General features: G+C 35.1%; 2 protein-coding genes across 3 annotated transcripts; both read right to left on the minus strand.

The window, feature by feature from the left end:
• Positions 1–1,418: 1,418 nt before the first annotated feature.
• LOC138306113 (mucin-2-like) lies at positions 1,419–24,829 on the minus strand. Its single transcript, XM_069246475.1, has 4 exons — positions 24,578–24,829; positions 21,048–21,201; positions 11,709–12,081; positions 1,419–7,504 (listed from the first exon to the last, which is right to left on the minus strand). Coding segments are annotated over exons 1-4 (5,931 nt in total). The 5' UTR covers positions 24,580–24,829; the 3' UTR covers positions 1,419–2,102.
• A 3,595-nt stretch (positions 24,830–28,424) lies between these two features.
• LOC138306255 (uncharacterized) lies at positions 28,425–37,469 on the minus strand. 2 transcript variants are annotated; one of them, XM_069246650.1, is made up of 7 exons: positions 37,390–37,469; positions 36,747–36,818; positions 32,936–33,004; positions 31,205–31,270; positions 30,457–30,697; positions 29,205–29,359; positions 28,425–28,560 (listed from the first exon to the last, which is right to left on the minus strand). In XM_069246650.1, exons 1-7 carry the CDS (start codon positions 37,448–37,450, stop codon positions 28,556–28,558), a joined length of 669 nt encoding a protein of 222 aa, XP_069102751.1. In that variant the 5' UTR covers positions 37,451–37,469; the 3' UTR covers positions 28,425–28,555. The 2 variants fall into 2 exon arrangements, with proteins under 2 accessions (XP_069102751.1, XP_069102752.1); XM_069246651.1 differs by lacking the exon at positions 31,205–31,270.
• Positions 37,470–54,353: the final 16,884 nt, after the last annotated feature.

Below are 54,353 nucleotides of genomic sequence, written 5' to 3' on the forward strand. Positions count from 1 at the left end.
GTTTCTGATAGGGAACCTATTTCGATCGGATACGTAACATGGTCTACGAATTGTCCTCAAACTGTTTCTGATAGGGAACCTATTTCGATCGGATACGTAACATGGTCTACGAATTGTCCTCAAACTGTTTCTGATAGGGAACCTATTTCGATCGGATACGTAACATGTCTACGAATTGTCCTCAAACTGTTTTGTAGGAACCTATTTCGATCGATACGTAACATGGTCTACGAATTGTCCTCAAACTGTTTCTGATAGGAACCTATTATCGAATACGTAACATGGTCTACGAATTGTCCTCAAACTGTTTCTGATAGGGAACCTATTTCGATCGGATACGTAACATGGTCTACGAATTGTCCTCAAACTGTTTCTGATAGGGAACCTATTTCGATCGGATACGTAACATGGTCTACGAATTGTCCTCAAACTGTTTCTGATAGGGAACCTATTTCGATCGGATACGTAACATGGTCTACGAATTGTCCTCAAACTGTTTCTGATAGGGAACCTATTTCGATCGGATACGTAACATGGTCTACGAATTGTCCTCAAACTGTTTCTGATAGGGAACCTATTTCGATCGGATACGTAACATGGTCTACGAATTGTCCTCAAACTGTTTCTGATAGGGAACCTATTTCGATCGGATACGTAACATGGTCTACGAATTGTCCTCAAACTGTTTCTGATAGGGAACCTATTTCGATCGGATACGTAACATGGTCTACGAATTGTCCTCAAACTGTTTCTGATAGGGAACCTATTTCGATCGGATACGTAACATGGTCTACGAATTGTCCTCAAACTGTTTCTGATAGGGAACCTATTTCGATCGGATACGTAACATGGTCTACGAATTGTCCTCAAACTGTTTCTGATAGGGAACCTATTTCGATCGGATACGTAACATGGTCTACGAATTGTCCTCAAACTGTTTCTGATAGGGAACCTATTTCGATCGGATACGTAACATGGTCTACGAATTGTCCTCAAACTGTTTCTGATAGGGAACATTTCGATCGGATACGTAACATGGTCTACGAATTGTCCTCAAACTGTTTCTGATAGGGAACCTATTTCGATCGGATACGTAACATGGTCTACGAATTGTCCTCAAACTGTTTCTGATAGGGAACCTATTTCGATCGGATACGTAACATGGTCTACGAATTGTCCTCAAACTGTTTCTGATAGGGAACCTATTTCGATCGGATACGTAACATGGTCTACGAATTGTCCTCAAACTGTTTCTGATAGGGAACCTATTTCGATCGATTTCGATCGATACGTAACATGGTCTACGAATTGTCCTCAAACTGTTTCTGATAGGGAACCTATTTCGATCGGATACGTAACATGGTCTACGAATTGTCTCAAACTGTTTCTGATAGGAACCTATTTCGATCGGATACGTAACATGGTCTACGAATTGTCCTCAAACTGTTTCTGATAGGGAACCTATTTCGATCGGATACGTAACATGGTCTACGAATTGTCCTCAAACTGTTTCTGATAGGGAACCTATTTCGATCGGATACGTAACATGGTCTACGAATTGTCCTCAAACTGTAGTGGCGAAATATGAGAACAATTATAATGTCATTTCTACAAGTGCTTACTCTTGTTTTAACAATAGTGCACGTTCTATTGTCTATAGAAGCACAATATGTTACATTACAGACGTAAATAATGCTTTACAGCGTCCCAATGTAGCCACATTTTGTCTATACTGAGCCCATTTAGATACTAAACAATAAGCAGACAGTTTACACTTTCAATCATAAATGTTACAGCTAAAGACAATGCTGTGTGGTTTGTGACTATTCATGATAACAGACCAATGGAGTCTGCTGCGACTAACATAACGCGATGAAGACCTAATTTACTATCGGAATATGATACATAGGAAACGTTCTAAGCAAACATTTAAATTAAATGTGACTATTTGCAAATTGTGTATTATGAATTTGCTTACTTTTTTACTTATTTATTTGCTTGCTTTATCTTCTTTCTTTTGTATTATGCAAGCACATTCTACAGATCATACAAAAAATAAATGCCTTAACTTATATCTTGTATTCGTTTACAACCGCCCAGTACTAAAGCCCTAATAGTTCCATAACCTGCTGTGTCTGTTGAGCATTCATATGTCCAATTCCGCCAGGGGGTGGACCACGGGGTCGACCACGTGCCAATGGAGATCCAATGGGAACAGCTCCTGGCGGAATGATATCTGGTGGATCTAGCGGATCATAGACTGGCCTATGTCCGCCCATACCGGCTCCGCCCATACCGGGAGACGCCCATGGATCCATACCGGGGGAGTGAGGCCCCATACCGGGCTGGTTGTATGGATACGCTCCTCCAGCACCAAATCCAGGTGCGGCACCGCCAGGCGGTACGTCTGCAGGTTCAACAGTCGGTACTGGCATCCCTCCGGGACCAAAACGTCTGGAGTACATGCCCGGGCGTCTGCCACGCCTTCTACCTCCAGCAGGGACATCTGGGGGTTCAGGCATCAAACCTAACATCTGAAGGATTTGATTTGTCATAGCGTTCTGTACTGCACGAGTTATCGGATCTATCTCTGGTTGTCTCGGTGGTTGACCAACTGCTGAACCTGGAGGAGATGTGGCTCCAGCCACAGAGGGAGCACCTGGTCCGCTGGTGTGACGTGACGCAGCGGCAGAAGCGGGAGTTGGTCTTGGTCTTCTTGGAGGTGGAAGTCCTAGAACAACGCGAAGTTCTGGTAAGATGTTCAATAAAGCTACATTTACAGAACCTTTGAGTTGCTGAGGGTTTATTCCCAGAGAGCTAAGGAAATCAGGTCCAGTTGCATACAGGATTGTATACATTTCCTGACTCGTCGTTGCCATGGAACGAATTAACCTCAACATCACATTCCTAGTTATGGGGTCAACTGACCGAGGAGTTAATTCGTTCACGTCTATCAAAACAAGGGGTGTTGTCGGTACTGGTTTCGGAGTAGTCATCGGTGCTGTTGGGGGAACCGTAGGTGCCTGGGTGGTTCCGAACAAATCTCCAAAGGGGCCAGAAGACAATTGATTATTCCCCGCTCCAGAAGAGAGGCCATTAATCAGACCTCCGGAATTCCACGTAGAAGAAGGCGATTGAGTTGCTGAGTTCGAATTTGGATTTCCTGTTGGAAGAGCAGCGTCCCAAGTAGTTGCAATGGTTGTGTCATGTGCTACAGGTCTGTTTGTTGGCGTCAATGATGTTGTAATAGGATCTGTCTGCACGTTCCATGTAGTAGCACGTGTTGTTGGAGCGGGAGGTGGAGCTGCTGTAGTAACAGCTGGGACTGTATTTGCCTCGTTAAACCACGTGGTCTGCATCGTTGGTGTTGGTGTTGATTGTGTGGTTTCCGTAGCCCATGTCGTTCCTTGTGATTGAGTGCTTCCGATATCGCTCCATTGACTTCCTTGACTAGTTGCTGCAGTTGTTCCCGTCACAGGATTTCCCCATTGGTTTCTAGTCATTTGAGTGACTGCCGTGTTACCCCACTGATTTGCAGCTTGTGTTGTCGGATTCCAGATATTGTTATTTGTGGGTCTGTTAGCAGGAACCCTATCCATGATTGCTCCATTTGATAGACTGCCGGCGCTAAGTCCGATAAAGTAAGCATCGGTAACAGGGGTTGGTGTGGTAGTTGTTGTCGTTGGAGCAGGTGTTGTCGTTGTAGCAGTCGTAGTTGGTGTTGTTGTAGTTGGTGTCGTTGTAGTTGTCGGTGTTGTAGTTGTTGTCGGTGTTGTTGTAGTTGTTGTCGGTGTTGTTGTAGTTGTTGTTGGTGTTGTAGTAGTTGTCGTTGGTGTTGTAGTAGTTGTCGTTGGCTTTGTTGTTGTAGTTGGTTTTGGAGTTGTGGTGGGTTTTGCAGTTGATGTAGATGTTGTTGGGGCTTTGGTCGTAGTTGTTTGCGCTGTAGTTGTTGAAGTTAGGGTTGGTGTGGTTGTAGAAGTAGTTGCTGTAGTCGCTGTAGTTGTTGTAGTTTCTCCCATTGTTGTGGTTGATGCTGATGCAGGCTTGCTTGTCTGTGTAAAACCGCGAGTAGACGAGGTGAATAGGTCACTGGGACTTGTATTTTGTGACATATCTACGTTGACCGTATTTGGAAGTACCATCAGTGGCTGTGAATCTGTTGGGGTCTGTTCGACTGGGGCAGCTGCAGTGTTTTCCATATTAACTGCTTGCGCGTTCGTTTGAGTCATTAAATCAGACAAAATTCTAAACATATTTGCCAGAAGTACATTTGTATTTCCACCTCCAGACTGCATAGATGTAAGTGTATTCATCATCGCTGCTTGGTTGTTCATGTCACTTAAGCCTGAAGTCTGTCCCGATACAGATGATACTTGGTTTATTGAATCTGCACCAGGGTTAACATACCCAGCATCGAAACTTGAAGGACTTCCAGTTGGGTTGTTCATTTCCACGACCTGTGGGTTGGAACCAACATCACCAGCGTTTTGACCGTCGACAGAATATTGTTGATTTTGGGTATTTTGGCTGAACACATTCCAAGGACTAACGGTTGTCTGTTGGTTAAAAAATGGATTAAGTCCAGTTGTAAATCCATTCATTTGCATATAAGGTGTCGTCATACGGACAGGTGCGCTAGTCGATACCGGCGTAGCTACCACTGGGGCCCCAGTTTCTATGATATCCGGTTTAGTTTCCACTATCGAAGCTTCTGTTACTACCGCCGTTGGTTCAGTGACTATGGCAGCTGGTTCAGTAGCAGGTGGTACAGTAACAGTTGGTTGAGTTACCGCTGGTTCAGTGACCTTTGGCTCTGTTACAGCAGAAGTAGCTGTCGACGTTGATTTTCGTACTTTAGGTAGCATATCACTTACTCTGTTGGTAATCAAACCATCTACCTTTGTTTGTGTTTCTAATGCTGGCTCGACAACAACCTTTTCTGTTACTGTTGCTTGGTCGCTAAACATGTCTTGTCCCTGATGTCCTGGTTCGATTGCGCTAACAGACTGCGTAGAGGCTTCAACCGACAATTGTGTGGTGCCCTGTAATTCTGCACCTGCCTGATTCATTTGCATATTTGTTTGCGCTGCCGACTGGGCCATGGACTTGATGTTCTGGGCAAGAGTATCGGCTCCTGACTGTTGTGTGCTCTTTGCCAGTGCTGATACACGGTTCGCCATAGCCATAATTTCTTTAAGTATTCCACTAAGATCAACATTGGTATTAGCTGGAACAGTTATATCGGCTGCCGCTGTGGAGGTGTGGAGAGCAGCCTGGGTTGAAGACGTTGTCGCAGGAGCCTCTGACGTTGATGGACTATATACTACGAACCCATCTGGAAGCCCCATTCCTTCACGTAAACTTAGGTTTGGCTCTACTGTAGTCGTGGGTCTTGTTGTGGTCGGTTCAGTAGTTGTTGTAGTCGTCGGTTCAGTTGTAGTAGTAGTAGTGGGTAAAGTAGTTGTAGTTGTCGGAGCTGGAGTTGTTGTAGTAGTAGTGGAAGTAGTTGTTGTTGTTGGTGTTGTGGTAGTTGTTGGTGGTTCGGTAGTTGTAGTTGTTGGCGGAGGAGTTGTAGTTTCCGGTTCCGGTTCCACTATTACAGCCGAGGATAACAAAGAACCTAACTGGTTATTGTTATTTAGACCTGGGTGACGAGTCAACAGTCGGGTGGCCAGTTTTCCTGGACGAGGAGTAGTGGGAGTAGGTTGGATGAATGGACCTGCTTGGCGTGCCTGCTCTAAATACCTAGCTGATGCCAATGTTCCTTGTGCAGATAACGTGTTTCCAGCAACAGCATCAATGACAGTGTTTGATGGAACAGTTTCTAATGTGAATTCGCCGCCTGGTCCCATGTTTGGTGCCGACAGTCCTGACAGACCCCCACCCTGGGTATTTTGAAATCCCATATCGCCTCTATATTGAATATCTGAATGAAAATTGTTTCTTCCAGCAGCATTGTTTTCACTTCTTACGGGCGTCATAAAGCCGGTCCTTCCCATAGTATTACCGTTACCCCCAACTGTCAAACCGCCTGGGTTAACAGTCATACCTCCGGGGTTTTTCACATCGCTGAATGAATTCCGTGAAGACGGTAGTTGTTTTGTGTCAAACTGATTATTGAATTGGACATTTCGACCAGCAATTGGATTTACTCTAGCATTTTTCACCATTGAGAGACGTGTAGATGACGAAAGTGAAACCCCACCAACTTCGCCTTCGTTTTTAGACATATCTCCTTGCCACAACGAAGTGCTTCCAGTGTTTCTTGACGGCATACCAACTAAAAACGCTTGTTCACCTGGCATCCTCGTACCACCTGGTGGATTTGTTTGCATGTTAGGGCCAGAAGGTATTTTTGGTTTTAACATCTCACTATCAATGAGTGTAGTCCAGCTATCGGCCGATCCAGACTTGGTACTTGCCGTGGTGTCCTGTATGATACTTCTTACTGTGCGACCTTGTGCTGTATTTGTATTGCCAGCGGTGTCCTGATTATTCTTTGAATTCCCAACAAATGGGAGCTGAATTATGTCGGATTTAGCTTTGCCAGAAGGATCTATTTCTATATTGACGGGAGCGTTATCCATATTAAATGCCGGGTCTGTCTGGACCTGAACCTGGGAGTTCGCCATCCTATTTGCCATTTGATCAGCTACTAATTTATCATTAAATTCGAAAATTGGACTAACGCTTCCCGGAGATGTTGACACCATTACTGTCGGTTCAGTCACGGTTACATATTTACCAGACCCTGTTGATTCTGCTGCACTGTTTCCTGGCGTTGTTAATTCTCCTTGTGTGCTCTCTGGTAACGTCACAACACGACCTTTAGTTGGTGGTCGACTTTCCCCGTTAAGACTGACCGGTTTCGGATCAGCAACATTATTAACATTTACCGTTATCTTTTCTTGCTGATTTACAGTTTCAAATGTTGGTGCAACTGATGTCGTAGGCTGTTCTTCCATGGTTGTTTGTGTGTGTGTGGTAGGGCTAAAGCTTGCGTCAGTGTTTATGTTGACAGTATTACTTGTCATTGCGTCTACAGGTTTAGTGTTACCATGAGTTTCTACATTTATCTCCGTATCTTTATTAGTATTTGTTGTTTTGCTGCTAATTGGAAGTGTGTACGCCGAGGGATCAAAGGAACCACTCGTTTCAAAAACCTGTGACCCGGATATGGTATTTGTGTCGACACCGAAAGTTGTAGTCTTATCAACACTGGTAGAGATGATCTTGTTGGTAACGAAAGTGTTTTTGTCGGCGCCGGAAGGGATGCTCTTGTCAATGCCGGAGGTTACACTCTGCTCAGCTGCAGAGGTCAGGCTTATGCCAGCATTGGATGTCTTACTCTGATTAGGCGAAGGAGGGATGTTCATTTTAGTGCCAGATGTCATGCTCATATCCACACCGGAAGTAATACTTATATCTGCGCAGTTGTAGAACTCCTCTTGATCTCCACAACCAAGACCGCTGCTCTGGTCTGGACAGACTCCCCAGTTCATGGCTGAAAATACAAAATAAATAACATTAAGTCACCGTTTTAAATTGTTTAATATAATTAGAATTACTTATTATAAAAGAAAATCGTAGAAATTTATAATGTCCTAATTTAATTCTTAACATGGATATGCAAAAATATGTTTTAACGACTAATATAGTCGCTGCCATATGCGTGTGTATTGCTTGATAAATGTTTTGAAATTGGAATTTTTGTTTAGTTTTGTGAGTGGCAATATCGTCAGCATAAATCGTGTTTCATTCAGAGGAGTAAGAAAATATCGGTATGGTAGGCACTTTGTTGTTTTGTCGGTATGTACCATGCTTCTCTTGTGGAACTCAATTTAAGGAAAGATAAATAACAAAGAGTGTAAAACACATCAGCAAAACCATAAATGTTAGTATGTATCCTTTTCAGTGGTATTGCATATCGACTTAATGTATTTTGTGTATATTCAGTTCATGTATCAAAATTATGTATTTTTCACAATATTATTAATGTGTTTTACTAAATCATCAATACTGAAAATACATGTACCTCCTTTCACAATCGTCTCTAATGTCGTAAATTTATTATTTGTTTTGCTGCTATATTTTTTATATATATAATTCAGCTATTTTGTTATTATTTTATTATCTTTTTGAGGGTAAATCGTAAATTTAAATGACTTAGTTTAAGAGTGAAAAACTTCGTTATCTCAATATCGCTTTCGAAACATCCGAGTTTTCGGGGTAAGTGTAATTTGATATAAAGTGTTGATTACGAAACTACGCCGAGAGTGTAATGGGCATTGCAGATTTGGTTTATTTGTATATAGTTAAATAACGTTTAGAATATTTTATAAAAAAACAATAAATAGATTAATAAAGCAAACGTATTACACATTATTATTTAGCATTGAATCAGGCAGTTTCTTTTGTCAGGAATACTGCACAACATACACGTATAACTGACTACAAAATATATGGACACATAAACACACATAAACAAATCACTTCAATAGACATATGTATTATATATAATGTTATGCTGATACAACATGTCTGAGAAACGGATTTTATACTATAGAACGTGATATGATATTGATCACTCGACAACAATTCTATCTGATCCCGTCAATATGTTGACATTCCATTTACGTAGGCGAGTGCAGGTATACTTAAACACCAGTAACTGTATGTAATTATACATAACAAATGCAGGTACACCAGACATAACTGCCGCCATAATGCAGAGTACCAATTACATTATCTAGGTTTATCTTCAGTACAGACTGGCCAGGTAGTCTATTTTAAGCTAAACAACCTTCTATGCGACACAAATAATTGTCGAATCATCCATTGTCCTGTGCAATGCGTTATTTGCGTGATTTGACGGTTGAACAGATGGCGTCGCCCGTTATTAGTATTGCAAGCTGTCAGCTCGTCCAAATAGCACAACGATGCTAAATGTACTGGGACGAAATATCTTTACGGATTGATGCAGCAAGGTGTAGAAAATGCATGTGTGCTCAAGTCCAGTTTGTATAATGTATAATGGTCACCAGATAGAACTCTCGGTGGGATGTAGCTGCAATATTGTAGCTCAAAAGACTTGTAGACAGAAAATGGTGTCGTCTTTAGAGCTACAATTGGTGCCTATTACTGCTAATGGAGCAAAGTAATGATTATACAAACGATTATAAAACGTTTATTTGCATTTCATCGTCCTTTTTTATATAGCTTTCCTACTAGGGAATAAAACTAAACTATATAAAATATCAAATTCTCATCGACCATTTTTTTATATAATACATATGAAAGTCTTTCTGAAGGGAATTTACACGGCAAGTCCACAAGTTGTGAAATTGACGTCTTGTGAGCGGTACGGTATATATTAAGAATGGTAGTTTTGTTTGTTTTAGACAAAACAATAATGTATTGTTAGATTGTCAACTGAATTACATAGTCATCACAACCCCTTCCAGTTTCTTCTTGACTGATGTATGTTACATTATAGACGATAATTTTTGCGGCGACATTTCCGCGATGTTGCGGTATGCTGCTACGTTCACGAAAATTTTACCCACACAATATCCCAAAGTCTTGAATAAATATATATCCTTATAGTTAGACTGCGAAGGTTATATCTGTCAAAATGTATTTTGCTTTTTTATTTTATATCAATTCCGTTAGAATGTTGTTTTTTTAATCGCAAATATGTGGATTTATGTATATCATTGGCTAGACAGTATTATGATCTTTATATCGGCAATACGTGGTATTAAGTGTGACCTACATTTATCATAGTGATACTTAATAAATCCACAAAACAGCAATTGTGTCGCGGTCACAGCGTTACCGAGTTGGTGTCTTAATTAGAACAATAAAATGACGATAATGCATGTCATCTTAACGGGACAATGGTGACCAATATTTGAAATATGACTTTAGTTCCAGAATAACCAGGTATAGTGTTATATTGTAACACATTTTCCCGTCAGCCGTGTGACAATGTAGAACAGGATGAAATGACAGTTTCTGTAGTTAAAACGCTATAAATACAAAGTCCAGCATGACCAGGTGATGTATATGGGAAAATAACACAGATAGAAATATTTGATAACATTAAGTCTTCCCGTTGATCTAAATAAACGACAATACTTTGTCGTTCACACTTTTGGAATACGTGCTTTGTCCGATATTTTTCACTTCAATTATTTAAAATCCTATAGAATTACGCTCTGATATTGATTTTCAATGACCAGTGTTATCTGTAATACAGCCGTTCATATCATCCTTTGACCCATGTCGATCTATTAATAGATAGCAAGATTTGAAAATAATCTTTAATAGAAGAGGCATTTCATTCCTCGATTGTTCTAGTTCTTTGGGTCTCTCGCTATGAGAATCATGAAATATTGGCAATGTGTAAGTTTTGTGGGTTTAGGTATTTTAATATATTTCTTTGAAATGTTTGCAATGTTGTAGGATTGAAAGTTTCCGTTTCTTTTTTAGACTGAAAACTCAGCAATTTCAAAAGTCCAATACGGTTTTACTTTTACTAAAGGGTGTATTGTGTTTTTTATTGAACAATTTGCGGATGATACTAAATATGATTTCAAGGCAGTAGACTCTTACTGGTAATCGGGCATTTATATACACGTTTTATGCTATTATTCTAGAAACATTTGAATTCGTGCTCGAAATCTCTCGAAGAAACTACGAAACACTTTATCTTGTGAAAATGAAGTGATTTACAGTATACCAAGTGATATCTCCAACAGACATAATCTCATGTTGTTTTTGTCTCGTAAAAACACCCGTTAACCTTCCTATCGACACGTAACTGACCTTATTTAATGACCTTGCCCATATATCAATGACCGACGATGACCATCGGTCAGTATAGGTGGAATGATCAATATTGACACCTTTATAGTCACGTGATTGAAGATTGTCACGCTCTCTAGTCGTTATAATTCACCTCATTAGTATAACAGACACTCTTATCGTGTGTTATATGTACTTTTGTTTTGGTTCCGTTAGGTTGATAAGAAGATTATGTTCCTTACAGCAAATCAAAGTTTAACTAACTCTATTATCATTGTATGAAACTCCGCATATTACTTTTGTAAGTAATATGACATATGCAAATATCTTTAGAAAAGAACGCTTTACATCCATGCTTACATGTTTAAATGTATAAAAAGACTCAACAATTGCAAAAAAAGTATGTAGGTTTTATACCATCTTGTTTTGATTTTGTCGTAGTTTTGTTTTTATTTTGTCATAGTTCGGCTATCGTGTAAATAAAACAAAACTATTTAACATGTATTCCTGTCATTGTATCGTATCAAGCTAAAGCTAGCGTGGCGTTCCGAAGCAGTTAGTCCGAGTTAAGGTAGTACCTGTCGACTTAAGTATCACAGTATAATGTGTTACAACTCGCCTTTATGACATAATGTAAACGGGGATGTATTCTCGGGTGTTTAATATCGCGATCAGCATGAATAAACATTTCGCTATGTTCTTAATTTCTCCCTCGCGTAAATGTCGACGTTTACGGTAATTACTCCAGTAAGTCGAGTATTTGTTATGTCAGAAATCTTAGCCCTCGTTTCTATTTTGTCCGACAATAGAACAAACAGTACAAACAATCTTATTTTAACCAATAACAATACATCTTATAATTCAAATCATATCAATAGATATTAAAATATAAAACTTACCTGTATGCCATTTCCACTGGAGAACACAATGCTCGCATGTCACTTCCTTCGGCATGTTCAGTTTTAGAAATATATTTCCTTCCCTGTCCGGTCGGTATCTTTTTCCGTGACCATGAATGTCCAGTACGTGTTGGTCAAGACATTTCTGAGTTACCGGCCTTGTTTCGCTCACATCCGGACACAGACGAAATTCAAAATATCCCAACATGTTTTTCATAACCTCGATTGTGACATCGATATAGTCTTCACTGGTGGAATATCTTTGCACTATAATTCCTTTCGCGAACTGATTTTTGTCCTCGTTAGGTTTTGGATTTACATCAGCGGGATCTCCGCAAACTCCGCACCGCCCGCTGTTAAACTGCCACTGGTACTAAAAATACAGAGAACGTAAATTATTAAACAATTAACATTATCATTGAGACATTGAATGTATTAAATATTCAGTGAACTATCAGTTGAATATCAAATATTATTTGGTTTATTCTGTCATACTTCTTTTTGTTCATACTCCCATTTGCACGAAACTAACGAGAAAAAGAAAAAATGTTACATTAACATGGTAATTCGACTCTGACTCTAACTATCACTTTAAATTTGTCTTTATGCAAAACAGTAGCAACATCAGATACCTCTTAATGGCTTTAATAAGCATTAATACAATACTACACAAGAAGACAATTATTTCCACCACAGAAAAAAGGATATGAAATTTCTCATGTGGTAGGTTATTTTTGCTAAATTGTTTTTCATCCTAAATGAATAGTTTTATTCATTATCATAATTATGATAGTAGCTAATATTGTTTCCTCGTTTTGCATGAAATCTTCTAAGACCAACGCATATGATACATGGCAAGGTGATAAAATATCGTAGAGCTAACGTAGTTATGTGTGCTTTAATTAAAGCATGCATTTATCAACTTCAGTAGACATGGATGTCATAAAATAGACAACTTGTCTACGTTTTCTTGCATTTAACTTATTACTACACCACTGTAATTGGCAATGCTGTCTTTTATATACATTTGTATGCGAATTAAAATTCATGCAATACCCATTTGTCACATATTACATCTAATGATTATGTTATAATTAACCTAAACACCTCTTCTTAATTAAATAGTGGTCTTTAATTATTTGTAATTAACACATAATATCCCCTTTAATATTTCATATTCAACGTGTATTTGCTTGAAGGTGATTCATCACATGTCACTCTCTGTAAGATTTTAACAACAGTAAATGTAAAACGTAAGATGCCCTCACTAACGGGACATATATGTTCTTATTTTGTGATATAAATATTGACAATATTTTTCTCGATATTTTGTATTTGAACGTCCTTTTTAAAAGGTTATGTAAGGATGACCTCGTGTTCACGTGCATTGTATGTTTGGTGTAAATACGATACTTATGTATGGAGTTTGTCCGATTCAAATTGTGAAACCTCCTGCCTATTTGATAGTGTAAGTTTATATACAACACAGACGCTAAAAACCATAATTAATCCCTTTACATTGTATAGAGATGAATAAGATTGCAAGAATCATGTAACAATAATGTTATATCTAGATGATTTTATGATTCATCAACAAAGGCAAACACAATGACATCAGAAACGCAATAATTGATCAGAAATGTATTCATAATCTTTTAACAACGGTACATTCAAAACAAGTGATTTAGATCAGTCTTTTCGGACCCCAGGATATCTTTAACAAAATTTATTACTACAGATTCATAATTATTTCTTCGTGGGCAAAATAAATGACAAATATCTCGTTGGAGGACCACTATGTATACACAGAAATTTGTATCCCTAGCGGTGTATTTTCTTTCGCTGTCAAGGAACTGAGATGCACATCATCGCATGTATTAATAACGTGTATTTATTCCTGGTATATAATTGTATGCACCTCTCTGTATTAACACCATTTACACTGTATTTTTGCGTGATTAATGTGACACTTCTCTTCTATCAAGTGTATAATTGCACATATTCTGTTGAAAATAGCATTCCTGGTCGCTCCAAGACGTCGAATTACAAAGTACTGACATGAACATTACAAGAACGAGACTGCATGTCTCTATTCCATATTTGCATATTAAAGAGTTAACTCCCTTGCGGATAGGTACGGATTGTTACGTCATGTTTGTATGTGCTTAACGTCACTATTTGGGGGAAAGTGACGTGATTTGCGTTCATAAAATGATGATGTCACAATAGATACTTACCCGCAGCGGCAGATCACTCTATAGTTTAAAAGACGTACTAATGCATGACGTGGAATGTTGTTGGATATTTCAATATCTTGCTTGTTATTTTTAGCAATAAAACCTTATTGGACAGGGAGCATCATATCACTTGTCATTTGGGTCTGAAATATATAATACTACGCAGGACGCAGATGACAATAGATATGGTGTAAAATATCTTAATGATATGCAAATTATTTGAATAAGTTTTGACTGTTTGTCAGTACTGCCATGTTTTAAGTGTTGTGTTTATTGCATGTCGCTAACAGGGCCATATTGTAAACAAGACGAGCTTTTAGATATCTTATCTTGTATAATTGAAAGAAATATTAATACTTATATTTTCATATTCTTGATCCAATAGCACGTAATTAGTGTAATGGAGGGGATGATAAAACACAGTATCGTATGAAAAAAGAAACCTAAAAATCCGTCCACATACTTCGTGCTACAACCAACAATATATTACAAATATGTTAGGGATTGAATCATACTATAGTCGATTCCATGTGGCTAATGTTTTCGTTACCCTTATACAAGTTGAAATGTCATTAAGATACGCATTCTGTAATATCATTTTCAGATCCCCTTAGACATAGTCAAGTGGAGGCGAGTCTTTCATGAATGATTCCTTAATAGAAATGTCAGTCAAAATTAAGACTTTGCCATTTATTTGTTTTTGTAATATATTGAGTTTGCATTACCTCTACATAATACGTCGTATCGTTTTTTATCCACATAGAAATAGGCTACTATACGAGAAACAATACTAAGTAAGTGTGCATTATACATAATTCTTCAATTTTTAAGTTTTATCACTTTTGTAACATATTGAAATTCGTAATAAGCTAAACATTATTTCTTGCTATTTTTTATTCCTCAAAGACTTAGGCAACTACAGGTTAGACTATTCTGATGAATTCTTTCGTGGAGATGCTGTCTTGTTTTTCGTGATACTAAAATACACATGTCCGACATACACTACACATAGTCACGATGTCCGTCTCAAAATAGATTTTTTTATAAATTGGACAATTAATGCTGTCTTGTAGTATGAGAAAGTGAGATATTTTGTGATATAGGTCAGCGTCTAGCACCATTAAAAACCAATCTAACCAGTCGGAACTATTTGACGCCGCGGAGGAAACGGCGAGAGTACCTTAAAGATATATTGCCTCAGGCGGAGTAAGACAGAATATACACATTTGGAAACCTTTTCACAACATTTATTTGTGCTTATGTAGAGATAATTATGATAAATATCATATCTAAACTGCCTCATTTATTTCAAACAACCATGGCTAAGCTTTATCAAAACAATGCTATGCTATTATTATCCATTTGTAAGAAGTTGGCTGTATCAGTGATCGTTGCAGCAATGAATGTCGACCGTTGCTTCCAAAAACATTTTGATTTCATATCATATATTTAGATATTTTAACAGCAAATATTTTGTTTTTAATAAGGTAACGTGGAACTGCATTATGTTTTAATCATACATAATTGTTTATATTTTTTTTAAAAAACATTCGTCAGCTATTATAGTATATGTGCCAAGAATTAGGTGACAAAATATTCCAAAATTACCACAAATAGCAATCAATAATACCACGGGATCGCCAATGCACAATGGATGCATGAGTAGACATTATCATTCGTAAAACAGTATCATCTATATTTTAATTACGACTGTGTGATCTGATCAGCAGGAAGTAACGTAAATTACAATCCATCAACAATGTTGATGATTCTAGGTCGTGCGGTAAGTAAACAGAATTACGACCGTTCATCAATGATATCGTGCGCTCTATATGATATATACATTTTATTGGAATTATGTGGTAAACATACATCAATAAACACGGTACATATACTTATATTTCTAATCGGTGCAATCAGTTACTACCACAACAAACGCTTGACCTAGTAGTAACGATGGTTTATAAATGCCAAGGATCGATAAGTCAAAGGGAGTATAGCCCATCCTACAGTGTTTGACACGTTGGAATAAGTTATATACACGGATCTGCATATGATACTAATGCAATTTCTTACCGTGTAACCAGTAGTGATCGGTCATAATGTAGATAACATACCATGTCGCAGGTGACAGAAGTATTCCGTATTCGTAAATATTTATGAAATGGCCATTAAACCATACAGGGAGTAAACCGGAAAATAGACTAAAAATATCTACTGCATATAAATACTGTATTAAGAATATTTTTGGGATTCGTTGTTTCCTTTAATTTGGTCAACAAGGTATATAATAACGATTAAGCCTTTCTTTATAACAGAGAAAGGGATGGGACAGTGTATATCTCCAATCGATGTACGATTGGGCGTAGTATGTTTATCGATAATATACGTAATGTTCGATCGCATATTCTCTGGTATTTGTCATGATTAATGTATATACATATTGTGGAATGCGACGTAAATGTGTTTTATTACCACCTGCGAGCAGCGTCCGTCAACAATCCTAAAAATAAACACATGAATCAGGTGCAGACGACGTCACTGATCACAGAGAAAACGTGTCATTTTATCAAACATTGTATATGATTACACTATGACGAGTACAAATATCAAGATATACTAGTAAAACATCTCATAGTACGTAGAAGCTTAGAGACGAAAAACAATCACTATATTCGTTTTAGTGTAATGTAAAACACTTACTTTACCACATTTCGCTCGCGGGAGATAATTATTTATTAAAAGCGTCGCAGAGATGCAGATTCAATAACATGTACAATAAAACAGGAAACCCTTTCCAATGTTTTTTGGCGGTTTTTACTTTGTAAACCCCACATTAGCTTTATTTTATTAATTCCTGAAGCAAATATTGTTTTATATGTATTTCACATAAGTATTGTTAATATAATGTATTGTATTGGCTTATCATTTGCTGTTGATTTAATAAATACCATGTCAAACTCTGTGAGGGTGGCCTTATTCATTGTAAGTGTCTAGAAGCATAAAACGTTTTACCTGTAAATTGCGAAGTTGAAGAGTCGTCGTGAAAATGTTGGCATGATAAACGCTAAATGAAGTCATCGCCATGATGCTTGTTTACGATAATTCATTATAAACTACATGTATCATTTTAAATGTTTAGAAATGTCACCCTGTCACTGTACAGGTCATTTTCAAACTAAAGCAATTGCAAAGTCATATAGTATGATATAACCGTTATCCTATGTCTCCAAAGAGAAATTACACCTTACCTGTGAAGTCAGGCAGGCAGAGATTTATTAAACATTGTCTGTGCACAAAGAAATTAAATTATAATCCTGGTGCACATAAAAGATTTATTGTTATTAACTAGATAGAAATTCCTGACTTAGCGGTTTATATGATAAATCTATCAAATAAGTATGAAAAATGGCCATTGATTTGACAAGTATCCACATAACACTTATATCTCAACAAATATTACTGCGAGAATAAAACCGTAAATACGGGAATCTTCGGACACCAGGGGTCAGCTGTCAGGGCAGGTGAGAGACGTTACGTAACCCAAGTGAGCATTATGGCTGAGTTGTCATGGCAACTGAATGGAGACGGTAGCTAGATAGAAAACAACACAATACAATGGCCGCCGTTCTCTGACAGACGTGACACTTCCAGCACGTGACAACAGAAGGTCATTTGTGGAGAAGTACGTTACCAATAATAGTAATACAAACCACTGACAAGAGTGTCTGTTTATGTCTATCCAATTAGCAGTGTAATTAATCTACTATATACATAACAAACTATCAATTACAGGTGATTTCGTACTCGGTATATGAGGTTATTACAAATTAATGTATATAACGAAATGTCATAGAATCATAAACATATAATGCTGTACCAGAAATCCTACGTTTGAAGTTTGCTACATTGAAAACAGCAGTGATAAATTTTACATTGACAACAGCAGTGATAAATTTTACATTGACAACACTAGTGATAAATTTTACATTGACAACAGCAGTGATAAATTTTACATTGACAACAGCAGTGATAAATTTTACATTGACAACAGCAGTGATAAATTTTACATTGACAACAGCAGTGATAAATGTTACATTGACAACAGCAGTGATAAATGTTACATTGACAACATCAGTGATAAATTTTACATTGACAACAACAGTGATAAATTTTAAATTGACAACAGCAGTGATAAATTTTACATTGACAACAGCAGTGATAAATTTAAATTAAAAATTGACAACAGCAGTGATAAATGTTACATTGACAACAGCAGTGATAAATTTTACATTGACAACAGCAGTGATAAATTTTACATTGACAACAGCAGTGATAAATTTTACATTGACAACAGCAGTGATAAATGTTACATTGACAACAGCAGTGATACATTTTATAAATATTTGCCTGGTTTTACATGTCACTTTATTTGTTTACGGTATTTCACCATATAAAGAGTGAATCGTTACATTGGTATTTTCAATGCTGTAGACTGCACGTTTCTATTAACTTCTACACTAACTATCCAGCTGTACTATTATGTGAAGAAATATAATACGTTTTGTAAGTTAACTAGGACATTCAACACAATGATAGGCTAAAACTATGACATATTAGACGTAAAGTACACCCTGAAATAGTAAACCCATTAAAATAATAATAAGACAATCCAAAACAATGAAGTCCAGGACAACCTAGATTTATACTACACGAAATGAGAGTGATGCATGGGTCTCCAGTTTGTCCGTGCCTATTAATGCCATTAACCCTGTGGTTTGTGAAGAAGTTGTCGTGGCAAGTTGAGAAATATATGGCTCGTACGCTATAAAATAATTACGACATTTGTCTTGCCTTTGATATGAGGAGTTTTAAACTTACATGTACCATAACAATACGAAAACTTCGACATGCTATATTTCCTTTGGTAATCACTTAAAAACTATACAAATCACAGATAAACATGTATGATGGCCTATAAATATAGATAACAACATGGATTTCATGCTTTAGGTATGTGTCAATGTGAAATGAGATTGTAGTCCACAAGTTTACTTCTTTATCTGACCATATTTACTTATTTCACGGCACTGTATATGTATGTGGCATGTTCTTCTTGATTTGTCAGTATAAATATTACAGCACATATACTAACTTTGACATAACGTATTATTGGTATAATACAGTATTAAGCAAATGTATGAAAACTTAAGCTGTGAGCAATACTATGATTCAGATATATCGCGGACACGTTATTTTCAACGTGAACAATATCGTGAGTCGGCCATGTATATGTCTTAGTCACATGATCGGTTTATTGGTCATTAACCAAAGTAGTAAATGTCAGTCGAAAGTCAGGTATATGTCTATGGTAACAGTATGCAGGCTGTACATTTATATATACCTTGTGGTCACTCTGCAGAGTAGCTTCAAGAACAAAGTGTAATCATTAAAATAAAAGTATGTTCATGGATGCTTTTGTTTTAATTCATTGCAACTCAATGTATTTTTATGATACAATCAATTGTTCAACAGACATATCTAGGTTTATACAAATAACAAATCTGACACAATTAATAACTCATTTTAACCACTTACTTTGAACAGAATATACTGTTTTGTTATCGGTTCCCTATCTATTATGTTAAAAAGTTAATAAAATAATTCACATATAATAAAATAGAAATCTTACTTTTGGTCATTCCATTATATCATTACAAGAATCGTTATGAATTGATAATATGCGCAAGCTTGGACCAATGATTTAAACAAATTTGCAATCAGTTAATAATCATAATAAAGTGTCTTCGTTTAGAAAACCTTTAAGTAACAAGATCGTAACAAGAAAGCACGTCGAAAACCCGAATTATTATCTGTCAAAAATAACAATTGTGCATAATTACCATATATTCTTGCACAGTGTTATATCGTTACATATATATAATGGCCCGACAAGAACTGCCTTAGGCAAATCTGATGCTATATACACTCGCGTGCACATACATTAAAATATGCATACTGCCCCTTTTATTCCAATGTACATGGTTATGTTACATTATCATTATATAACCCCTATCATCACAGCGTGTCGCTAGCTGTCAATCAAACAAAAAACCACCATACTAGTAGTTGAATGTCCATCGTGTATGTACAACTGAATGTAATAATGATTATGTGTACGACAGTGTAGATATACCAGTTATAAATGAAGGTTATGCATGCTATTGATGAATTGCTTAACGTCTCGTAGACAATATAATACATGCATAGCTGAACAAATTGGCAGGAACGCTATCTAGGTATTATGAAATAGATAATACTTCCACGGGTCTGAGTTCGCTATAGGTTAAAGTATTATTGGAACTGTTTCACAAACTGTTGATCTCAAGCATAACATAATGGAATATTCGTTTGTATTCACAATATTATCAAGAAATGATAGTAATTACCTAAATTACTTGGTGACTTTTATTTTCTATTTTGCATAATTTAATTTAACAATAACATACACACGATTCGCATAACACCTAAGCCGGCCGTTGTGGTTATGCTATCGCCTAAACAACAAACTATTTCTACTAATTTTAATGAATCAATTTCACGTCTTTGGTTGTAGTTAGCGTTTATATCATTATCATTATCTGAGTGTGTAACTATATGATGATATTTGGGGCCGTAGTGGTCGACTGGATAATGCGTTTCACACATTACAATTTTCACTCCACTTTGACATCAGGTACGAGTTCAAAGCCCATGCTAACAGTTGCTGTGTTTTATTTATTGTTTTTGGCTACTTTAACTTTCTTCATCAACTTAAGGTTACATGCCCTATGTTTAGCAGAGCGTTGAATAAACTACACTTAAAACTCTATTTAATACAATTTAGTAAGCTAGTGTTTTAGTGAAGTTTGTAGTAAATATCAAAGAAAAACAATTTAACAAAGCATGACAATTTATTGACTCGTACCCTATCCGGGCCTCGAACCCACGATCTACGGCACCCAATCGCCTAGCCAAACATAGCTGCGCCTTCAACCTCTAATTTGTCATGCTTTGTTAAATTTTGTTTCTTTGGTATTGAAAGTTGTAGTCAAACACCTACCCAGTACCCTCCGCAGTTAAGCCCACTGTCCTCCATATTCTGTGGGGTATTATATCCTTTTCGCCATAAACTTGATCGTTGTACCGGCTCCATCATTTTCCCCCGACTTTCTACCGACGCCAAGCCGGCCAGAATCATTAATATCAATGGTAACCTGTAACATCAGCATACATTGTGTTATTTCGATATGAATAGATACCGCGTCCTTTTTGGAACCTCTAATTCCAATATCAAGGTACGGGTTAGGAAGTTTCGTTATTTTAAGCAAAGCATCAGTGTATCTATTAATAAATTACCTCTTAAATAGAATATCGGTTTTTTGTCATTTGTGAAAGTAACTAACTTCAGAAAGAAATATCACTTTAGTATGCGAATAATATGAGGGTCTGTTAACTAACCTTATATTTCATACTTTAAATCCCCACAATGATAGTTTGATTGACAAGGATATATAAGGATCATTTTTTTTTTATTTCTCGTTTTTTTTTGTTTGTTTTAGTTTTTTGTTTTTTTTTAGATTTTATCTCAATATAAAATAAAATGCTTTCCATATCAACCATAGATTAAAGATTTTGTATAATACCATTTCAATATTTGTTCAGAACTGTTTGATATAGAAACATAATTTTGTGTAGGAATATTAGATTAGACTGCCATGCGGTTACGACTCACGTGAACAGAGGGATACCATATGATTGACGTGTTAAGTATTAGTACCTACGACTGGGCTATATTTAGAGATATCAGCCCAATACTATCGCATCAAAACCGCTACATTGACATGGCGAATATTTGACATATCTGGGACAACACTAAAACAATCATAAACAAAGAATGTAAAGCAAAACGGATATATAATGTATTTACAACTGCAAACAAACTTCTTCTTTTTTCGCTTAAAATTTTCGGGTTGTTGGCGAGAAATAAAAAAAATCACTAAATCAATTGCTGCGGTCTTTTCGATTGAAAAAAAAACAAGAGTTACAGAACAATATATTTCGACGAGTCATTTCCCATCACAGCGTGAAATTCCGTTTTTTGCATATTACAGAGTTATCTGCCCTTGCGGGTAAGTACTGATTCAGTCTGATTGTTACGACAATGTGTTTGCAAGTAAAACGTCACGCTTTACAGAGAAAACAACGTGAAATTTCGTTCACCAAATCATGACATAACAATCGATACCTACCCACAATCGAGGTAACTTTGTAATATGCAAAGATGGAATAGAGTTATATAACTTTGTTTACTGGAGATGTCCGTGCTATAACGAACACAACCTACCTCCAAAATCTAAAAGCAAATGTACGAATTAACGAAATTAAAGAAGAAGAGTCGTCTATATTATTTTACAAGTTGCATAATATGCAGTATGTTTTGACAATATATGTTTTGTTATTATTTTTTAAAGTGCAGTAGAATCATTTCCAGGTTATATTGAACCTAATGCATATAGCTTGGTCTGAATAAGTATGCGTGTCTTTATTATAAGATATATGTGTTATTGCAAACATGTATCCTTATATTTAGCGATAGGCCTAACATTGCATGATGAGTCAATCAACCGATCGGTCTGAATTTTGGCAATTTCAATAAGTCAAAAACAATAAACATGTATGACAGTGATGTGAGAAGACCAATATAATTCAAAGATGTATGACAGAGGTGTTCGATTCCTTCACGCATCAGCAGCTTCCGCCGCATAAACAACAACCTACGCCGTTTACATTATCTTTGATTTCCTGCTTTACGAGCAAAATGTCGTCTTTCTAAGTCAAGTCGGTAAATAAGCAAATCACTCTGGTGTTGCATTGACACGTGTTATTGTCGTGGACCAATATATAAGACTCCTTCTGTGTATGTGTACGGCATTTATGGTATAAAAATGGTAGAAATACCTTTCTCCTAAAGACAGTGCCCGAGGCCTCAGGTGGTCTATGCACGATATTGTATTCCACTAGAAGTTCGGTGAATTGTGCAACAAGAAATAGCTTCTTTGTTTTCAAACAATTCATGGTGACATTTGAAAAGATTATTGTGTGATAATCAAACATATTACGCTTCACTGCTGCGATCTGAATGTTTTTTTTTATCTTATTTGTTGTATATAATGACGATTTGGTCACGTTATTTCCGCAAGCATAGAATATATTATATTACTTCATAAGCAAAGAAACCTGGGATCGAATGAACTGTAATAAAATCAGTTTACTGAAAACTTTTAACTATTTGGTTGAAAAGATTTTGTTTTTCACTTCCTGTGTTTTGGCCGTATTCATTATTTAGTTCTGTGCACATGACAAGTTCACATTTTTAGCGAGTTAGCGAATTCCTATATGTAAGCTATTCTGTGTTTATATATTACACAATTTCGTGTAGATTTTAATTGAGACGTCATGTCTTAGATACAAAATAATGCCGTAAAATGGAGATTTATTTGTCGGGAAATATACAAAAACAAAATACGTTGCGCAAGATATTTTAGATACTGTTTCTTTTACTTTAAACTGAAAATGTATCTTGTGTGTTCAAAAACATTTGGATGCTGTCTAGGTTGGAGCATTCCAAAATGTAAGCAATGTCCCCGAAACATTATTATGTGCAAAATCTATGTCGTTTACATTTGTCATATTAAATATGTTAAGAAACCTTCAATGTAGGTGATTGCTTTATCTAGTTTCTGACTCAAAAAGGTATACTTAATGAAATTAAACTTGTTAAATCTGAGTGTCAAACATTGTATCAATAAGAACATAGATACTATATTGTCATTTACAGTCTCTGTGCATTGTTACATTCTGAAGTTATCTCGATGAATATGCGCATGTGCAGAAACTCAAACCGTTTAAAGTCCAAACAGAATTAAGCGAAACCACATTTGTTCGCTTTTTACCGATACCACAACATTTTTTAAATTTCAAAGTCACGTGATAGCTGGCAAATGGAGACATTAAAAACTCTTTATGTTATTTTTAGTAACCTATACAATAAATGTTAACGCTATTTTTGTTTCAACAAGGGAAAGGTATTTAACATGGGACGCAGAAACTGATATCCAAAGAGAAAAGTAATAGGAATTTACATAATGTATACTCTTTTAAATATTTCAAGCTTTGTTTCGAAATTTGAAGAGAATTTTTTGGAATTCTAGGAAAAAGTAACTAGTTATAAAACTTTGGAATTAATTTTTGTTGTTGTTAAATATGCACTTATGTTGTAATGTTATAATCTGATCAACTCAGAATATCGAAAAGTGCTTAAAGTAAATAAAATGTACGAATTACAATATTTTCGTGTTTTAGATCTTTTCATTAGAGATCAGTCAAATAAAAAAGAAAAATTATGGTACTCTATTGGAACACTAAAGTAAAATACTCAATCTATTATGATAAATGCCTAAATATTTTGAGTTTTGCACTGCATCATTGTTTCAATTTCATTGAAACTAAAACAGCAAAACCAAATTGTTTTTATTTGAAAAGTTTATTTGGAATATCAGATAAATATTTAGAATACCAGTAAATACTTACATGTCTTATTTGTAGTTTAACTCCTAAGTTTGTAGTACATTCCTGGTTTCTGTCCGTTTCTCTGTTTCTGCCTTAGCGACCCGCACTTCGGCTCTAATACTACACTGAACTTCCTAGCCTCACTGTCGACTTTCTCTTAGTGAAAGAACCTCTCCACCTACTGGAGGTAGGTTTAGATGAGACGTCCAAAGAAAGGTGAAAATGGCCATCGTGACAGGCGATGTCGATTGTCATCGTTTCTTAGAGAGGCACAAATGGGGTAATTCTCGTTTTCATAATTGTTTTCGCATTATGTACGTGTGCCATAGTATTAATATCTGTTATCATCATTAGTGAGACAGCAAGTGACGTAATAGTCATATTAAAGAAAAAAAATCCCATTTTTTTATTTTTTTTTTTTATTTATGTTTTTTTTCCTCTTTGTTTATCTTGCTACATTTACTTAAGGTGGGCCGTTAGGTTATTAGACTGGTATTTTACTAAGGCGACACTTTACATTTATTTAACTGATCTTTTTGTCATCAAAATTACGGTAATACATTTATTATATCTATATTGTTTATAGTTACATAAAAAGCACATGCTTGATAATATGTTAAAGTCTGATATGTGCAAGACAAAAAACCCGGATTACAGGTTAAAGTATCACGATTATCTAGTATTCCAACTAAATTAGTTCACCCCAAATGCAGACGCTGCAGTTGTCATAAGAAATGTAACCTGTCCGTGTACAGAGCACTCCCCAAGTAAAATTAATGTTTGTGTTTATTAATTGAGGTTGTATACATTTGACAATTTTAACATAGTGTTAAATGTTATTTTTTATTTTTAACTCCCGAGTTGTGGTTACAATGGTGAACAAGAGCCACAATTTTACTAATTCTCATCAGCTACATTTTTTTCATTGATTAAAGTTTATCGTCTTATAACAGCCATGGGTCATTTCAGGACGTGTCGGGATTATATGGTGGATGAAATCCAGAGTACTAGGATCCAAACCACTGACCAGCGGACACGGGAGTCGAACGTGCGACCAAGAGGCAAGGACTTGTGGTATTATTTCGGGACATCTTAATCAATCTGCCTCATTTTCACGTATTTAAGTTACAGTTTATTATTTATCAACCCGTGCAACGCACAGAGCAAACATGTTCGTTCTAATGATGTGTTTTAGTAATTTTTAACCCAAGGGAAGTGGTCATATAAATCAGGTGATATATATACAGATGCGGCCGCTAACCTAAATATTACTGTACTACGCGTATGTTATTCTATAAATATGTTATATTTTAAACTATCATCGGTATGATTTAGTGATATTATGTATGAAATAGGCAAATATTGAACATATACATCAAAAGGTATTATCATCGTCAAACAAATATTACTTATATTCTTTGGTAAATATGTTAAAATCTTGAATATGTTGGGTAAATATTTCTTTTGTGCTGCGGAAGAAAAAAATCTATTTGTTTTTTTTTAATTAGTTCTTATTTTACATCAGTATCATTGATGTCGTTGTAGTGATGACACAATGCATATGTAGCTCATCAGTATATTGACTGAATCATTGTCCATTTATGCTTGTTATGTATTTGTATAAAATAAAAATCTTAAAACTTGATCCTGTCGGCTAGAGAAAGGCATGATTGCTCAGAGCGTATGCGTGCTGGAAATTGTTTCGTTGTTTTTTTTTTTTTGTTTTTTTTCTTTTTTTGTCTTTAACACTCCTGAAATTAATATACAGTTTTACCGACAATTTATGAGGCAAGAAATATAAAGAATGTCTTGGGAAGGAAACCGTGGTATTCATCCCCGCTTCAAAGCAGGCGTCAGTCAGAATATCAATGACAAAGTCGGGGCGAATGCGTAAACGTTATTCACAAAACGTATTGAAGCATGCAATGACATTTGAGTTACCAGATCGTCCCTACTTTGGCCTGATTAATACAGGATATTAAATGTTTAACAAATATTTCTTCTCATTTGGCTGGAAATATTTATCAGTATAACTATTGTGATTAACCCTTAAATGAATAGCAATGGAAATAAATAAATCTGAGTATTAATTATATATGTAAAAACACCTTACTGAACGTGGATTCGATTAAGATTTGTCTCTCACCAATTGCCTTTTGATTTCAATATGAAAACGGCAATAGCATGGTCTACGCTACCGTTGTCAATACTATTGTACATAACAACACCCGATACCTGAGCCTGTACACTTCATATTTACAACTCTTTCCGTGTTACACCTTTGTCCCTGTCAAAAAACAACATGTTTCTGTCAGTGACTCTCTCATATTAATATGTCAATCATACTCACAATTCTATTGGTCAAGCATGGATCAGAAGTGGCCAAGCTAAAACAATTGATTGATGACCAATGGGCATTTCTGTAATAGTTACACATGACCGGAAACAACTGGGATTGCCAGAGGCAATATCCACCAAACTATGGTATCACATAGAAAAGTCATGATTTCCAAAGTATAATTCTATTTTCAAAAAAGGTATTTGATGTTTTTCTATTGGAAAAATTCGATCAAATCCTGAACTTCGCTGGCCTTTGTGTGATATTGATTTCACTACTCAATCTTTGCATAGATATGACCCTTACGATTGACGTCGTCATTTTTTGAGCGAAACTCATCTCGATTTTTCGCCCGTAAATGCATGACGTCACCATTAATAGATACATGCAAGGGCAAATAACTCTTTGATATGGAAAGACACGGTATTGTTTTGTTTGATTAATTTTAGTCAAGTTGTTTGATTTTCTCACAAGTGTAAATATTGTCTTTAGTTTATTCACCCTACGCGAAAAATGGACAAACCTCAAAGCATCAGAAACATTTCAAGTGTTTTAGTTACTATTCATTACTTTAATGACATAAGAAATCATCTGTTATATCATAAGAGGAAATGTGGATATTTCAAGGTCAAATCTTGTAGTGAAACCTGGATGTAAATGAAAATCTTTCTTTTTTTCAATACATTGTCAGCACATACCATTTAATGTATTTTGCCGTTAAGTACTTATCAAAACCGAAAGTAAGATAGCTTTAAAAGATTTTACTCTACTTTTGGGAGGAATTATTTTATATGACACATTAATTCACAAAACGATACATGCAACGTTAATTACGTCGGTCCAGTACTATAATTGACTTATGTAGCAAGTACATATCTTATAGACAGAGATATCATTCTTTGTTTCAGTTTTTGTCATTTGTCATTTAATTTCGATTTTAAAATGTGCTTAATGGTGTAATAATTAATTTCCATTAGTTTGAATATTTTTGTTGTAGTTACTTTGAGTTAACTTAACCTTCTTTAAAGAAGAATAATAAACAGAAACAGTGCGTATTATATAACTGAATTTACACTATTCCTAGCAATACATCAGCCTTTCTCAGACCTGGAGTTCATTTCTGACGTCTAACACCATTTCAGAGAAATACTATGTACATAGGTTCCGTGCTGTCTGACGCAAAGGCATCACTCCACGGTTTATTGTGCATGCCTCTTTTTGCCCTAGTACAACGTATTCTAGTTAACCACAAACCACGTCCACGTGCCGTGAGTGACGTAATAACCACGCTTACTACCATCAGATTGAATCATCACATAAATACTTACACTTATGCAACGCGTAATACCGTATCTGCGTCGGACAGTGTGGTGATTTAGAACTTATTACCCCCGCTATGGTTTACCCTTGATAAGGTTATCGCTTGCTGAATTAGGGTTTTTGTGTTATGTATCCATTACATCAAGATTATATCTAAGTTAATACTTAAAAATAAGAATAAATAGCAACCAAAATGGCGAACTTTCTTGACTGCGCTTCTTTTCTTCTACTCACTTTTCAGGCAATATGTTATATATATATGTATATATAATTTGTTTTGAAAATATTTATTTCAGAAAACCATAGATATAAGTCGGAAATGAGTTGACCCCCGGTCACCTTCATCCTGAAATAAAAATATGGTATAAAAAATAAACGAATGAATTAAGGACAGAGATTTTATCTTTTAAAGAAAAAATGAATAATAATGAGAAGACTTTTTAGCATGATACTTAGACGTAAAAGTTTGTGCAAATGTATGATTGATTTTTTTTTCATTTCAATAATAAGAAAAATATATATATATATAATAGGCAGAATAGGCAGAATATCGATACTGCGCTTATTATACTGTGTTTAATATATCTCACTTATAATAAACCTATTTTATTCCAATTACAATATGTTATGAACAGGTAAACAATTAACAAAAAAAAAAAAAAAAAAAAAAAAAACAAACAAACAAAAAAACACCGAATCTCAAACGCGGTTCCCTACATTGTCAAAACATTTTTATTTTTGTTTCGAAATTCCAATGTATATTCTGAAATGCAGTATTTTGCACATTATAGAGTTATCTGTCATTTCATGTAGAAAGTAATTGTGACGTCATGTGTTTATAAGCCTAACTTCATACTTTTCAGAGAACACAACGTGATTTTCATACGCAAACCAATGACGTCACAATAAATACCTATCAGCAAGGGAGGTTACCCTGCAATATGCGAAATCACGGGAACAAATGGGGACGTTAAGAGCAGACGAACTTACCAACAGTTAATGGACCCATGTTAATTAGACATGCATGACTGCACATCCAGTATTGTGAAGTGGAACTGTCCTCGGCCTGTTGGTCATTTGGGTAACTGTGGTGTCCATCCTCGGGACTAGGATGATCAATTGGAGAATTGTGAAGATTCGAGGTTCTGTCAACAAATACAAAACATTGTCACATCTTTTTATAATATTACTTATTTACAGAAGATAATCTGCCATATGTTAAAAGATTTAATCAACTTGATTATGATCAAATTGTAATCAACTTAATCAACTTTTATTTATGTGCGTTGCCTCAATAAATTACGACTAAACACCAATATTTTTTTTTTTTAATTTCAATCAGATTTCGAAAAACAAATATTACAGAAGTATCCATTTTCGGAAAGTAAAAGAATGATAATCGAATGTATATAGAGGTTACACAATGAGTGGTTGTTGACTATTGAACTTATTCCACACGAGTGAGTTATTTTTAAATGTTACAAAAGAGTGTGTAATAAATTCAATATTCAATATCTATGAATCGTGTGGCCTGTTTCTGCCACAGTGATATTCACTTTTAGCTGATAGAAATACGGTGAAGATAAGATAACCTGTATTTACTGAAATATGCAAATAGGGTGTAGTAATATTTTAATCAGCAGAAAGGTCCTATTTAATATTCAAAAGTCTAATTCTAATAAAGAATCCACTGATATCATTTTTTTCCGATTGGAAATATCTTTAAGATGAATTTTCATTAATGTAACGTCTTATTGGGTTCAATTTTTCATAGTTGTTTCAATAGTATAAAAATCAATGTTGAACTATATAGAAACATCCGCACCTTTTCCCGCCAAATAATCATCAGGCCACAAGTTTAAGTCCGTTTAAGACTCGTTTAAGCTACTAAACTCATCAGTGAAATCCTTTTAGTTACACATACACCCCGCATGACCAGTTTGAACTTCAAGCGGCGATCATAACATATCATGACGTCATTCGATTAATAATGACGTTGACAAATGATGACGTGATACCAAAGAAAACGTAGTTCGGTCAAAGTTCACAGTATCAGCAAATCAGAAGTCGAACAGAGTTTATACCACGTGTGACATAAACAAATTGTTAATCTACAGCTGCACTTTTTATTTGAATAACATCGCCTATTGTGGTAGAAATTACTCTAATGTATAGGATATCTCCTTTGAGACATTGATTATCATATCTTTTTTACTTTTTTGTTATTTTCAAACCTTCTTACCTCACTAAATGTTCAACTTGAAGTAAAATGTTTTCAGAATCGTCACCATCCATAATATCGTCAAGTTGATTGTGACCGTCTGGTATGTGTCCGTAACTCTCTGAGCCGCCACCATGGTGACCATAAAACCTGGCATTGGGTGGCTGTGGGTGCCCGTGTTTTGGGTGTAGGCAGCCGTACACACAGTCAGTAAAACTCTGAACCACCGGACTAATGTGGTTGTTTTCATCTTTTTCCAATACTGTAACAAAACACCAATGCGATCAAGGTAATCCAGTGATCTACTACAATACTTAGTTGATTTGTTGATGAAGAGCAAGAAGACATGAATAATGCAAGCAGTCGCCAAGCATGAAATCGTCTAGAGTAGCCACTAAACTAGAAAGTGTTGATAAGAAGTTCTCAGCTAAATATTATAGTTAAATTATTTGTCCCTAGTTTGGATCTTATGATCAGACTTACATAAAGATAAATGTCACCGAGCGAAGTTGTAAAGTCATTTTTAATATTATAGAGAGTGGTGTTAAAAATGATCTTAAATACGATGAACTGTCTTTGTATAATACATTGAGGTATTGCTGATTGTTTAGTGTTTTCTATCATACTACACAAAGGCAATATTCTTATGCCATACCGGACAGGCAAATATGACAAGGGACATAATTCAAACTGATTTAAAACAGGAAATGTGGCCAATCACATCGAAATCGTTCATTTATTACTTTTCTTTTTATTATCATATACTTACAATGGTGGATCAAACGTCCAAGTGACGCCAGTGTTTTGTTCACGTGACCGATGTGGGCATGGTCATCTAAATTTAGATATAGCAGACAATTATGCAAGACCGGTTTCTTATAGATAGCAAATGCATAGTTCATAGTATATAATATTTAAGTAAAAGGCAATTAAAAGAATATGCGAGTATCTAACTGGACAATATAAATAAAAACAAGAATGAATAGAAATTATAAGATGGAAAATACTTATTTTGCATCATAACTGCCATTATACATCATCAGGGGATCAGGACGGAGAAAAAGGGTTTTTCAGGGTTCATCGGTAGGGGAAATTAAGGTATCTCATTGGGTATTATTTATTGCATATATATTTAAAACTGCGTGGGTGAATTTGAAGTTATAGTTCCATTTTATACCATGTGCATCATAATCCTTAGGTGGTTGACCTATGTGTTTAAGAAGCCTGATCTTTTCTGTCATGCTTTATTTTTGTCGCTATGATAACTCAATATGTGAAGGGAGATAACCTTTAGAACAGTTTCATTAGACATGTCAGAAACAGATTGAGTCGCTGGTGAATAGTAACACTGTTGTAACAGGCAAACTCCAGCTCATATTGGATTGTCTCCCCTACCACGGTGTTTTTGAAATCTGAACATGTTCTATAGTGGATTATGTACATTTTGAAGCTGTTTTGATTTAACCACTACCTAAGTATGGCCAAATCGATACAAATAATTATCTTTTCCCGAAAATGTTAATAAAGCAGCCGCACCTTCACCTAATCATTTTCTACCTTACAATATGTTTACAATATCACGTATATTAAAAGCATGTCACGCGACAAAATACCATATCACGTGACAAAATACCCATATAACCATCGATAAAATGATGTAATACTGCCTGCATTCCCGTGTTATGCCATTTCAAGAAAACTGACAGTCGGTGATATATTGGGAAAGAAAATATGTTGATCTTCCACAAAGGACAGTTAACTAGTTAAAGGGACAATTCACTCAGGCTAATTCTTTTTACATGACCAATAAGCAAAATATAGCATAAATGTATTGTTCTACATTTCTTATGAAACATATAACGTAAAACATTGACAAATTCCAAGACATTGTTAAATATTTGAATTAATATCGTTGAAATATCAAATCGTTGATCAATACGATTAAGCAGGTACAATATGGAAGCTATTTTATATTGAAAATATAATGTAAAATGGAACAAAACATTGCGCGGTAGAAATATTTCTATTTTTGTGCAATAAGCAAAAAAGCGAATGAACACCAAAACTACAAATTAAAAGGGCCATGGTGTGTCAACGTCTTGTGTCGTGATTTGGTAGTGCCAACCGAGTCATAATAGACAACTAGTTTTATAATCTAATAGCTAGACAGTATTGAAGGCCGAATTAATAAAATATTTCACCCCCTTCGGACCGAGACAGAAGAAACTCAACCAATGGCAAGGGGTAATATTCCGAAATCATCATACACGAGGCTTTGCCAAGTGTTTGACAGCTTAAGAGTCTGATTCGATCGTTGCGATCTCTTGTTTCACGCCAATGAGAGTGAATGATCCTTTTGTACTTGCCTTAAATATGAGGACGTGCAAAAGTCTCGTGTGGCTTGTCTCGATCTAACGTAAGAGAGGACACTTTCACACCGATAACTAACATTCCATAAATCCCTGTCCAGGGTAAGAGAATAGCTATTCTAGATACTTACGGTTGGTGTTGTCACCATGGTGACCGTGCTGGCCCTGTCCTGGCGATGATCCTTGGTGCTTTGATGGATCTATAAGATAAATATTTGTACTGTTAGGCTTCAATTGATGTCTTTAATTTTACCAAATTAACTTTTTTTTTCAAGTTTGTAGAGTATAAACTATTGAAGTCAGTAAGACGAGTATTACCATCAGTGATACATGTTTATAATTCATCATTGATGGAAATCCGTTTTGTTTGTTTTTGGTTTATCAAGTTTAACATCTAATGATCAGCAATGGTCAGTGAAAAAGCATAGAACGATATTGTATAATATAACTAAATAGGTACAATAATTAATGTGTGTATATATGTCTTATAAACACAAAAACACATATGAAATAATTTGTTTTGCTTTTGTTGTCAGTGCAATCAGTAACTCGTTCGAATTAGGGCATAATGGAGGCAGTAATTTTTTTTCTATACTACTATTTTGAAGTAAAATAAATGCTCCAACATTTCCAATAATGGCACCAGTGTGAAGTATTTAACTTTAATTACTGAAGAAAATTTCGAATTTGTTTTCTCCTCTTTTTAATAGATAAAACGTATCATTCATCGGAGATGTATCATATCCATTTTATCACTAAATATATCTTATCTATAAAACAAGCGACTATACAGTTTCCTCGAAAGGAACTATACAGTGTCAGTTTCAAAATAATGCAAGTGACTATACAGTTTCAACTCATAATCCGACAATTTCAAATTACGATTGTGAAAAAATTATTGTCCTCATTAATATATATTTATATTTTTAATATTGTCAAATAAATTAATAAACCTATGATCGTGCTTGAAGCAATGCAAAGTAGACAGACTATCTTTAATTACGAAAAATATCAGGCGGGTGACTCAATTCTGCGGTGATGAACAGCAGTTCAACTCAACTTGTATGTACAAGATACTAAGTTGTACGTACAAGATACTATCTTGTACGTACAAGATACTATAAGTTATACGTACACGATAGTAACTTGTACGTACAAGATAATAACTTGTTCGTACAAGATAGTAACTTGTACGTACAAGATACTAAGTTGTACGTACAAGATACTAACTTGTACGTACAAGATACTAAGTTGTACGTACAAGATACTAAGTTGTACGTACAAGATACTAACTTGTACGTACAAGATACTAACTTGTACGTACAAGATACTAACTTGTACGTACAAGATACTAACTTGTACGTACAAGATACTAACTTGTACGTACAAGATACTAAGTTGTACGTACAAGATACTAACTTGTACGTACAATATACTTAGTTGTACGTACAGGATACTAAGTTGTACGTACAAGATACTAACTTGTACGTACAAGATAGTATCTTGTACGTACAAGATACTAACTTGTACGTACAAGATACTAAGCTGTACGTACAAGCTACTAACTTGTACATACAAGAAACTAACTTGTACGTACAAGATACTAACTTGTACGTACAAGATACTTCTTGTACGTATAAGATACTAACTTGTACGTACAAGATACTAAATTATATAGTGGCCCTAATACGCCGCCGTAGATTTATATATTTGCAGCACAACAATCATTATATAAAATGCAAACATATACAAAGCATGTGGAATTACTTATGTGACATTAATACAAACACCCGAACAACAACACAGCACATCAACAACACAGCACAACAGCAACATAGCACAACAACAACACATCACAAACAACAAACACACAAAACAACAACACAGCACAACAACAACACACACAACAACAACACAGCACAACAACAACACATCACAACACAACACAGCACAACAACAACACACACAACAACAAACACAACACACACAACACACACACACACAACACACACACACACACAACACAGCACAACAGCAACACAGCACAACAGCAACACACACAACACAACACAGCACAACAACAACACAGCACAACAACAACACAGCACACACAACACAGCACAACACAACACAGCACAACACAACACACACAACAACAACACACACAACACACAACACAACACAACACAACACAGCACAACCACAACAACACACAGCACAACACAACACACAACACACACACACACAGCACAACACACACACAACAACAACACAGCCACAACAACACACACAACACACACACAACACACACACACAACAGCAACAACAACACAACACAACAACACAACAAACAACACAACACACAACAACAACACAAACAACAACAACACACACAACACACAACACACACAACAACAACACACACAACACACAACACAGCACACACAACAACAACACACACACAACAACACAGCACAACAACAACACACACAACAACAACACACACAACAACAACACACACACACAACAACACACACAACAACAACACAACACACAAACACACACACAACACACAACAACACACACAACAACAACACAGCACACACAACACACACACACAACAACACACACAGCACAACAACAACACAGCACAAACAACAACACAACACACAACAACACAGCAAACACACACACAAACACACAACACAACAACACAACAACACACAACACACACACACAACAACACACAGCACAACAACAACACAGCACAACAATAACACACACAACAACAAACACACACAACACACAGCACATCAGTAACACAGCAACAAACAACACAGCACACGCAACAAACACAGCACAACATAACAAAGCACAACACAACAACACAGCCACCAGCATTACAGCACAACACAACACAACACAACACACACACACACACACACAACACACAGCACAACAGCAACACAGCACAAAACAACACACAGCACAACAATAACACACACAACAACAACACAGCACATCAGTAACAAAGCACAACGACAACATAGCACACAACAACACAGCACACACAACACAACACAACACACACACACAACACAGCCCACAAACAGCACAACAACAACACACAGCACAACACAACACAGCACAACAACAACACAGCACAACAACAACACAGCACAACAATCACACAGCGCAACAACAACACAACCAACAACATCACAACACATCGACATCACAGCACAACAGCAACACAGCACAATAACAACACATCACAACAGCAACACAGCACAATAACAACACAGCACAACACAACAACACAGCACAACAATCACACAGCGCAACAACAACACAACCAACAACATCACAACACATCGACATCACAGCAACACAACAGCAACACAGCACAATAACAACACAGCACAACAGCAACACAGCACAATAACAACACAGCACAACAGCAACACAGCACAACAACAACACAGCATATCAGTAATAAAGCACACAACAACAACATAACACACAACAACACACAGAGCACAACAGCAATAACACAGCACACCAACACAGCCCCAGCATTACAGCACAACACAACACAGCACAACAGCAAACACAGCACAACACAACACAGCACAACAACACAGCACACACAACAAGCAACACAGCACAACACACAACACAGCAACAACACAGCACAACACACAACACAGCACACACAACACAGCACACACAACACAGCACAACACACACACACACACAGCAACACAGCACAACAACAACACAGCACAACAGCAACACAGCACAGCAAACACAGCACAACAGCAACACAGCACAGCATTAACACAGCACAACAGCAAACACAGCACAACAGCAACACCGCACAGCATTAACACAGCACAACAACAACACAGCACAACAACAGCATTACAATACAGTGGTTACCATGAAAAGTATATATGGACGAATTTGATAACGGCGTCGTAGGCAGATCTGTAGTCGTTGTTGGACGACTCTCTGGAATACGAAAATAATGAAATGTGTTTATATTATATAAGAAGTACGCTTAATACCTCGGATATAAATTTATCAAATATTTTATATCAAGAAGAATAAATTACTATTTCAGTTATACCATTATTTTTCATGGTATTCAATTATGCAGCGATTTTGAAGCCTCTCTTTCTGTTCTTATCTAAGTTCTACAAATACATGTTTTTTTAAATTGATAACCGAGGAAGAACTGAATTATTAAGGTTTTTTCCGTTTAAAATGTTTTATGTGTTAGAATATGTATATCTATATTAATTCTTGTATCTCCAGTATATGTTTGTTTCTTCTTTATCTATGCACGTGAATATAATTTCATGTGTTGATTCATCACCGTAAACTGTAAACATGAAAAGCACGTTGAGTAATAGTATAGTCTATGCTAGTTATTTGTGTAGTTCATTGTAGATAGTGAACTGAAAGTTTTGATACCATTTGATATCTTTTAGATCAAATATTCATTTAAAGCACAGATTGCGAAATACAAGACACCGAATGCATTGTAATGATGAAAGACTCAGCTGTGTAAAACCCTTACCTACTTTCAAAACGAGCAACAATATTGCCACTAGTAAGGAACAATTGGCCATCGTCGTCATTGAGGTTGCCTTAAGAAATCCGAAATGAGCATTCAGATATATAAATAGAATTCAATATGGCGGGAAACGTCACGCTCTGACCTGTACAATCGTAACATTTCTTATCTCATTCATTATTTAGAACGTTGATCGTGTGTTAGGTCACATATATTATCTAAATGTCTATCCATTCACTGTATGCGTGAATGTTAATTGTAATTCAGAAACTGTGTAATTATTTTTTTTCCATTTCAGCATGCGTATTGATAAGATGTTATGGTGAAAATAGACAAGTAAATCTGTATACATGTGTTCCATAAGTGGATTGTATGTTAATAAATATGTTGATTTCACAAAATTTAAATCGGCATTTAGATAATAACAAATCGCAGGGGAGATAATTTAGAAAATCGTTTAGAATAAACTAAACTAGTTTTGGGGCGATTGTGTGTCATGTTTCCTGCCAAGCAAAGTTTACATGGCGATTGAAATTCGCGCTTTATCTCTCAAAGTTCCATTGTTACTTTTTTGGCGCTACCATGTTTTACAATATATTATCCTCTTCGTAATACAAATAATTATGAATATAAATCAGATACAATATCAAGATCTATAGTTATAGAACATTAAATTGTATATAAATGGTACCTACCGTGTTATCCATATGAATTTCAGTCCGTGTCCATAATCTGTAGCACTCCCATGTAGCACAATTGCCGATTTGCACATTTGTTTGTTAAGTATTATTAGTCTGTGGCCCAATTATGATTAAAAGTAGTTTTAATTATAACTTTAAAGTACTACCAAACTATGAATAAATTTTGCATGTTTCATTTAAAACTTAATTATTTACACCTAAGTAAACATTATCTTGTATTACATAAATGATAACTACTTAGTACTTATGGCAGTCATTTGTGTAATATAATCCTGAAATACAAAAACAATGTTTCAGCAGCTAATAATAATTTACAAACAATGTTAATGACATTTCTGACCTGGGTTATTATCGAAATAATCGTATTGTAGAAACAAGTTTGGGTTATTGGATTAATGTCCTATATATTGGTAATTTAAGAACGGCCCAAGTGTATACGTGATTCGTTGCATGTGTGAAGTGCGTGATGCGTGTTTTGGGACGCAGCAGTAAACGTTGTTTAATAAGCAAGCTATGACGTGTCTCGGCCTGGGGACAGATGAACAAGGCGGCAAGCGCTCATTAGACAAGAAAAGGCCAAACTAGGTTAATGTAATCTTTAGGAAGAAGAGAACAGATAAGACCCTAAATAAAGTCGCCTTTTACGATCATGCAATAGGATCAGCTGGTACAGTTCTAATGCCGTGTCTGCAAGGGAATTATAACCTTCTGATTTGTTGTCTTCAGATAGTTTGGATTGCTTATAGAGCAGATCATTACACACACTCAAAACCTCATTTCTTCACATGTTTGATCACAATATAGTTTATTTACGTTAATGTTATTATATGTGTCATAACAGGGCAGACGTTGTGACGTGTTATTGTTAAAAAACATAAGTTGTGATTTTAAAATGTGAACATCATTCAAAGGCATTGACAAACATATACATGTATCTGATGATGAATAAATATTCGCAAAAAACCCCCAGAATGGAATTCTCTAAATTTAGATGAAAACATATCTAAACAAGTCACTTTTCAAACAGTAAGATTACTACACATAACTAACATAGTGTCATGCGAAATGACATGGTACACCACAACTTTGACCATTTGTACCCATTTTACTGCACTATATGTATACAAACGTAATTATGATGATGTTTGGCACTACTGCCAATCTTCACAATGAAAAAAAAAAAAAAAAAAAAAAAAAAAAAAATATGCCTCCCCATGCTTCACCTTATACAGCGTTGTCCCCGAGTTTGGAGATATGTGCTGTTGGACAAAATACTCTTTTGAAATCTCAGTCACGCCGCCTCTGACCCTTTTCTAAGCACATGTAGATGTATCTGTATTTTTATGATTTGCACTGATGTCATTAGATCGCAAAAATAACCTCCACACATAGTGAAGAAAATTAACAACCTACGAACAGGTCTACGTTAAATGTATATTTTCAGGGTTTTCTTACATGGATCTATATTTTTGTTTTAGACACTCAACGTTTATTGAAGTGTGTATAAGTATTTCCAAATTCTGGTCATATTTGTAATACAGATGTGTTTTAGGACACGGCATATATTTTTGTTATTATTGCAATTCATGTTGATCGAGGATTTCTCTTTTTTTAATTTTCTTGTCACGCATTTCTAAATGTTGTAATGCTGATACGATATAACAAGCATAAAATTACAGATATTGATGAATTTTTGTTGAACAAATTCTGTTATCATATAAACACACTTAACATACAATATATATGCAACAAATTACTTGTTTTATAAAGTTTATAAAACTTGAGTTTGTTAAAGGTGGTATTCAAGCTAATGTTAAAAATCCCATAGAAACTGCCCACAGCCCAATTTTCTTGAAACTTTGCATATTGAAAGTACTTTTAATTGTCCCTTTAAAATGACACTTCTTTTTCCTTTAGTGATTTTAAAAAGGCCCAAAGGGCCTGAATTCTTTGTAGTCATTTTCATTAAAACTACCTGCACAAACATGCCAAAAAAGGTTAGCCTTTGTTAAATATTCTACATTTTTTATTCATAAATCATTTGAGTAGATCGTATACTTTATATTTAAGTCATTTTTTTTTTAGATTTTTAACGGAAAATTTTGTTTGAAATAATATTTTTTACGAAAAAGTAACACTTTTTGGAAAAAGCAAAAACGAAACATTGCTCTTTGTCATCTCATTTTACCCTGTTACTGGTTTTGTCCACAATTTTACCCCCATTTAAAAATACTCCCATGACATTTTCTGTCAATGTGTAAATTAGGTTCAAAATTAAAATCCGGGAAAACTGTTTTTGAGTGACTTCAAAATAGAGAGTGCATGTAGCAACGGACCACTTCTTTGTTAGTATACCTAGTTATACATTTCCAGTTTATGATTCCAGAGTCCGATGTAAGTGAAAATCAGTGTGCAGTAATAATTTTTGATGCTAAATATAATGGTAACACCTTTTAAAATATTGGTTGCCATGGTAACAAAACGGAGGCCTTTGATTGGCTGAAATTTAAATGATGTCAGAATGAAGTGAAAAATGGTATATAGAGGTTACGAGGTATGCTGAATAACATGGTAACACTTTCAAAAAGATAAGTTGACATGGAAACAAAATGGAGGCCTCTGATTGGTTGAAATTTAGATATTGTCAAATTTAAGTGAAAATTGGTATATATGGGTTATAAAATATGCTGAATAACATGGAATCCCTTTTTAAAAGATTGGTTGCCATGGAAACAAAATGGAGGTCTCTGATTGGTTGAAATTTAGATATTATTAGATATTAATGAAAATTGGTACATATGGGTTATGGGGTATGCCGATTGAGATAGTAACAGTTTTAAAGACATTGTTGCCATTGTTTCGAAATAAAAGCCGTCTGATTGCTCAAAATTAAGATTGTAGCCTTTGTTGTGCTGGTATTATTTTTAAATTATACATACTTTATTTGAAAATTAAATGTAACTCTGTTTCCCTCTTTAATCATTTTTAATTCAATTTAAAATAGTTTTATTCTACATAAGAGAGATGGATAATCTTAATTTGTATCTTTTGCATTTAAGTTGCCAACGAAAATATATTTCTTTCCAATAATTATTTGATTTTTGATGTGAAAAGAGAAACCATTTGTTTTACTCAAGAGCATATCTAGTTGTTAGGCTTTTTTTGTACTGTTAGGGAAGATGCATGAATAGAAATGCAATAATGTTAGAGTACATATGTTAGGTAACAAAAAATTCTATCACTAACTGTTGTTTTATTATGGTGTCTATGATCAATTTTAAATTTATGGCCAACTAGGGCAAATATTGAATTTTTATAAAATTCCCCTTGCTACATTTCAGCCTATAAAATGCTATTTTCCCGGATTTCAATTTTTTTGAAAAAGTATCTTTTATAAGATTACACCTATAGCGTGTTTTTAAAATGGTTTAAAAGTGTGGACAAAATCGATAACATGCCAAATATTTCGAGCAAACCCAATATCCTCAATTTTTATCCTGACAAAAAATTGAGGTCTTTTTGCTTCAAAATCAATTTGTCGTAAAAATAATTCGTAAATATCATTATAAATGGATATGAAATAAAGAATGAAGTATCTTTTATTAACAAAAATAATTAAAAAAATAAAATTATGTTCAAAAGATGGACACAAGGGGTCCCCTTGCCATATACTCAAAGTAATTTTAGAAAACGTCATTTCAGGCCCTTTATGCCTTTTTAAAACATACGAAATAAATTAACAGCACATAAAAAGTAGTTATGTACATAGACCTTTAACACTGCAAAATCTGAAAAAAATCGGCACGTGGGCGGATTTTGCAACCCCACCTTTCGAAAAGTCGCGAGCTTTACTCGTTAACTTCACTCCATCTTACTTTGAGGCAATAAGTCATTCTTCATTTACGTGTTATGTCATACATAAATTTCTACCATAAAATAACGTGTTTTAAAGAGAGAACCAATATTTTGTATATTTTAGATAAACAACGGCCTGGTAAACATCCGATTTATAGGGACAATTCACTCAGGCTAACTCTTTAACATAACCAAAAAACAAAATATGACATAAATGTATTGTTTTACATTTCTTATGAAAAATGTAACATAAAATATTGACAAATTCCACATCATTGTTTAGTATTTTAATTGATACCGTTGTAATTACAAATCGTTGGTCGATACGATTAAGCACGTACAATATGTTCGCTGTACCCATACCCGCGCCAATGTCACGCACATTAAACAAATGAACTACATAACCACTGAAGAGGTGATAAAATGATTTTTAGATAAGACAATTCATCTAATAAGGTAAACACACTACTGTCATAGCGATTTGAGCAGTTCTAGACAAAAGTTGCATTACTCTACGAGCAAGGAACAGGGTTCAGCCTACATGATGTTTGACCACAATGTGTAATGGCGGACAGCGAGCGAGTTTGAACATTTCACACTCATTTCACCACCATGGGCTTCTCTGGCATATCACAGTAAAACCGACTGATCTAATTTTCATTAGAACTTTTTTTTCGATATATGTACAAATGTTAATGTTCTCTTAGACTGAATTGTCCCTTTAAATAAATATGCGCTATGAAGAGAAACACAAGGAAAAAAATCCGAGACGACCAATGAGAGACGCCGCAAATAGGGTGTCCAAAATATTATGATCAACTGCTTATGAATGTATCTGTAAAATATGCATAATATTATAATAAATGTTTATTCCAACCTAATTTAAACAGTAACTTTATATACAAAATTCGTTGTAATATGCTGACATAGCAACCAAACCGAAAACTCAAGGTAACAGCTGTCTAACTAACCTAACTTGCCCTCAATGACCAAAGAGTTCCATCCGCAATATACAGAACAAGATTTTTTCATACCTTCGGGTGTAATACTGGTTGGTCTAGGGCAATACACTTATGTCGCCTGAGGCTGTATTGCATGACTACCCATGCAATTAAGCCTCGTGACGTCACGGCGTCAACAAAATATATATTTCCTTGGTAAAATTTTATCATTTTTTTTTCACAAACTTGACTGGTTTTCCTTTAAAAGATGCAAAAACGGAATTTGTGTTAAAAATATCACGTGATTTTTCATGCATGAAAAATCGGCTTCCAGTCGTTGATTTCGTCGAATTTATTTCAAAATGGTGGAATATTGTAGTTGTAAAATTGCAATGGAACGTCGAGGTATGAAAGAAAAATACTCTTTCATAAATGGATATAAAGAGTAGGGATATTCTTTCCTCGGGATCACAAAATGTTGCAAAAACCCCTCGGCAAGCCTCGGGTTTTACTACTTTTTGTGACCCTAGGTTAGAATATCCCTTTCCCTCATATCCACATATGAAAGACTCTTATATTCTTTCATACCTACGGGTGTAATACTGGCTGGTCGAGGGCAATACACTCATGTCGCCTGAAGCTGTATTGCATGGCTACCCATGCAATAAAGCCTCGTGACGTCACGGCGTCAACAAAATCTCTTTTTCCTCGGCAAAATTGATAAAAAAAATCGCAAATATGACTGGTTTTACTATAAAAGATGCAAACAACGAAATTTGTGTTGAAAATATCACGTAATTTTTCATATATGGAAAATTGACTTCCAGTTGCGGATTTCATGCTTATTTTGTTTTTCCTGTATGGTATGCTGGTAAGTTTTAAAGGTGTTCTTCATTATTGGCTGTCCAACATTGATAACAGAGTAAAGAGTTACAACATTATAACGGGATTGCGCAGAGGTACCTCCCATAAATATACTTTATAAAGAACTAGCTTGGGAATCTCTTTCTGATCGGCGTCAAAAACACAAACTTATTCTTATGTTTAAGATACTCCGTGGATTTGCTCCACAGCATTTGATTGAAATTGTACAACCATTTTTATATCAGCCTGAAAATGAGAGATATCCACTAAGGATGACAAGATATTTTAATATTCCTATGTGCAGAACTGCAAGTTACTATACTAGTTTTTTTCCAAGTACCTTTAGAGAATTTAATTCTTTCGCTTTAAACTTTGACTTATCGAATGTTAATACTGTTGCACAATTTAAAACACTCCTTTTTAACATTAATAAAATGGAACCTGATATAACAAATACCTTTATAAACAAAGGTTCTCGAATTATAAATATTACTCTGTGCCAGCTCAGAAATTCCTCTAGCAATCTAAATTCTGACCTATTTCGCGATCATTTGAGAGATTCTCCAATTTGTTCTTGTGGCCTTGGTAATGAAACAGCCGAACACTATCTTTTCATATGTCCTTTATTTAATGAACAAAGATCATCACTCAGAACCAGAATACATAACTCTAATATCCCCCACTCGCATTTTAACGCAAAAACTCTACTGCATGGCTGTGACAATTGTGATGAAGAAAAAAATACATATTTATTGCAAATCAGGAATAAAAAAAATCGCAAATATGACTGGTTTTACTATAAAAGATGCAAACAACGAAATTTTTGTTGAAAATATCACGTAATTTTTCATGTATGGAAAATTGACTTCCAGTTGCGGATTTCATGCTTATTTTGTTTTTCCTGTAGAACGGTATGCCGGTAAGTTTTAAAGGTGTTCTTCATTATTGGCTGTCCAACATTGATAACAGAGTGAAGAGTTACAACAGAACTTACAATACAGATGTCAACGTGTGTTTAAATCTGTTTGTTTCTATTTAAATAGGGATCTGCCTTTTACATGTTATACATTATGTGTTGTGCAATTTGAAGAAAAAATGTATTACTAATCATGCTTTTTTTAAATTTAATAATTTCAATGTTTACCTGGTTATGTCTCTTTATTTAACCACAATAATTAACAGATTACATGGATTACGTACATAGGAGAGCCAAGCCTTACACCTTGTTGGTCGGGTATTATATCATGCTCTCCAGCGTACCGTACAAACTGTGACAAATCTGGACATAACTTTAAACAGAGGGATGTTACCTGTCCCATCTGGTCATAGAAAATGCTTTGTCAGTTTAGAAATCTGAGACAGCATTCACGGCAATCACGGCCTGATTTGTTTGTATTACAAATAAACCATCTACAAGCAGACACATTTAAATAAACGTTTCGCATGCACATAAACCAAACGGCAGTAATAAATATTCAAACAATCTGAATTGAATTAAGAATAAATTTACAACAAAATGTATGTTTTGTATCTTAATTTCTAGGTAGTTTAAAGTCATACTAAACGAAACTATGAACAAAACGTTAAGTGAGGTTCGAGCCCGATATTGTAAGTACAATGTATTTGTAGATGTAGTTAAAATTAAGTTATATCAAATGTTATTTTTAAATGATTTCAAATAACTTTGGTTCAGCATTTGTTGAAAATCGATACTTGTAAACATGCCTTCATTTTAAACTGGTCGGAATAGAAGTTACGATTATTGCCGAATGGAAGACGGAAAGTTCATGACCCGTCCTCGGAAGAGTTCGGGCAAACGTTACGTAGTTACGGTAGTCATATGACGTTTTCGGCAATGACGTTACAATGTCGGCTAACTTTGGTTTGTTTGATTAAAGGGGACCCACCTATAAGACAGATACGGATATTGCTAATTTAACGATAATCTACTTATTTTCCAACTACATCCAGGCACTTTTACGGTCAAGTAGCATCTACTATCCGCAAAATGATTATGAAGTTCACATAAGGTATAGGGACTTTACATCTACCAAAACTGTCGGAGGAGTCAGTGTTAAGCAAGACAAAACATGACTTAAAAGTAACGTTCAATGTTGATTCGATATTATTCTGTACTTGCGGGTAGGTATTGATTGTGACGTCATGTGTTTGGGTGTGTAACGTCATACTTTTCGGAGAAAATGACGTGAATTAAGCTCAGAAAATAATGACGTAACGATCGATACATACCAGCAAGGAAGCTAACACTGTAATATGCAAAGACGGAAGATACTTTCGATTACTTGAATTTATCATCAAAGGTTTCGATTTCCGACAGTGATAACGGTGAATTCGATTATTAATTACGAGTTTGTGACGTCACACTGAAGAAATAGCCCACGGAGTTTAAAATCATAAAACCAGAAGGTCATATTGGATTAGTGTAATATCGATATATTTATCCAACACATTTGGAACTGTGATAGAAACATGCTTCTAAATGCATCAAATGATTTGAAACCTAAACATAGCATCGAGTGATTATCTGCGGTAGTGCTATAATAAGGTCGGTAATGTAACAAACCGAAAAGATTAGTTTATCCTGCAACTGCCCCACATAATAACCGATAACTACTGCCGGATAAGCTTGTGCTTTATCCGTCAATACGAAATGCTTTATCCGTCTATACGATCACGTGAATTTGTTCCATATCTGACGGAACTGTTTCTAACTTGACCTAGAAATTGAACCTTCCGGTGAATGAAACGTCATTCAGTCCCGCTAAAGCGTGACGTCACATTCACCGGAATGACGTCATTTTTACGAAATAGAAAATATGGTTTTGCGGTGTCGTCTTTTTCTTGGCTCATACGTACTGTAGAATAGATTTTTAATGGGTGCATATTGTTTTTTGAGTATCTTCATTTTGCTTCAGTGATATTACACGCTGAATAGAATTACAGATACTGTTAGCGAATGCGCTCATTCATTTCCCACGGCAGTAAAAAGGAGTACAATCTCATTCGGTTTAGTAAATGAATCTTTACCTCCGCATCAAAGAAGCGTCCCGCTTCGAGCGAAACCAAGTAATAACTGGCAATTTGCTTTCGTTTTGAATGTCATAATGGTTGCAGAATAAACAGAATACACGGTTAGTATCTTACAATACAAGGTTTATTTTGGTGCTCGACACGGAAAGGAGAGATGACTAGACGTTTTATTGCAATTTTACAACATTGATACCCCGCCATTTTGAAATAAATTCGAAGAAATCCACGACTGGAAGTGAATTTTCCATACCTGAAACATTACTTGATATTTTCAACACAAATTCCGTTGTTTGCATCTTTTATAGTAACACCAGTCATATTTGTGAAAAAAATGTTAAAACTTTACCGAGGAAATACAGACTTTGTTGACGCCGTGACGTCACGAGGCTTTATTGCATGGGTAGCAATGCAATACAGCCTCAGGCGACATGAGTGTATTGCCCAAGACCAGCCAGTATTACACCTGTAGGTATGAAAGAAATCCCTGTCCAACTGACAGGCCCATGTAAGATTCTATTAACCTGTGCTCAATTCGATCATAGTCGATAAAATAGACAGGGAAGTGGCTATCTTTTTAGATGTTGTGGCCGGTATATTTTGCCTTCTGAATTTTTTTATCGAGTCAAACGGACTGATAACAAACTTCTAATTTTTAAATATTGACTTTATATATATTGTTTCACGCTGTGATGTATATCAATATCTACATTGACCAAACTGCGTGTTTACCTTCGGACAATACAAACATGTTTCCATTGATTAAATGTATTGTATATCGTGAAGCATTTTCATCACAGGTTCTGTATCGACTTTTACCTATGTACATGTATACTTATCTGAGGAAAGATACACAACTTTGTTATTTTGTTCTGGTCTTATACATGGTATTGTGATATAAATCCTGAACAAGAGATGGACAAGATTTTACAAGAGATCATTGGATGACCACTGTGATATCATTAAGCTTATCAACACAATAGTCAATATATCAGCCAGAGGGATGAAGCGCTAACCCTGATGTTTTGTTTCAGGACTCCAATCAGGATGTTGTGTCTAAATTCCTTATCATAAGCTTATAAGATGTGATTTTTCATCCTAAAACAGAAAAAAATACACAAAATGTCAAGCACATAATTGCATAATAAAAGTGTGTAGTTGGTTAATTTCTGCACTATTTACATCATTAAGAAATAAAATAATTGCTTAATTACAAAAAAAACATATTAGTAATAACATGGTTAGTGATATATTACACAAAAAGCCATATGATTTAAATCCATGTTGATGTGGTCTTGCAAGGCGGAGATGTTTCTTTTTTTCCCTGGCGGTATTGGCGTCAGAGATGGCTTGGGCATTTCATCATTATTTTTATTATATATAGGATTAGCGTCATTTGACATATGATTAAATTATTACGTTGTTTTTAAACTAATACCAGAGAGAAACCAACGTGAATGACAAAGGCAGTAAATTACATCATCGGTCATAAAACTCAGGTGTGGAATAACATACGTTTTGTTATGTATGAATTTATTTGGTCTTATATACGTGATTAGAAAAAATAATCATTTTTTCTGTCATTTACCTTTATCATAAATAGAATGAACATCGTGTGTAGCATTGAACGGCGTATAAAATTACTTCCCTGGTATGCAATATACGGCTTACATATTTTACATACATTGACCATTTTTTTATTATGAATTATCACTGATTTGTATTATTATTTAATGGATGTATTTTAATTTTAAATATTTTACAGATTAAATACTACTGTGCGTGCCGTGAGTGTGTTATCATTTCATTGAAAATATATTTTATATATTACATGTAACATTTACATTTTCAGACATGACATTAGATATTCAAATTTCTAAAGTAATGATAAAGGTCTAAAGTATTCAATATGCCTAGTGCATCACATACTACATTAAATAAAAAAGCCCATATTATATACATGTCCTACTGTCATCGCCAATTTAACATGCTGCGATGGGTCTTTTAAGCATCCAAATGAATCTCAACGTTGCATACATAACTCCATGTTTCATATTTTGTATAATGTTTCTCAAACAGAAATGAAATTATATTCAAATTATAGAACGCTATTGCAATTTCAAAAGGCGTAAAATATTCTGTAGCATTATGATAAGATACACGTACACATGGAATACCATAAAAAGTGATAAATTGCATTGTGATAAGTTTTCCCACAAAGTTTATGTAAGCATGATGTAAGAAGGGGTAGGGCATTCTTCATAGTGGTTATGAATAAAAATGTACGTCCAGGTTTTGTCTATGACGTTATAAACTAAAATGACATTGAAAAAAAAAACATTTGTATTACAATTTGATCTGGATAGATCGGTTAGTAAGTAATTGGCCATTAATTTGCGCTTTTTCTTATTTCTATAATAAAACAAATTCAGTTAGTATACAGTTGTTTCGAGCCACATCAGTCTACAGTCAAAACACTTTTACCCAAGATTACAGAGCATATGATTCTAAGATCTGTTTAAATACAGAGAGTCGGAACACCGATTAGATAGTATCTGTTTCGACATTCATATCATTTGTGGCTATGGAAAACAGCCTTCGAATGTTAATTTATTAAAGATGAATAAGAAATACAAAATACGGTATCATTTTTCTTAGGATTGTTTCTAAGTCATAAGCACACATCGTTTTTAATGAATGAACACTTTAATGCCATTCTCTTTACTTTTTAACTTCTGATTAATACAAATTTACCATTTAGAAGGATACTTATGAATATCTGATCATAAAAGATTGTTGTATTATACTGAAATGAGCCTCTTTCTGTTTTTAGATTAAAATGTAATACCTCACTGAACTAGTGTGTGCATTATCTGACATGACGTTAAATCTATGAAAGTTTATTGGCACACGAAGAAACGTATGCCATATATCCATGCATGGATATGGTATAACTGCAGAACAGCATGCGGTCTTGAGAATGTAACAACATAAACATGAGTAGATTAAAGTTTATATGACATCACACATGATTTATTCCTATATTAATGAGATTCATAACCCCACCACTCATCCATAATACCAAGGAAACAGGAACAGCGACAAAGCTTTTTAGTAGTGAGTGTTGATAGATTTATTATACAATAAAGTCGGGTCATAGTACCCCGTACCGAAAACATAATGAAGCTTATTATTTGAAGCTCCTTGCCTATTCTGTATGCATACGCATAAGGCATACGATGTGTATGTTTATAATATGCATGCAAACATTGAAGATTGATCGGATAACATTTTAAAGCAAATTGTTTTTTACATAACAAATGATATAATATAACGGCAACAATCATCACGATCTTTCGGTGGTCAGGTATATCTGATAAACAGAAAACTTCTTTACGTAAGGGTGCACATTCCTTCTATGTCTCATGGACGATATACTTATGGCAATGTAAATGACGATGAAGTTCTAGTGGTCACGTGATAGATATACACATACCGCCTACGTGTGCAACAGTAGCATGTCTATTGCTGAGATGGGCCAATGTTACAGGCTCATTGATTGGTTGGTTGTACGGCGGATGCTGGGTATTGATGTTGAGTCGCGAGCTATTTCCCGCGGGGCGTTTTATCGTCACACAACACACAACAGAACGGATCCAACGCACGTGCAACCCTATTCTAAATCTCTTATTGGTGATGTTCGCTTTCCGTTCGGTGAATGTGCACTGAATTATATAGCGACACAGCCTGTGAATTGTCTTTAATGTGGAACGTATAGAGATACATGATTACGATTTCATTCGACCATGTGATTGACACACCTTTCTTGACGGAAACTTTTAAATAACGCCTTTTTCAATCGCCGCTGCAATTCTTTAAGACAGGAGGGGTTAGGAAACGCTTTGTCTTAGCGAGATTTTAATTGTTAATGAGAGAATATCTGAATAAGGATCAAACAGATTCCATCACTCATTTGTCATTACATGCTAAATGCTACCTTAGAGACATTATATATTTGACAACAAAATGTATGTTTTGTATCTTAATGTATTTCTCTACATGTTAAACTCTTTGTATAGGTCAAGCAATTTGAGTTTTCTAGGTACTTTAAAGTCATACTAAACGAAACTATGAACAAAACGTTAAGTGAGGTTCGAGCCCGATATTGTAAGTATAATGTATTTGTAGATGTAGTTAAAATTAAGTTATATCAAATGTTATTTTTAAATGATTTCAAATAACTTTGGTTCAGCATTTGTTGAAAATCGATACTTGTAAACATGCCTTCATTTTAAACTGGTCGGAATAGAAGTTACGATTATTGCCGAACGGAAGACGGAAAGTTCATGACCCGTCCTCGGAAGAGTTCGGGCAAACGTTACGTAGTTACGGTAGTCATATGACGTTTTCGGCAATGACGTTACAATGTCGGCTAACTTCGGTTTGTTTGATTAAAGGGGACCCACCTATAAGACAGATACGGATATTGCTAATTTAACGATAATCTACTTATTTTCCAACTACATCCAGGCACTTTTACGGTCAAGTAGCATCTACTATCCGCAAAATGATTATGAAGTTCACATAAGGTATAGGGACTTTACATCTACCAAAACTGTCGGAGGAGTCAGTGTTAAGCAAGACAAAACATGACTTAAAAGTAACGTTCAATGTTGATTCGATATTATTCTGTACTTGCGGGTAGGTATTGATTGTGACGTCATGTGTTTGGGTGTGTAACGTCATACTTTTCGGAGAAAATGACGTGAATTAAGCTCAGAAAATAATGACGTAACGATCGATACATACCAGCAAGGAAGCTAACACTGTAATATGCAAAGACGGAAGATACTTTCGATTACTTGAATTTATCATCAAAGGTTTCGATTTCCGACAGTGATAACGGTGAATTCGATTATTAATTACGAGTTTGTGACGTCACACTGAAGAAATAGCCCACGGAGTTTAAAATCATAAAACCAGAAGGTCATATTGGATTAGTGTAATATCGATATATTTATCCAACACATTTGGAACTGTGATAGAAACATGCTTCTAAATGCATCAAATGATTTGAAACCTAAACATAGCATCGAGTGATTATCTGCGGTAGTGCTATAATAAGGTCGGTAATGTAACAAACCGAAAAGATTAGTTTATCCTGCAACTGTCCCACATAATAACCGATAACTACTGCCGGATAAGCTTGTGCTTTATCCGTCAATACGAAATGCTTTATCCGTCTATACGATCACGTGAATTTGTTCCATATCTGACGGAACTGTTTCTAACTTGACCTAGAAATTGAACCTTCCGGTGAATGAAACGTCATTCAGTCCCGCTAAAGCGTGACGTCACATTCACCGGAATGACGTCATTTTTACGAAATAGAAAATATGGTTTTGCGGTGTCGTCTTTTTCTTGGCTCATACGTACTGTAGAATAGATTTTTAATGGGTGCATATTGTTTTTTGAGTATCTTCATTTTGCTTCAGTGATATTACACACGCTGAATAGAATTACAGATACTGTTAGCGAATGCGCTCATTCATTTCCCACGGCAGTAAAAAGGAGTACAAATCTCATTCGGTTTAGTAAATGAATCTTTACCTCCGCATCAAAGAAGCGTCCCGCTTCGAGCGAAACCAAGTAATAACTGGCAATTTGCTTTCGTTTTGAATGTCATAATGGTTGCAGAATAAACAGAATACACGGTTAGTATCTTACAATACAAGGTTTATTTTGGTGCTCGACACGGAAAGCAGAGATGACTAGACGTTTTATTGCAATTTTACAACATTGATACCCCGCCATTTTGAAATAAATTCGAAGAAATCCACGACTGGAAGTCAATTTTCCATACATGAAACATTACTTGATATTTTCAACACAAATTCCGTTGTTTGCATCTTTTATAGTAACACCAGTCATATTTGTGAAAAAAATGTTAAAACTTTACCGAGGAAATACAGACTTTGTTGACGCCGTGACGTCACGAGGCTTTATTGCATGGGTAGCAATGTAATACAGCCTCAGGCGACATGAGTGTATTGCCCAAGACCAGCCAGTATTACACCTGTAGGTATGAAAGAAATCCCTGTCCAACTGACAGGCCCATGTAAGATTCTATTAACCTGTGCTCAATTCGATCATAGTCGATAAAATAGACAGGGAAGTGGCTATCTTTTTAGATGCTGTGGCCGGTATATTTTGCCTTCTGAACTTTTTTATTGAGTCCAACGGACTGATAACAAACTTCTAATTTTTAAATATTGACTTTATATATATTGTTTCACGCTGTGATGTATATCAATATCTACATTGACCAAACTGCGTGTTTACCTTCGGACAATACAAACATGTTTCCATTGATTAAATGTACTGTATATCGTGAAGCATTTGCATCACAGGTTCTGTATCGACTTTTACCTATGTATACTTATCTGAGGAAAGATACACAACTTTGTTATTTTGTTCTGGTCTTATACATGGTATTGTGATATAAATCCTGAACAAGAGATGGACAAGATTTTACAAGAGATCATTGGATGACCACTGTGATATCATTAAGCTTATCAACACAATAGTCAATATATCAGCCAGAGGGATGAAGCGCTAACCATGATGTTTTGTTTCAGGACTCCAATCAGGATGTTGTGTCTAAATTCCTTATCATAAGCTTATAAGATGTGATTTTTCATCCTAAAACAGAAAAAAATACACAAAATGTCAAGCACATAATTGCATAATAAAAGTGTGTAGTTGGTTAATTTCTGCACTATTTACATCATTAAGAAATAAAATAATTGCTTAATTACAAAAAAAACATATTAGTAATAACATGGTTAGTGATATATTACACAAAAAGCCATATGATTTAAATCCATGTTGATGTGGTCTTGCAAGGCGGAGATGTTTCTTTTTTTCCCTGGCGGTATTGGCGTCAGAGATGGCTTGGGCATTTCATCATTATTTTCATTATATATAGGATTAGCGTCATTTGACATATGATTAAATTATTACGTTGTTTTTAAACTAATACCAGAGAGAAACCAACGTGAATGACAAAGGCAGTAAATTACATCATCGGTCATAAAACTCAGGTGTGGAATAACATACGTTTTGTTATGTATGAATTTATTTGGTCTTATATACGTGATTAGAAAAAATAATCATTTTTTCTGTCATTTACCTTTATCATAAATCGAATGAACATCGTGTGTAGCATTGAACGGCGTATAAAATTACTTCCCTGGTATGCAATATACGGCTTACATATTTTACATACATTGACCATTTTTTTTATTATGAATTATCACTGATTTGTATTATTATTTAATGGATGTATTTTAATTTTAAATATTTTACAGATTAAATACTACTGTGCGTGCCGTGAGTGTGTTATCATTTCATTGAAAATATTTTATATATTACATGTAACATTTACATTTTCAGACATGACATTAGATATTCAAATTTCTAAAGTAATGATAAAGGTCTAAAGTATTCAATATGCCTAGTGCATCACATACTACATTAAATAAAAAAGCCCATATTA

The sequence above is a fragment of the Argopecten irradians genome, chromosome 13, assembly GCF_041381155.1.
Source record: "Argopecten irradians isolate NY chromosome 13, Ai_NY, whole genome shotgun sequence".
Classification (NCBI taxonomy): domain Eukaryota; kingdom Metazoa; phylum Mollusca; class Bivalvia; order Pectinida; family Pectinidae; genus Argopecten; species Argopecten irradians.

Coding starts and splice junctions, on each gene's coding strand:
- LOC138306113 (XM_069246475.1), bottom strand. Junction 12,082..21,047: donor TTAACTGCGGAGGGTACTGG/GTAGGTGTTTGA, acceptor CTGTATTTTTAG/TACCAGTGGCAGTTTAACAG. Junction 7,505..11,708: donor CCAGTGGAAATGGCATACAG/GTAAGTTTTATA, acceptor TTGTATTTTCAG/CCATGAACTGGGGAGTCTGT.
- LOC138306255 (XM_069246650.1), bottom strand. CDS start 37,450: ATGACGACGATGGCCAATTGTTCCTTACTAGTGGCAATATTGTTGCTC. Junction 31,271..32,935: donor CCATGGTGACAACACCAACC/GTAAGTATCTAG, acceptor ATCTAAATTTAG/ATGACCATGCCCACATCGGT. Junction 29,360..30,456: donor CAAGTTGAACATTTAGTGAG/GTAAGAAGGTTT, acceptor ATTTGTTGACAG/AACCTCGAATCTTCACAATT.